Source organism: Callospermophilus lateralis, chromosome 10 (assembly GCF_048772815.1).
Source record: "Callospermophilus lateralis isolate mCalLat2 chromosome 10, mCalLat2.hap1, whole genome shotgun sequence".
NCBI lineage: Eukaryota > Metazoa > Chordata > Mammalia > Rodentia > Sciuridae > Callospermophilus > Callospermophilus lateralis.
In genome coordinates, this window is record NC_135314.1 from 14703217 (window position 1) to 14767426 (window position 64210).

At 36.5% G+C, this 64210-nt stretch overlaps 3 protein-coding genes across 9 annotated transcripts; 2 read left to right on the plus strand and 1 right to left on the minus strand.

The window, feature by feature from the left end:
* Positions 1-10932: 10932 nt before the first annotated feature.
* On the plus strand, positions 10933-23702 carry Cct8 (chaperonin containing TCP1 subunit 8). Of its 2 annotated transcripts, XM_076868107.2 has the most exons (16): positions 10933-11081; positions 12614-12704; positions 13822-13901; positions 15205-15354; positions 15819-15999; positions 16110-16171; positions 17258-17395; positions 18234-18412; positions 19278-19344; positions 19418-19505; positions 19588-19703; positions 20260-20331; positions 20404-20568; positions 21071-21190; positions 23035-23139; positions 23477-23560. In XM_076868107.2, the coding sequence occupies exons 1-15, from the start codon at positions 11022-11024 to the stop codon at positions 23125-23127; spliced, it is 1662 nt and encodes a 553-aa protein (XP_076724222.1). In that variant the 5' UTR covers positions 10933-11021; the 3' UTR covers positions 23128-23139; positions 23477-23560. The 2 variants fall into 2 exon arrangements, with proteins under 2 accessions (XP_076724222.1, XP_076724223.1); XM_076868108.2 differs by lacking the exon at positions 23035-23139 and having other exon boundaries at positions 10934-11081; positions 23477-23702.
* Positions 23703-23948: 246 nt separating this feature from the next.
* On the minus strand, positions 23949-49184 carry Usp16 (ubiquitin specific peptidase 16). Of its 3 annotated transcripts, none has more exons than XM_076868106.2 (19): positions 49041-49184; positions 47185-47432; positions 45738-45839; positions 43611-43789; positions 42203-42306; positions 40603-40706; positions 39517-39698; positions 38923-39018; positions 37796-37926; positions 37384-37471; positions 36278-36356; positions 34889-34980; positions 34476-34532; positions 33386-33562; positions 30833-31496; positions 29425-29519; positions 28573-28659; positions 25404-25560; positions 23949-25295 (listed from the first exon to the last, which is right to left on the minus strand). In XM_076868106.2, exons 3-19 carry the CDS (start codon positions 45796-45798, stop codon positions 25171-25173), a joined length of 2478 nt encoding a protein of 825 aa, XP_076724221.2. In that variant the 5' UTR covers positions 45799-45839; positions 47185-47432; positions 49041-49184; the 3' UTR covers positions 23949-25170. The 3 variants fall into 3 exon arrangements, with proteins under 3 accessions (XP_076724221.2, XP_076724220.2, XP_076724219.2); XM_076868105.2 differs by lacking the exon at positions 47185-47432 and adding an exon at positions 48073-48261; XM_076868104.2 differs by lacking the exon at positions 47185-47432.
* A 14-nt stretch (positions 49185-49198) lies between these two features.
* Positions 49199-58984, plus strand: Rwdd2b (RWD domain containing 2B). Of its 4 annotated transcripts, XM_076868112.2 has the most exons (7): positions 49199-49309; positions 50223-50340; positions 54937-55107; positions 56629-56855; positions 56964-57031; positions 57139-57501; positions 57750-58984. In XM_076868112.2, exons 4-7 carry the CDS (start codon positions 56649-56651, stop codon positions 57982-57984), a joined length of 873 nt encoding a protein of 290 aa, XP_076724227.1. In that variant the 5' UTR covers positions 49199-49309; positions 50223-50340; positions 54937-55107; positions 56629-56648; the 3' UTR covers positions 57985-58984. The 4 variants fall into 4 exon arrangements, with proteins under 4 accessions (XP_076724227.1, XP_076724228.1, XP_076724225.1 ...); XM_076868113.2 differs by lacking the exon at positions 50223-50340; XM_076868110.2 differs by lacking the exons at positions 49199-49309; positions 50223-50340 and adding an exon at positions 52039-52224.
* Positions 58985-64210: the final 5226 nt, after the last annotated feature.

A 64210-nucleotide genomic window follows, 5' to 3' on the forward strand; every position in this document is an offset into this window, starting at 1 on the left:
GGCTTTGGACTAAGCAAACCAGATACCAACGCCCACAATGCCAATGTGCCAGCTGGCAGAGTTCCTGGGCTGTTCTTTTCTATTCTTTTTAAATCTTCACCATGATGGTTCCATTGTGATATATTTAACAACTCCTCCTTAAAAAGCCATGGGCTACATTTTTGCATTGTATCAACGTATGCCCTGACTGTTCTTAATTTTACTGAGATGCCTCCTTCCTCTAACAATTTACTTAACACTCTTTCAGTTTGTTTTTTACTAATTTCTGATCCCGTATTTCTAACCCAACAAGATGACGCCAAACAAAACCGAGACAGAATGAAATAAAAAGGGAACAACAAAAATTCATTATAGCCTTTCTATCCTCCTGACACGTGCATCCGTCCTTTCTCCCTATCTGTTCCTCAGACGTAAATAGTTTTTCCTCAGATGTGAGCGGTTTTTCTTCCGTCTCACTCATCTCCAGGGACAGGCAACTTAAAACAAAAGTGAAGCAAAAAAAAAGAGGAATCTTAAAATCACTACCCATCCTCTCGCCCTGCCCTCAGGGGCGAGCAGTTTACTTACCCTCAGTCGCTCCCCGTGCGAGTCACCAAATGCTGCAGTCTGGCTGGGCACAATTCAGGAGCCACTTGTCAAAAGAAATGAACTTTATTTTTAGAACCACACATGCCAAACAAAAAAGCTCCTCAGGAAAAAACCTCAGAGCCCAACTGCCACCACCAGCTTCCCACAAGCCTCTCTCACAACCACCAGCCTCCCCACCTCCCACAGTCCTCCTGCTCTTGAGGCCGATTGGCTGGGTCACGTGGGCGGAGCCAAATAAGTCCCCCAATGAGCAGTTCCGTGGCCTAAAAGGGCAGGGAAACAGCCCAATGTGCATCACCGCAGAGGAGCCAATCAGCTAGATGTTGCTGGGGCCGCTGTGAGCCAATCATCAGCTGGCAGTCTGAAAGTTTGCTGGGGCCCCTTCGGCTGTGGCTCTCAACATCACTGTAGTAGAAGCCATTGAGGTAGCGACAAGCTAGGTATAAGAATGATAAGTCAGGGCTGGGGATGTGGCTCAAGCGGTAGCGCGCTCACCTGGCATGTGTGCGGCCCGGGTTCGATCCTCAGCACCACATACAAACAAAGATGTTGTGTCCGCCGAAAACTAAAAAATAAATAATAATTAAAAAAAAAACTCTCTATCTCTCTCTCTCTCTCTCTCTCTCTCTCTCTTAAAAAAAAAAAGAATGGTAAGTCAAAGACACTTCACCAATGGTAGCATATTTGAAAGTTACCTGACTTCTAGGACAGTTTTTTCTTAATGTTTTTGTAATTCTTCATAAACTCCACCCACAGTCATGATCTCGGCATATAGTTTACCTGTCCTCGCAACCTTGAAGAGCCTAACTCATATACCACTGCCCCCAGGATGGAGGGGAAATTGCTTCTCCAGGTTTATCCCATTTGGTATCCATCAGCATGAACAAACTATATGCAAATGAAATAGGTGAGGAATTTACCATTCAACTTTTCCCTATGGTCCCCATAGAAGTAACTAATGGCAAAAATCTCTCTCTCTCTCTCTCTCTCTCTCTCTCTCTCAGTGGGTTCAGAAAGGTCTTCACCAGTTTTTGATAAACTGAGTATTTAAATGGCCCCTTTTTATGGAGTTCATAGAATAAAGGAAAGTCCTAAGATTCCAGAAACATGGCCCAACATCCAAGCAGTTTGTGGGTAGTCTGATACCAGCAATATATGCATCAGGGCAAATCTCATCAGATATATCAGAGAAATTAATCAGGACCAAAAACAACAATTCCTATGAGCTTTGAGCATAATACTCTACATTAGAGCTTGAATTGTGTTTCTGCATATATATACACACAAAATATATATACACACACACACACACATATATGTGTATATATATCCTAATCTCCAATGTTATTATACATGGAGGTAGGGCTACAAATGGGCAATTAAGGTTAAATGAACCTTATCTTAGGGTCCTGGTACCATGGGATCAGTGTCTTTGTAAGAACCAACACCAGAGAGATTGCTCTATTTCTATTCTCACACACACAGAGAGAGGAGGTCATGTGAGCACACAGAAAGGTGGTAGTCACCTATAAGCCAAAAGAAAACTCAGGCAGACACCTTGACATCCATAGCCATAAGGGAGGTGATAGTTGGGTAGGACCTGTAACAATTCCCCCTCCTACCCCAATAAAACTGAACTCACAAAGAAGTGGGTTGTGCTCTCCTCTTTGCGTCGACCTGTCTTCTCCTTTGGGGGTGACTTTTTCCTAATAGACTTTGTTATAGTTTGTGTCTTGCTCAAAATCTTCTCCTGCAAGAACACAAGAACTGTGAACTTAACACAAATCTCCATGAATACGATCATCTTGTGTTCCAGGAAACAAACCATTCTGCTAAGACTAAGATTAGTTGGGTACAAGGCATGGACTTCCCAGCCTCCAGAACTATAAGAAAATAGGCTCTTGTTTAAGCCACTCAGCCTATGGTCTTGTGTTTTGGCACCCCGAGTTGATGAAGACAGAGTCGAGTTGGCATCACCTCCCTGCTCCCTACAAATTTTGGGGAAAAATTGAGCATAACTAGCTCATCCTTATCCCTGTGAAAGATTCATCTCCCGTGCCCCCACCAAACTAGGAAAGTAATCTAAAGCCTTGGATTTAAGGGTTCCTGCAGCCAAAGGATTAATATAGCCAGAACAGACTTAGTAACTTTGTTTCTTAAATAAGATAGTGTGTGAACCTTATCTTAGGGTCCCAAATATGCTGTATTTCAATAGAGGAATCTTATTTGTTGGAAGAGAAACAACCCTCAGCTAAATAACAAGAAATAAGAGAGAATAAACATTGGTCACAGCATAGGGATCGATATCAGCAAATGGTGAATCTGTCTTTATGTACCAACCAGCTCTCTCTTATGAACCCAAACATGCCCTCTACCACCAGCATTTGAAGCAAAGGTGCTAGAGTCTATAAACAAGTCAGGATGGCGCCTGGCATTTTGCCAGGGGAATGTTGGAGTCTGTAAACAAGTCAGGATGGCGCCTGGCATTTTGCCAGGGGAATGTTGGAGTCTGTAAACAAGTCAGGATGGCGCCTGGCATTTTGCCAGAGGGAGTGGTTTGTGAAGTAACGCCAGCGAGCCATTAAGTGTGGAGATTCCTTATTGGTTGACTGCTGTATCGAGTTTATGTTAATTAGATAAGTTGTGTGGAATGTATAATACTCCTCCTGTCCTACAATAAACGGCTCCCACTCCTGCTGTATCCAGGTACACAAGTTGCTCATCACCCCCTGGTTAGTTTGCTGCAGCCGGACTGCGGCACAAAGGAAATGTACAAGCTATCTAAACCAAGATGCCAGCCCTGATGCTGAGCTCACAGGAGATTCAATCACCTGGAAAAGATCCTCTTTCATTGTCACCACAGAAAGTATCTGGTGTGGCAACTGAAACCATCTACACCCACACAGCTTGTCATCCTCATTAGCATGATTTTGCTCTTCCAATGCCTTTATCAACATGAAGACTGAAATTTCTTTATTTCCAGAAACATTGGCCCAGGAAGATTAAAGCTGAAAATAATTTTATTATTAATTCTAGAAACTTCCTGAAAGATCTACATCTCTTCAGTAGAAAGCATCAAATGATAGTTTACACACCAAAACTCTATCCTCAAAATCCTTACCTCACAGTACCCATCATTCTTGTATCATGTTCCATATTCAAACCTACCCAAGCCCCTTTATTAAAAGATCTGTATTAACTAGAGTTTAAAAATTCATAAATGTCCCAACTTTGCTGCCTGCCACCATTGTGATGCTCCTAAGATTCTGTCAAGGTGCTAATCCTGACTGCAGTAAGAATAAACTTAGGAGCTGGAGTTGTAGCTCAGGGATAGAGCACTTGCCTAGCACATGTGAGGTACTGGGTTTGATCCTCAGAGCTTTGTAATGTTTGAACAACCAATAAAAAAATAAATAAACTGGGCTGGGGTTATGGCTCAGCAGTAGAGCACTTGCCTAGCATGTGAGAGGCACTGGGTTCGATCCTCAGCACCACATAAAAATAAATAAATAAAATAAGTTAAAAGAATAAACTTAGTTTTGTATCCTCAATATATTGACTCCATGATGTTTTAGGGAGTCAGCATTTTAGAGATGTCAGGAAATAACTGAGAGTGCTGAAAGTGTTTAAGATGTTTGCAGGATGAAGCAAGAGAAGTGTTACTTCAGAGGAACGGACAGGAAGTATAAGCATCCAAACAGTGAAATGGCAAGATGGGCCTCACTGAGGCCAAAAGGCATCACTATGCCTGGAGGGAATGTCTCTGCTATGGAGCCAGAATGTCTTTGTGTGAATGTAAAGGTCATGCAAACAAAGCCTTGTGCCAAACTAATCTTAGTCTTAGCAGAATGCTTTGTTTCCTGGAACACAAGATGATTCATGTATTTACAGAGATTTGTGTTGTGTTCACAGTTCTTGTGTTCTTGCAAGAGAAGATTTTGAGCAAGACACAAACTATAGTAAAGTCTGTTAGGAAAAAGTCACCCCCAAAGGAGAAGACAGGTCAACTCAAAAAGGAGAGCACAACTCACTTCTTTGTGAGTTCAGTTTTATTGGTGTAGGAGGGGGAGTTGTTACAGGTCGCACCCAACTATCACCTCCCTCATGGCTATGGATTGACAGAATACATTAACTAACAGCATAAGGGCAACTCTCAGTCATCTTGGCCCAGATCACAGGTTCTTTTTTAATTATTTTTTATTCATTTTAATTAATTACACATGACAATACAATGACCTTGACATATCATACATTTGAATCCGATGGGATATAATTTCTCATTTTTCTGAGTGTACCCAGGTTGCAGAATCACATTGGTCATGCAGTCACGTATATACACAGAGCAATAATAATGTCTATTTCATTCTACTATCCTTCCTTTCCCCCCATCCCCTCCTCTCCCCTCCCATCACTTCTCTCTACCCAATCTAAGGTAACACTATTCTCTCTCTTTATTTTTTTTGTTTCTCACATCTTCATACATGTATTTTGTATAACGATGAGGGCCTCTTTCCATCTTCCATGCGATTCCCCTTCTCCCTCCCTTTCCCTCCCACCTTGGAAAGCTGGGAATGGAACCACCATTTGACCCAGCTATCCCTCTTCTCGGTCTATACCCAAAGGACCTTATACCTAAAGGACCTAAAAACAGCATACTACAGGGACACAGCCACATTACAGCAGCACAATTCACAATAGCTAGACTGTGGAGCCAACCTAGATGCCCTTCAATGGATTAATGGATAAAAAAAAAAGTGGAATTTATACCCAATGGAATATTACTCAGCACTAAAAAAAAAAGATCACAGGTTCTAATTGGAACTTGTCTTACAGGATTTATTATTAGTGGGCTCTGGTCTTAATCCTCCTGCTTTGATGGTCTGGGAATCTCTGGTCTGTGTTGTTTGTTCAGGGTCTTGCTTAGGATGTTTTAGTAACAGAGCCCTTGTGAGTAACCACACCTTAATCTTTTGTTTTATACCTCCTGAGTTTATCTCCCTTCTATTGTAAAAGGAATAAATTATAGAGCTCAGACAAAACCTAGGTCCTGAACTAGTTGTCTTGTCAGATCTTGTGACACCATTGAGGCAAGGCTGTTGATTAATTGATTTATTCTACCCTAAATATTTTCTGAAACCTCTGATCCACTGCTCAGAGTAACCACTACCTAACAATGGGATGTCTGCAAAGAACTTTTCTGAGGCCATCTCCCTCTCACCTCCCTATCTCCCCTGGGACTCTGTCAAGAGGCAATTGCTCATCACCTTCAACCTTACTGATGCAGTATGGGTCTTCTTACACAACCCCTTCACACCATAATAGCAGAACACAAAACTCCTTAGCTGCAATCTCGAGTTAGATCCTCAGCAACCCTGTAACATGCATTACAACTTCCTGATCCCTTTGGTTACAGAATCATTCTTTATGATGGGTTAGACCTTGACCTCAACAAGCTGCCATCTTTGGTTAATCTTCACTATCTATCTTATTATATCTTTCTTATTATATCTATATTATTATATCTTTAACCAACAATCAGGACTTGACCTTGGCCTTGCCTTGTCTCATGTGGTGCTGGACAGAAACTGTAAGATGGACATGCTTGTCTGAAGTCCAGCGTCCTCTGAACTTCAGCCCATCCCATAGAGATAAGGTAAGGAGGGAGAGATTTACAGGCAGATTAAGATGTAAAAATAACAATTATATTGGGAGCAGATCACTTAGTATTGTTCTTCCCAACTGCCTTAGCCTCGTTTTTCCCCATATTTTTTATTGGCGTATTATGGTTGTATGTAATGGTGGGATCTGCTGTTACATATTCACACATGCACACAACATAGGGATAGAACTTGGTCAATATCATTCCCCAATGTTTCCCCTTTCTCTCCCTTACTCCCTCCTCCACCTGGTCCCTTTCCTCTACTCTACTAATCTCCCTTTGATTTTCATGAGATTCCACCCACTTTTCTTTTCCTATTTTTCTCTCTGGTTTTCATATATAAGAGAAAATGTACAACTCTTGACCTCCTGAATTTGGCTTATTTCGCTTCACATAATGTTTTCAAGTTCTATGCATGTTCCTGAAAATGACATAATTTCATTTTTCTTCATGGTTGCATAAAACTCCATTGTGTATGTGTACCATATTTATCTATTCATCCATGGATGAACACACCTAGGCTGATTCCATAGTTTGGCTACTGTGAACAGTGCTACTATAAACATAGGTAAGCATGTGATGCAGCAGTATGATAACTTTAATTCTTTAGGATTAATACTTCAGAATGGCATAACTGGGTCACATGGGGTTCCATTCTTAGTCTTTTCAGGAATCTCCATACTGATTTCCATAATGGTTGTACTAATATGCAATTACATCAACCGTGTAAAGGTGTTCCCTTTTCTTCACATCCTCTCCAATATTTATTCTTGTTTGTACTCGTGAAGGCTGCCATTCTGACTGGTGTGAAATGATCTCTCAGTGTAGTTTTTATGTGTAGGTTCCTAACTGCTAACCAAATTGAACATTTTTTTCATGTGTTTGTTGGTGGCTTCCTTATTTATTCCTTTTCCTCATCATTGGAAATAGTTGGTACATTTCTGAAATGGAGCCAAAGATAATCCATCTAAAGAATATCATTCTTTTTTCTGCTTCTCCACTCCAATTCAGTGCCAGCAGTGACATAAATAAGTCTGTGTTTTCACATTAAGCCATATTCTCCATAGTACTAGGATACTCTGAGTTCTAGATACCTGACTCCTACCTCTATTTTCTTGATTGTTTCCAAACCGGGAAAAGGAACATGGATATAAATTATTGGGCCCCCATTAAACTCAGAGAAATGTGATTAAAACAGAAAAAAATGTAAGTTTATAAAGGAACATTAAGAGCATTTTTTAAAAAGAAACTGAAGTAAAATAACAAGTCAACATAAAACAAGTCATAAAATCAAAAGCCAAAGAGAATGAATTAAAGTTTAATGGAAAACAAGATAATCTAGTAAAGTGAAATAAATAATACAAAAGGAAAACAAGAAAAGCCAAACAGCTGAAGATTTTTTGGATTTGATAAAAATAAATCTGAAAACCAAAAAAAATTAAACCATGTAGATAATGCAAAAACATTACAATACTAGAGATTAAAATTTTAAGGCAAATAGTCAGGTACAGTAGCAGACACCTGTAGTCTCGTTACTTGGGAGATTGAGACAGGAGAATTACTTGAGCTCAGGGGTTCAAGTCAGCCTGAGAAACATAAAGAAAGAAAGAAACTTTAAGGCAAACAAAAGAAAGATGAAAACAAATGATGAACTCAGTCCTTATTAGAGCTGAGTCGGATTAGACATCACGGAGCCCCAGGTGGAGCTGCTCCTAAATGGGGAGTTAAGAGGAGTCAGCTCTCTCTCAGGGGCTGAAAGCCATATTTTCAATTGGCACCTAACGTGATGGTTCCAGGCTCTTAGATCAAAATAGCAGAAACCTAGAATTTCTTTGACCTTTTTACAAACTCCCAGACAAATCTTGATTGTCTTGTTTGTTCTTGGGTTTATCTGCACACATGCCTACATGGGAAGAATAGAGACCACCCCTATTGTGTCTTAGTCTGTTTGGGATGCTATATCAAAACAACACAGACTGGGTAGCTTATAAACAACAGAAATTAATTTCTAACAGTTCTGAAGGCTGGAAAGTCCAAGTTTAAGGTGTGAACTCACAGATGATGCTTTCTAGCTGTGTCTTCATATGATGGGAGGGCAAACACTCCGTGGTTCTCTCTCATAAAGGCACTAATCCCAGTAATCACCTTCTAAAAGACCATAGAGGGGATTAATATTCTAACATTTGGAATTTGGGGGTGGGGACACAAACATTAACCTTCTAATTCTTTGGTCTTCTCCTCTGGACACCCATTTGTTTGTCCATTAGCTCATTTGACAACCGTTTATTGAGACCATATTCCATACAATATCCAGTTGTTAGTACTGGTGATACAATCTACCTATGGTTGAGAAACATTATAAATAATGTTTGTCATTACAAGTGAGATAAATGCTCGAAGGAGAAGCACAGAAGCCATCACAATGACAAGCAGGGAATGTCTGGGAGTCATCAAAGGTTTTCTAAGGAAAGTGTTTGCTTAGAACAAACTAAGCCAAAGGGAGAGGAAGAACATTGTAGCTAAAGAGAACAGCAGGAGTAAAAACTCCAGGGCAGGAGGGACAAGCTGAACAATTGTGACCAGAAGACCTGCAGAAAGGCCAAGAAGAAGAAGATGCAGATGAAATAAGCAGAGGCCAGAAGCTAGATCCTAAAACCACAATAAAGATTTGCATTTTCTTTTTTCCACTTCCTTTTCAAGTGAGGAATATTTGACCCACTATTTGAATCTAGTGGAAATGTTGCCCTTGATGTTTTGATTCTGTAGTTATTAATATAGTTCAACCCAAAATTAACAAGTGTTTTAATATAGTTAATATAGTTCAACACAAAATTAACAAGTTTTCATTCAAAAAACATGCTTCTTGAAATTAAATAATTTTAATTCCTTGATAAATTACCGTACATATTTACCTTGATTTCAATTTTCCCCATTTCCTGTTTATAAAGTTAATGTAAGATCAATTTTTATTGTAAACTTTCAAAGAAAATGTGTTTCATCAATTGTTTTGCCCTCAAGTTTAATTTTCAAGGATCTCGTTATAAATTTTCTAAAGGTTTGATTTCTCATAGTGATTTTTTTAATTAATCAGATTTTATTAGATATCATTTAGCCCCTTTCAGTATTATTTGTGTCAATTATGTTTGTAAGTAATATTTTGAGTTAGAGAAATGTGTTTTTATTTATTTTTTAGCTAATCCATGATATAATCTTCAATTATTCTATTGTTCAGGGCTGTTCTATTTAAAGTAGTTCTCACACTTGGCAGTCTCAGAATTCCTCTAGATGTTTAAAAATGTTGAGATTCTCAAAAACCTTTTGTTTTTGTGGGTTATAGCTATCAATAGTTGCTGAATTACGAATTAATCTGGTGCCTTTAAGCATTCGTTTTTAAAATTGCAATAAAATCACATATTCACAGATGTATTTATTAAACATCACTATTTTCCAAAACAAAAGAAAATGAGAAGAATGGCATTGTTTTACATTTCTGCAAATCTTTTATATGTGGCTTAATATAGGAAAACTGGTTTCTCTTTCAAATTGTTGTAGTATCACACATCATGTGGGACTCTAGAAAATTCCGTACCAGAAGAATAAAAGAGAAAGTACCTCACTGTTAGGATGAAAATATTTTTGTACTATTGGATCCTGAAAAGGTCTTGAAGAACCTCGAAGTCTTTAGACCACACTTCTGAGATCTGCTGATCTCTGGCAACGTTTCCCAATGTATTTGACGGACAAGGAAACATTCTTTTCATAATTATATATTTTAAATACTTATTAGAAAAAAATGTGACTCATGATACACTTGACACATGCGATTATTTTTTAAGGCGCACTAAGTCTGTTCCAGTTTAATTTATACGCATCCAAGTCAAGAAACCCACCGAAAACGTTTTTGTTTTCTACAGGAAGAATGGACTGCTTCCACTGGGAAACTATTTTCTTTGAAATCAGCTGTGTGTTGATGTAGAAAGACACAGCAGTCAGCTTTGGAAAAGGTTTGGGGACAGTAAAAGGGTTTATATTTCCAGGAAGTAAAAAAGAGGAGCATAGATAATGGTTACGAATGTGCACATTGCAATCCGGGTGACCTAGGTAGAAATCATCTGCTCTGTGGTCTTCAGTATGATATTTACTATTTGTGAGTTTCCGTTTCTCTTCTATAAAATGGAGATGATAATATTTTTAATTTGTAAGCTGGATCATTAACAAAGATACTGCAGGTAAAGCAAAGCACACGGAACCTGGCACCTGTGAGCACTCGAAAGGCAGCACACCTTATTAGTGATTTTGATTGGCACCTTCATGTTCCCAGTGCCTCCTTCAGTTCCCAGCACAGAACTGACACCCATCGATAGTTTTGGGAGGGATGAAGACAGGGGCACCATTTCAGGACTAAGGGCACACCTGTCCTGACACGCTGATGTCTGGGTCTGGAAAATTATAAGTTTGGGAAGCGTGGTTTACTGGTCAGAAACCGCAAACACGCTGCGAATCTGCCCTGGATCTTCCTGCGCATGCGTCATCCAAAAAGCCCGACCGCGCTCGCGGCGCTCGGCAGGATCGTTCGATCTAATCAAGGATCGTCAGGTCGGCTCTGGCTGCTGGAGCTACTCTAGTTCTCGCGAGGCTTCAAGGCAGGCGGTCAGCTGGGGAGAAAGGAGGGACGGGAGGCGGTAGCACGCAGCGTCCCCAGAAGGCTGTGCGTGCCTCCCGCTTCCTCCCCTTCTTCCGATTGAGCGCGTGAACGGCTCTGTGCAGGCTGGCCATGGCGCTCCACGTCCCCAAGGCCCCGGGCTTTGCCCAGATGCTCAAGGAGGGAGCGAAAGTAAGTGGTGGAACGAGAGGGTGAGGTGGGAGAGCCGGCATGGGGTTGCGGTGGCTGTAGAGAAGGAGAAAGGCCTACTAACGGGCCGGGCATGCTACCTCTGGCACAGCGACCGGGGGAGAAGATTCCAGAAAGGGAGGAGTACTCGAGAGACTCGGCCGCCAAACCCCGAGTCTTTTTTATTCTCTCTCTGCTGTCGAGATCCGAGGCAGCAGTATTGACGACCCACACTGTCTAGCTGGGCGAGCGTCATGCTGCTCCTGCGTTTTCCCCTCCAGTACAGCGGGACTCATTAGACTCTCCTCCTCAAAGGGATTTGTAAGAGTGAAGTTGAGGAGATGAAATTGCTTTGGGAACTGTGAGGCCGATAAGCACACAATTCATGGATTACAGGCTGGGGAGGGAGAAGGAGCAGGCGATCCAGACCGGAGGCCATAGGAACAAGAGCCAGCCAGTTCTTGGTTGCCTCTTTCCAAGTGAGAAATTGTGTGGTTAGTAGGACAGTCAAAATGGATTCAGGTCCCAGCTCATTGTAGCCAAGTTGACGCCTCTCAGCGTCCTGTTTTCCTCATCTCTTTTTTAAATTGAGGAAATTGGAGCAAAATGTGGTATCTCTGAGTTCCGAGTGCCTTATTTACCTGTGTAGCCCACAGGATAAATGACACTTTGGTCCAAATACTACTTAGTTTTATGATCTTGAATGTGATTTCAGGAACATAGTTTTTAAAAAATGTATCTTAACTGCACACTGAAAATATTGTCTTTTGGATTGTCCAAGTTGTCAAATAGTGTTTTTTGTTTTTTTTTTATCTCCCACGTTTATGTGCTTCATTGAAGAAATAGATTAGTGTGGTTGAATATAAGGTTTTATGGGAGGTGGAGGGAGCTAGGTTCCTGGTTATAGGATGCACTTTGGAGGTAATTTGTATACCAAATAAATGTCAGGGTATGATGTATGTGTTGGGGTTTCTTTTTGAAAATAGTTTTGATTGCTCTAAAAATGTCAGGCTGAAATCTTAGCTTTGAATTTGGTATTGATAACTCTGAAAAAATAATTTACTTGAAATAGTTTATCTCCTTTCTCTAATTGGACTTAGTTTTCCTCCTATCCTCTTCACTACACAAAAAAAAAAAAAAATTAAAAGCCTATGTTTTAATGTGTAAGTAGATCTCTGAAGTCCCTAAAAAGCATACTGCTTTATTCATTTCAACTAATGAGGAAATTGTGTGGAGAATTTTATAAATATCAGGCAACACCTTTTACATGTGTAAATCTTGAATGATTAACTCAACAATCCTGTGAGGTGAATACTATTATTATTGCCCAGATTTGCAAGTGAAAAAATTGCCCGAGGTCTTGTAAATTAGCCAGAAAGCTGAGATTGGTGACCATGGTTGGTTTTACGGGAGGTGGTGTTCAGACTCTGAACACCAAGTATGGAATACTTACCAATACTTGATTTTTATTAAAAGAAAAGCAAAGATATCTTGTGCTGGGAAATTCTTGTTTATTGTTTTATTTTATTTTACAGCATTTTTCAGGATTAGAAGAGGCTGTGTTTAGAAACATACAAGCTTGCAAGGAACTTGCGCAAACTACACGTACAGCATATGGACCAAATGGTAATTTCCAAATTCATGTTTTAAAAATAGAGTAATGGAATCCTTTTTATTTTTCTTTCAAACTTAGAACGAGGATTGTATTTACAGTATTGCTTTGAAAGTTTATTTCATTATTCAGTAATACCAGTACATTCTTATTTGTTTATATATTCATTTATTTATTGGTACCAGGAATTGAACTCAGGGGCACTCCACCGCTGAGCCACATCCCCAGTCCTATTTTTTATTTTATTTAGAGACAGGGTCTCACTGAGTTGCTTAGCTCCTCACCTCTCCATTGCTGAGCCTGGCTTTGAACTCGAGATTCTCCTGTCTCAGCCTCCCAAGGCACTAGGGTTACAGGCATAAGCCACTGCACCTGGCATATTTCTGATTTTTAATCAGCAACTTAGAGCTCCAGAAAAATAGCGATCAAAATGTTACTTTTAACATATTGAAAGGATGTAAAAATTACAGCACTTCCACTTCCCACCCCTCCCTCCCTTTTTTGAGACCGTATCTCCCTTAGTTGCCCAGGCTGCCCTTGAACTTGTGATCTTGCCTCAACCTCCTGAGTTACAGGCCTGTGCCCCTGTGCCTGGCTCTTGAACCAATACTTTATAAAAAAGTGACATTATGAGGAGACTCTGTCTCAAAATTTTAAAAAGGGCTAGGAAGGTGGCTCAGTGGTTAAGCACCCCTGGGTTCAGTTCCCAGTACCAAAATTAAAATTAAAAAATGGAAAGGGGACATAAGATTTTTCTACTCTTGCCTTCACCAGTTGAAATAAAGATGCAGATCTGTGAAATAAGAATTAAAATAAATATAAGTAGATTATTTTGGTTTTTATACATATTAACATAATTTACATTTATGGAACACTTTTTGCATGCCAAACATGTTGTAAACAACATGGAAGTCCCCTGTAAGATTTGGCATACTTGGTAAATATTATAGGAAATTAGGGGGGAAAATATGGGCCCATGGGCTCTGAGATGGAATGGAATATAGATTTTTTTTATAACATTGTTTTAAGAAGTAAATACAAATTTTGTTTCTTGACTATGTTTTTCTGGGTATTTGGGAAAATATTTGAGTAATAATGGATTTCTTTCTTTTTTTAACTATTATTTTTGAGGAATGAACAAAATGGTCATCAACCACATGGAGAAGTTGTTTGTGACAAATGATGCAGCCACTATTTTAAGAGAGTTAGAAGTAAGTTTTTTTTTTTTTTTTTTTTGAAACAACCAAGAAATGTTTTGATGAAATCAAAAATTAAATATATTTTATCATAGAAGGAAATTTCTTACTTCAGATTGAATAATAAAGGGCTACTTTTTTCCAACTTGAAATTTTATTATGCAGGTGTATAAACAGCTCTAGGTTTAATGTTTTAAAGTCATATTTTAAAAATCTATTACATTATTAATGTTTGGAGGAATTAATTATAAGGTACATTTGCTAATAATGTCAAATTGATTTTAGAGTGACAATGAAATGAATTATTCTATAATATAGAAACAGCTAATGAGCAAAACATTTTTAGTCAAACAATTTGGCTTTATGAAAATAAAAAAAAAAGTAATCCAGACACTAAACACAAATTGGAATTTTGCTTTATTCAGCAGCAGTTTTGATGTTATAGCCTATAGAACAAATACTTCTTGCAGGGTTATAAGAAAAGTCTGGCACCTAAATGCATATAGCCATTTCTCTGTAGCTGCCTTGTAATTGAAGGATACTTTCAACTTCAGGAAATTTTCCTGATGGTTAGCCTGTAAAGAATTTAATCTTGTGTTTTAAATGAAACTGCAGATAATTCAACATCTTAACAGTATTTTCAAGGACATATTTAACTCCACAGATTATTTGTGGAAGAACCCATTGTAAGTGTTGATTTTTATACACTGTGATGTTCTCAGAAGTTATTAAAGTATAATAAGGATATTATTAGGGTAATACCACAATATTTTTTTATGGTTGTCAATAGTTATTACTTGTTTTTATACAAATATCTAAAATTGACTCCTTAGAACAAAATTATGTAAATTTTTTGTAGCCTTTTAAGAAAATTTTTACATTTCTTTTTATAAACCAGAAGTGATAGCCCTTATGGCGGGAACATACAATGAAATTAATATTGAGGTTCTTAACCAAGTCAAGTGATGTCTGGTTTTGTTCCTCTGAAGATATTTTAATGTCTAGATCTAGTGGTTGGAGTTGCTTTATTTTTTAATTTAGCACATAATAATGTGCTGAACCTTATGAGTTGTATGTAATGGATGATGCCTATCAAAAGAAGATGTATTGTGAAATTGTTTTCATTTATAGTTACATATTTGTGTTGATAGACCTAGAGGGACTTGGATTTTCTTGTGACCACACTTTTTATAGCATTTAATGATCAAATGGAATTACCTGGCATATAGGGAAATTAAAGTCTATTTAAGAAATGGAAATTGATGATTTTATGTTACTCTAAGTATCAAAAATTTTCGCTTGATATTTCTTATACCAGGTACAGCATCCTGCTGCAAAAATGATTGTAATGGCTTCCCATATGCAAGAGCAAGAGGTTGGAGATGGCACAAACTTTGTTCTGGTATTTGCTGGAGCTCTTCTGGAATTAGCTGAAGAACTTCTGAGGATTGGCCTGTCAGTTTCAGAGGCAAGTGCTCATTTTATAACTTATTCCTATTTAATTTTTGTCTGGATATACACTACTGTTTAAAATTTAAGATCGTTATTAAAGGAATAGCTAACATTATTGAGCTCTTTACTCTGTGCCAGGAAATACAGTACATGTGCTTCACATGCAGTGCCATTTTATCATCAGAAGAATCCTGTTAGTCCAATTAAACCCATTTTATTTTAAATGAGGACAGTGAGACTTAGTTAGAAAAATATTGCACAAGATTCTATACCTCGTAAGTGGAGGAGTTGAAATTCAAATCTGGGTTGTCTCCAAAACCTATTCTCTCTCATAACTAGTAGGTTCTGCCATATATTAGTCTGTAAGTATAATCATTTTATATCAAAAATACCATATTCTTGGGGTTACAAAAAAGAATTACTTTAAGTCATGTGAAAATTATGTGTTTGAAAGAAGTACTTTTGTTCTTTACTTTTTAGGTCATAGAAGGTTATGAAATAGCCTGCAGAAAAGCCCATGAAATTCTTCCTGAATTGGTATGTTGTTCTGCAAAAAACCTTAGAGATGTTGATGAAGTGTCATCTCTACTTCGTACCTCCATAATGAGTAAACAGTATGGAAATGAAGCATTTCTAGCCAAGCTTATTGCTCAGGCATGTGGTAAGTACTAGTAAATGAAAGGATTCAAAATTAAAATATCTAATATGACTATAATGTTTTCTGTTCTCTCAAAAAAAATTTTTTTTCTTTTTGTCTTATTTTTCTAACAGTGTCCATTTTTCCTGATTCTGGCCATTTCAATGTTGATAACATCAGGGTTTGTAAAATTCTGGTAAGTTTAGAAAATTTATCGACATTCTCTAAAAATTTTTTTTTTTTTACAAAAAAAAATTGATCCAGACTTATATTTAATCTCATGTTTTAGACAATTAGTGCTTAATTATCTTTTGGAGCATTATTTAGTATTAATAGGTTGTAATGTTATCACCGATTAAGTTTAAGTGTATTGACACGTTGTTTCCTGTTGTCAATCTTCCTTGCCATTCTTTTGGATTAAGAATATTGTACAAAACAAAATACTAATTTCTTTGCCTTCTTTGTATATGCTGAATTATAACAGTAAACTTGGACAATTTTGAATGGGGTGAAATCTGATTTTTGCTGTACATTAATAAAATTCACAATGTAAAGATAACATCAAAACATTGAAATATGTTTTTGATAAAATTTTTTTATGTACTTTATAGTAGAAATGGTTTAGCACATTGGCATACTGATTATGTGGTTGAATTTAGCTTATGTGGTATGTATGTTCTCTGTGTATTTGTACATGTGCTATGTATTTTCTGTCTGGGATGTACCTTGCTCATTAAATTGCAAGATTATTAGAGCATAATCTTTAGCCTCGCACATTCCTGTAATATCAGCTACTCAGGAATCTGAGGTAGGAGGATCACAAGTTCAACACAAACCTGGATAACTTAGTGAAAATATCTCAACACTCTCAAAATAAAAAAGGCTGAGGATATAACTCAGTGCTGGAGCACTTAGCAAAAGTTCCTGGCTTCAGTTCCCAATACCACCACTAAGAAGAAGAGCAGATTTTTATTCTCTATTCAATCTATAGTACTAATAGCTGTTCCTGGTTTATTGGCAACAAATACTTTGGTGAATGGATGAATAAATGGTTAGAGCAGTTTTCTACCTTTGGTTCTTCTTAGTATACTGAAGGACAACCTCCCCTTCATAAGTGGCTCATTCCTGTGGTGATTCCCACCTTGAGCAGAATGGTCCATCCCCTTTTATAGCCTTGGGTCTCTGTCTTGGTGTATTGCTTCATTTTAGAAAAGGCTGTATTTGATAACATACAGAATCAACAATTTGGCATTAATGATGATCTTGGTATTCAATTTCTTAGGGCTCTGGTATCTATTCTTCTTCAGTATTGCATGGTATGGTTTTTAAGAAGGAAACTGAAGGTGACGTAACATCTGTAAAAGATGCAAAAATAGCAGTATACTCTTGCCCTTTTGATGGCATGATAACAGAAACTAAGGTATGTAAACTTCAAACCTTCTTGAAATTAAAGTGAAAACTTGGGTTACCTTTTCATATTACCATTTTAAGTTTTGATGTAGAATTTGCTTTTAAACTAATAAATACCTCATAATTACTGAAAATTGCAGGATCACATTTATTTTTTAAGCCAGATTTTATATTCTTTGATATAAAATTCAGTTACTAAAAATTCTAAATTTGAAATATTAGATGGCACCAGGTTGGTTCATAGTCTATCATACAGCTGTTGGCATTTCAGCAAGTAAAATAAGGTGTGCTCTTTGAAAATAGTTTAAATGTCAATATTTGGTAAAATCTGGGAAAAAATGCTAATATAATTTGAAATTTTTAATTGTTTTTAAAAATACATGTAAAGTTTTAAGTTTGTATTTAGCTGGACTCATCCCTGCTATTCTTGAAATTTAAAGTATTGCTTTTGAAGGGTTTAGCTGTATTAGGGGAGAGGAGTGTCCATTTAGGAATGATCACAAAATTTAGGAAGAGTTTGAGAATCATATCCTTTCTAGTTTTTGTTAAACTGTTTGATTTTCATAAAAGACAAAAAAGGACACCTGCCCAGCATAGCTAAAATTAAAGTATTTCTCCAATTTTTCCACTGAAGTACCTGTTGAGGAACATACACATCTGTTTTGGGAGTGAAGAGGAACAAGCTGAGTGTTTATTAATATCATGTATTCTGCTTCATAGTACATGCATATTTATTTTTATGTTTTCTCCCAAATTCTTAGGTTATTTCTTAAGTTAAATCTCATCCTATGCATTTGAACACCTGTAGTGAAGTGGTTTTAAAGAGAATACTTAACTTGTTTTGCCAGGGAACAGTATTGATAAAGACTGCTGAAGAATTGATGAATTTTAGTAAGGGAGAAGAAAATCTCATGGATGCACAAGTCAAGGCTATTGCTGATACTGGTGCCAATGTCATAGTAACAGGTGGCAAAGTGGCAGACATGGCTCTTCATTATGCAAACAAATACAATATCATGTTGGTGAGGTAAGAGCTGGATTCTGTTAACCAAATTATAAATGATTTTTAGGTGTTGAAACACTGAATAAATTCAGCAATTCTAGGAAGGTAGTTAATAAAGGGAAATAACTTACAAGATCAGATAAATTATTAGATCAAATAGCAAAATAATTTAGAGGGATATCAATAAGTAGAAGAGGAAACGGAAAAGGCATACTGGGTAAAAGGAATAGCTTGAGACAATTCACAAGCCTAGAACTTTGTCAGCCAGAGTGTGGAATAAGGAGTGTGCCTTGTAGTCCATGAACACATCTATAGAGAACACTAGAAGACTTTTCCATTCCCATCTACTACCATTCTTAACACCTAATCAAACGTGCAGAGTGAATCACTGTACTCTTCCTTATATGTGCGGTCAAACACAGCAAAGCAAGTTTTATGTGTACATACATACCAGGTCCCTGGTGTTTTAGAACTATAAACCTCTGATTTCCTAAAGTGCTGATGGGAATAGGAAAGGTTGTAGAATGAATTGGACATAATTTTCCCTTGTTCATATATAAATAGACAATCAGTGAAACTCCACATAATGTACAATCACAAGAATGGGATCCTAATTAGAATTAAGTTATACTCCATTTATATATGTCAAAATACACTACTGTCATATATATCTAATAAATAAATAAAAATATCAGCAGAACTGGGTAAGCCAAATATGCAGGAGAGTAGGATTTAATTGTGCTCAAAACACTCAGAGGTAAATAATAGTTTCATGCTAGTTTATACATGACAACTCACATATCCAAGACTTGGTGTCTCATTATATATTTAAGTACTATATAGTTGGAATTAAATGTTGTATTAAGGTCTTTTTTTTTTTTTTTTTAAGGCTGAACTCAAAATGGGATCTCAGAAGACTGTGTAAAACAGTTGGTGCTACAGCTCTTCCTAGATTGGTACGTATTTTGAGAAACAATCAAAGATAGTTGTATCTATTTGAATTTTATTATAACAATCTCTTTTTTACAGACTCCACCTGTCCTTGAAGAAATGGGACATTGTGACAATGTTTACCTCTCAGAAGTTGGAGACACACAGGTGGTTGTTTTTAAGCATGGTATGTAGTAATGGCAAACTATGTTTGTGCATATGTAAGTTGTTTGTTTTCTTTCACTTAATCCCTGAATGTTTATTGACAGAAAAAGAAGATGGTGCCATTTCTACCATAGTGCTTCGAGGTTCTACAGACAATCTGATGGATGATGTAGAAAGGGCAGTAGATGATGGTGTCAATACTTTCAAAGTTCTCACAAGGGTCAGTATTAACAAGAAGCTTCTTTAGTAATCTCTGATGTCTTAAAAACGTAGTTGGTGCTTCTTCAAAATGAGTGGTTTAGCCAGGCATGGTGGTACTTGCCTATAGTCTCAGCTACTGTGGAGGCTGAGACAGGTGGATTTTTACCAACCATTTACCTTTCAATTGCTGAAGAATACGATAGTTTCTCAAAATGATCATATGAAGGACTTAATAGCAAAGCAAGGCTATTTCTTCACCATTAAATAGTTTGTGATTTTTTGTTTTACTGTACTAACTTCAGTTGCTAAAGCATTGTTGTCAGTGCCTAGAATGCAGATAAAAAAGGGCTGTCCCCTTTCTTCACTTTGGTCTTCCTTTTTCATGTACTAGATACTGCAGAAAGAAAATTTGTCTGATCGTTCATTTTTACCAAGTTTATAATTAGATTTTGAATAACAATGACTGGTTGAAAACTAGTCTGATGGAGTATTGGAATCTGAAAAGACTAGTGAAACTACCTTTTTAATGTTTGTTTTTGTTTTTGTTTTTGTTTGGCTTTTTGGATAACTTACAGGATAAACGTCTTGTACCTGGAGGTGGAGCAACAGAAATTGAATTAGCCAAACAAATCACATCATATGGAGAGGTATGGCTTTTACTGTATAACTTTCTTCCCATTGCTTGAATAAAAAGCAATAATAAACACATTTTGTTTTAGACATGTCCTGGACTTGAGCAGTATGCTATTAAGAAGTTTGCCGAGGCATTTGAAGCTATTCCCCGGGCACTGGCAGAGAACTCTGGAGTTAAGGCCAATGAAGTTATCTCTAAACTTTATGCAGTTCACCAAGAAGGAAATAAAAATGTTGGACTAGACATTGAGGTATTTGATTAAAAAACATGAACTTAAATTGCTTTGTGAATGCACAACCTAAAAATAGAAGCAGTACATATAAGGGGAAAATCAGAAATAGTGAACTGATTTATGAACAATTTGTTTTCTTAAAAATTAGTTTTCAGGGGAAGGAAAATAGCATGGATGGTGAAAGGAGACCCTCATCATTATACAAAATACATGTATAAAGATGTGAATTTGGTGTCAATATACCTTATATATAATCAGAAATATGATAAATTATTGTATAATGGTATATTAAGAATTGTAATTAAAAATTTTAAAAAATTAGTTTTCATTTTATCTGATAGAAGAAATTTTTAATTTTCCTTTTGTTGATACTCTTATAGTGTGTATGGAATAGTATTTACACATGGTTACTTGTCTGGTACTTAGGAGTCACACATGCAGGTTTTTGGTTTTGAATATAAGCACTTTCACTGAAAAGAATTTAAAATGAAAGGATGGAAACTGTTTTTTGTGTTGACAGGCTGAAGTTCCTGCTGTAAAGGACATGTTGGAAGCTGGTATTCTAGATACATATCTGGGAAAATATTGGGCTATAAAATTGGCTACTAATGCTGCGGTTACTGTACTTAGAGTGGATCAGGTAAGCAAAAATGAAACTTTGGTATCTAAAAATGGTAGTTTCAATATGGTTCAAGAGTATGTTTTCACAGAACTAGAATATAGCATAGTTCTTTGTTTTCAAAGGAGTGTTTCCTTCCCCTCACACCTTAGATGTTCGAATCCCATCCCCCATTTTAAAAATTTTTTCTTCTCCTATAGTTTTAAATTATACTGAAAAATAGAGTAATCTTAAATCCATTTGCCACAAAATTCTCAAAGTAATTATTAACCAATGAACTATTTATAAATACTTTATAGAATAAAGTTGTATTTGTTAGGGACACAGAATATATACAGTAAGTAAAAAATCATGTGAAATTAAACTTAGAAGAAATCCTAGGTGAATATTAATAGACAACTAGACTTATTTCTAAGCACAGTATGGACCAGTTAATAATTATTATATAACAAAATTTAAAATATATATATATATATTTAAATAAGGACTCTTTCATAACTGGAGGATGAGCAAAAATGGAACTGGGTATCCACTTTCACCTTATTAGAAATAAGTAGAAGGGCTAGGAATGTAGCCCAGCAGTAAAACACTTGTCTAACAGTCCCCAGTACCAAGCAAAAACTGTTTTGTTGTGCCAGATTTGTTAATAAGAGGATTCTGAATCTGCTTATCAGGTAGTTTTCAGTAAAGAATATGATTGTTTTTTCAGTCAAGTTGAGAGAAGCCTAAGGAATTGTTTATTCTAGAAATGATGTGTTAAAAGGAGAACCCAAAGTAGAAGGGGACAGGAACAGCTTAAGTAGACTAAGATATGTGGTGAAAAGAAATCCTGATAGTGGAAGTTCCTTAGCTGAGGAACTTTTCTGAATGCCAGGTAAGACTATAAACTTTATCACAAAGAAATTTCCTAAATTTTGATAGTAGGGATGTTATTGGTATGTGCCCTTGGTTTTGGCACTCTGCACATAAAGATATATGAAAAACCCATCCAACTGTGTTAGCCAAGCTGGGATTAGAATAATTACCATCTTTAAAAGTCAGTTGTGCTTGATTTTATGCAGTATATATTCTCGAAAGAGACTTTATTATGAGCAGTAGTTGATGTAATAGGAGCTGGATTGATCTTTTTTCAATTATCTCTTTCAACTTATGTTCAAAGGAAGGATAGTACCCAAATAGATAACGTCAACATCACCTAAGGTCTTGCTAATAATTCTCAGACCTTACTCCAAACCCATTGAATCAGAAACTCTGAAGGAGGTCTAACATGCAGCTTTAATAAGTTCTTCATGTAATGGTGATGCCTAATAAAATTTTGGGAACTACTGTTATTTTTATGTTGTTGGGGTTCAAACCAAGAGCCACTTGGTAGGCAAGCACCCTCCACACTTAGCCACATCCCCAGCTCCCTTAGGTTTAGACTTCTCATAGAGGCTTCTGAAAACAGGTGTGAAATCTACTGGAGTTGTGGTAAAGATGTTCATCCATGTTGCTTAAAATAGAAGTCAAACCCCTTGATGTTGTACAGGATGATTTCTTCATATAAATTGGGAAAGCAATGAATATTAGTTCAGCTTAATAGTTTATTTTAGCTTCCCCCAAACTTATTTGAGCCCACAGCCACTGCCACCATTTTTGTTTTTAAATAAAATCTTTAGATATGAAATCGTTATACTGTACTTGGGTAAAATGTTGGTTTAGCACATTTTTTTTTAGATAAGCTGAAGAAAGACTTGTGGCTTATTTTTTTTAGTTACCAGCGAACTGGTGCTTAGATTTGTTTATGAACAAACACTTGATACTATTTGGTTCTCATTGGTAGGAGAAAGTTTCATTGTTATACTTTTATCTATCAACTACTTCAGATTATAATGGCAAAAATGGCAGGTGGACCTAAAGCTCCTAAACCACAAGGAAATTGGGATAAAGATGGTTGGCAAGACGAACCTCATATATAAATAACAAATCAGGTGCCACACTTACTGGTTTATTCCAGGGATGCATGCAAAAACTTTCATGTTTGCTTAAGTTATCGAAGTGCTTGTTTTGGAATGTCCTTTACTAATCTGTGTGGGCTTTTTTTTTGTTTGTTTTTACCCACAAAAGCAGGAAGCTTTCTCACTGCCAAAAGTTCACTATAATTTTTAACAAGGAAGCTAGAAAACTAGCTTGTGCTGTGGTGTTTCATATGCAATATAGATAATTGATTGCTTATATTAAGAGGATTGCTCCATCTTACAAATGGCCAATAGAAAAATATTCTTAATTTGTGAAGTTTGAGTTTATAAGCACTTTTGTGTTTTACAGATCATTATGGCAAAACCAGCTGGTGGGCCCAAGCCTCCAAGTGGAAAGAAAGACTGGGATGATGACCAAAATGACTGAATAGCCTAAATTTTACTATAGGTGAAGGTTGTATTTGAAGTAGTTCACTAGGAATTGCCTAATGGTTTTCTTATTCTCCTTAAATTAAGAAGTGTTTTGTGTTTGTATCCTTGGCTGAATGATAAAATAAATGTGTTTTACTGTAAAAGCCTGTCTGGTGACCAGCTACTGAATTTTTTTCAATCTTGTAAACGCCAGCAATTCTACAATGAAATTGATTGACACAGGTGCATTAAAATAGATTGGAGATCATAATCTAGAACTTATGTGTTTCTTATATTTTTATAAACTAAGAAGTACATATTTTCAAACCCTTTTATCATTTGCCTATTTTCTCAAAAGAAATATAAAACAGTATTTTCTTTTTTTTTTTTTTTTTTTTTAAAGAGAGAGTGAGAGAGGAGAGAGAGAGAGAGAATTTTAAAATTTATTTTTTAGTTATCGGCGGACACAACATCTTTGTCTGTACGTGGTGCTGAGAATCAAACCCGGGCCGCACGCATGCCAGGCGAGCGCGCTACCACTTGAGCCACATCCCCAGCCCAGTATTTTCAAACATTACCATTATATTTGTTACTCAACTTGATGGAGTTATCACATTAGCTGTGGGACTTAAGTCACCTAATGTGTGTAGTGACCAACTGCCCTTGCATGGCCTACTGCCTGGTTTTTTAAATTTCAGTACAGCCACGCCTATGCAGTCACATGTTGTCAGATGCCACTTTCCACAAAGGAATGGCAGAGTTGAGTACTTGTGACAGACCAAATGAGCCCCAAAATCATAGAGTCTAACTATCAGGCCCTTGATGGGAAGTCTGCCAATTCCATAGTAAGCAAGTGGATTTTCTTATATTTTGAGACAGGGTCTCCCTAAGTTGCTGAGGCTAGCCTTGAATTTGTGGTCCTCCTGCCTCAGCTTCGAGTTACTGGAATTAAAAGCCTAAGCCACTGCACCCAGCTCAAAGGTATTTATTTAGAAAACAGTTTAGTTGACTGGTTTTTACATAAACTCATCAGAGTTAGGAATGATGAAAAGTTTTCTTATTCATAAAATTCTAAAATGTTGAACTATACAAGAAGTTCTGACAGGCTTGATGTTCTAAACCTGGTTGTAACTAACCTGGTATTGGCTAACTTGGGTAAAAAAGGAATTTTTTAGAAGGACAATTTGTAGACTTTCTCTGACATGCTGGCATAAAAGAGGATTTGGTACCAAAAGTTTGTCCTATGTTATACTTTGATAACAGCAAATATTTAATGTTATCTAGTGCAGTCAATGTAACTTAAAAATCTAAGTAATAAAACAAGTTTTGGGGGAAGTCAGTTTATTGATGGGTCATGATCCACCACCCAAACATTAAAGCACAAAGGAATTAAATAATTCAAATTTACTTTTCAGAAATGAAGCAAAAAAAACCCACTATGACAATACAAAAAAAAAAATTAACTGAATTTTTAAGTGCTTTCCCTTTGATACTTAAATAAACATGATTTCTTCTGTCAGGTATTTAGTATTAAGTGAACATGATTTGTAGTCTTTAATTTTTTATTGTTACTAATAACAGCCATTTTAAAAAAAGCCACAAATGCATTTCCAAAGAAAGCATTTTTTGTTGTTACAGTATTCTTTCATAGAATAAGAGGTATGCTTGTGAGTTTAGAACTTTAGCTGTAGGCACAGCTTGCACATGTGTGTCGCTGATGTGAAACCACTGCCCTTTGGTTGTTTCCATTTCAAAATCTGTCAAGAAAAAAATATAAAATTAAATATAAATGGGAAAATTCAAATTGATTATTTTCTGGTTTTGCCATAATCTGCTTAATACCTACATTTTCCAGGACAACTTACCTTGTGGAATATCTCCATGAAGAATGAGATTAGAGAGATGACTATTTGCAGTTCTTGCCTTGGCATAGGCAGTGTAATGCCCCGACCTCATGGTACCACTGTGTTCAACAACTCCATATAATGAATATAGTACTCTTGTGTTTTCTTCTGCAACATTCTTTAAAAATGAACAGAATCCAAAAGTTAGTTCTAGTTCCATTTGTACAGGTGTCATTGGCAAGGTAAGTTTACACTAGTCATCCTTTCAGAGTGTAGAAATTATTTCATGAGTCTGAACTTAATTATTTTCTCCCTTACTTCTTCTTAGCCTACAGATACTTCTGGGATTTTTTTGTTTGCTTTGTTGTTGTGCGTTCCCACCCACACCCCAGAAAGTTGGCATTGCTGTTTCCCTCCTGTAGAAACCATAATCCATGAGCTGCAAGTCCTTAACAAAACAGCAATGTCATTTGTGTACCAAAAACCAACTCACATTTTTAGATGCCCTCTAGGGACAGAAGCACAAACTTTCCTTTTTCTTTAAACACATACGCTATAGGGCTAACAATAAGGACAAGCATTCTTCAAGACAAGGGCCAATTACAGGTTACTCTCAAAAATCCTTAGAGTATCACAATCACTACATTCATCTTTATGCCTCCATATTCACCAAAGAACTTTTTACTTCATTCTAAATCCTGTCAGCTTTCCAGATATTTCTGTGTTCATTGGAACCCTCACAGAATTTTCACTACCATTCCATTTTAGCTACTCATCATTGTCAGAACTAGATTCTGGGCTTTGGTCATCACTCAAAACTGTTCAACTTCAGAATCTTACTAATCTAGTCTCAGCCCATAATTCTATTCAACTCTCACCTCAGGTATTCTGTACTATTTAATCTAACAAGATCATCTAGTCCTCCTCTTATTCTGGCCTGTGAGACTTCTTTTGTCATCATTGTCATCATCACCATTTGCAGTATACACTTTGCTATTCAAGATGTGGTGAAACAGCAAAAGCGGGCACCACCTGAGAATTTATTAGAAATACCATCTGGAGATGGTATTTCTCCACTCCAGCCGTACAAAATCACTTTGTAGGTCGGATTCCCAGGTGATTTCCTATGCACATTTAAAGTGTGAGAACTCTGACCATATGTGAGCTACCTGATTCTTCCATGGATGCCCTCTACAGCTATGGTCCCAACTATTCACTTCCTTATTTCTGATTTTTATTCTCTTACTATCCTCACCTCCCACTTCAGAAAAACTGAGACACAGCATACCCAACTCCAAGTTGTCCATTCTCAGGAAACAATCCTCTCCCTTACGTTCAAAGACCAAACTCCAACCCTCAGCCCTCCTAGCTTCCTCTGATATCTTCAACTTCTAGATTTTCCTCTAGGCTTACAAACCTACTTAAGTCTTAAGAGATTTTTAGAAATAATCTTCAATGGTCCACCACTTTTCCTTTTCAATAAAGCTTCTAATAATATATACATACTTGATCTCCATAACCCACTGAAGTTCCAATGGTGTTCTTAAAAATTCATAGCATGACCTCTATGCTGTCTAGTTGTTAGTTTTTAGTCCCTTTCTCTGATATTCTTGACACTGAGTTCATACTTAGTCTTTCCTTGAAACTTGAGCACATGGCAATGGTATTTTCGGCAAAAGATGGATTCCTGGTGACCTTGTATTCAAAAGTAATGAGAGGTATTTCCACTTACCAGCTAAAGTAACCTAGCCTTGTGGTGACAACAATAATAATTACAATTTACTCACCCACTCTGAAATCACACCTTAAAGAATTTTAATTGGGAGGGAGGAAAGTAAATTCTCATCATTTTAAAATTCACACAGAAAGTATCCTCTCCTACCTTTGTCCTGTTCACTCAGATGTTCAGAAGCTCTGCCCTTGGCTACCTGATCTTTTTTTTCAGGCTCTATATAGTACACAAGTGATCCCATCTTACTACTATTTTTTTTTTAATGTTTTAAATTTGTTCTAATTAGTTACACATGACAATAGAATGCATTTTGGCACATCAAACATAAATGGAGTATATAACTTCTCATTCTTCTGGTTGTCCATGATGTAGAGTTACACAGGTTGTGTAATCATACACACACATAGGGTAATAGTGTCCATTTCATTCTACTATCATTCCTAACCCCATACTCTCTTCCCTTTCCTTCAGTCCCACTGTCTAATCCAAAGTATCTCTATTCCCCCTTTCCTTACTGTGAATTAGCATCCACATATCAGAGAATCCATCTCACTTCTAATCACTGCCTACAATTTCCAAACCTGTATCTCCAGCCCTAAACTCTCTGCCCTTGGGCTTCAGATATGTTTCCTAGACATTAACCTCATGAATATTTCAAAGATATCTGATACTCACTGTATCCAAAACTGAACTCATTGTCCTTTCTCCACTTTCTAACCTGTTCTTCTTGTATTTCCTAACTCAATTTATAGCATTCTGTCTGCCTGTTCATACAGGCTACAGTAGTCACCGTCAACTGCTTCTGTGCCACACCAGCATCCAGGTAAAGGCCTCTGTCTCACCTTGCAGCACCAAGCAATTCTCAGTGGTTAATGTTGCTGTATCCTGAAATATTCACCTTCCCCTTCCCCTGCCCTACTTTATAAGCCTCATTACTTAATAACTGAATAATCCAACTTACTACTTCTAGAATTTCTCTCCTAAAACCCAGTCTTCATATGTCAGCACATAACCTATGTTTTATGTATATATATAAAACCTCGTCACCCCATTGCTTTAAACTCCTCAGGGTCTCCTTGCATTACTAAGAAGTTACTCATCATGAAACTCTTCATTACTGTCTCACCTCTCAGGCTTCATTTCCCTACTTCCCTATAACTTCTATAAGCTAGTCTAGAACTGCTAACATTGCCAGTCCTTGCACACTATTCTACACTGTTATGCATTTGTTCCTGTTGTTCTTTGTGCCTGAAGTACTCATGTCATTTTGACTCATCTTACTAACTTTTACTTTAAATATTAGTTGATGCATGGTCTACTTTGCAGGGCTTTCTGAGAATCACTAACATGTTGGATTAAGTTCACATCTATTCTATGTATAATAATCTGAACACTCAACCATATTTATCTGATTTCTCTTTAAAGAATTTGCTTTAAAATAAGACCACTCTCACCTACCTTACATTTAAGGGTACAAAAAGGAGCCAAATCTAAGATTTCCGGAAACTTTATGTGTTTGTTAACTTTGCGTAGGTTAAAACCAGCCTGAAAGAGAAGGACAAACAAATTCAATTCTTACCCTAGAGAGGTGTACATGTTAAGTAGCACCTGCCTCCAATATCCAAACATGAGCATCTAGTCCTGGTTCAGTCTTGGAGATTTGTTTTTGATCCACTTTGCTAAGTGCATGTATCTCTCTCTTTCATTCTCACACACACACCCCAGAACATTAAGAAAGCTGGGCCAGGCATAATGGCTGCAAGCCTGAAATCTTAGCAACCAGGGAAGCTGTGGCAGGATCATCACAACTTCCAGGTTGAATGTTCCTACCTCAGTCACCCAGAAAAATCAGATTAGAAGTTTAGAACAGAATTTGAAAGTCACACTGCTATTGCAAGAAAACACTGGGTCACCAAAATGATGCAAGTCCAAAGTATCAATATCTTTTTATCAAGGGTCAGTAAAAATAAAATGTCATACACAAAACAGAAAAATAACTATAATATTCCTGAGTGTGAGATTTAAGTATTACATTGACTTTTTTAAGTCTGGAATTAAGGTTAAAATAAGGTACTATAAAAAGAGCAGCATGAGTTCTAAGAAAAGTGAGGAAGAACTATACCTAAATGCCGCCTCTTCCTCTGACAAGCACTTGCTCATATGTGTGTGTGTGTGTGTGTGTGTGTGTGTGTGTACACACTTATTTCTTTGAAGACAGAATTAAAGAAAACCAAAGAAACATATTAATATATTAAAACAATAACAGTAAATATTACATACTTAAAACAAATCTGGGATAACAAATGGTACCTGCTGAAATCTCTTTAAATGAAGAGTGAGAACAGGAGGAGCAAGAGAAATTAGCATCTGCTTTTTGGCATTGGTATAAACATGTTTTCTTTCACCTAGAGAAAAGGAGAAATTTTAGCAAATGAAAGATTATTTTTGACTTCTGAAGTATTCAGTTTGCTATAAAATCAGATATCTAAAGCAAGGATCAGCAAATTGTAAAGGAAAAGATATTAAATATTTTATGCTTTTGGATCAAGGGGCAAATATCCAAGGATGTTTTCTAGATATTTTATATAGAAAACAAATTTCCCATAAATTTTTATGGATGAAATGAAAATTTAATAAATTAAGTCTTGAGTGCACTCTACTAAAGAGAAGAACAAAATTACTTTAGATGATATATAACATTTTGGTTTGTTAGGGTTTGAAATGGCTGTTCCCTTTCATCAAAAAATTTACAAATATTTGCTTATAAAAAACATTTTTGAGGGCTACAGGTATAGCTTAATGGTGGGGGGCCTGCACAGCATACATGAGACCCTGGGTTCAATCCCAGCAAATGCTTGTTCTCACAAATTTTTGACTAGAAGTTCATACAAATTGGTTGACTAGAAGTGCCTCATGCATTTCCCTCCACAAAAAAAAAAAAGCCAAATTAAAAAAAAAAACTATGTTTTAGCTCAGATACCACAAAAACACAGGTAGATGCTCTAATTTGGCCTATGGACCTTAGTTTGCCACTGCCTTCTCCAAATCAAATAATTCTATATGGAAAAAAAAAATTTCCCACAAAAGCAATATGTTTCCTTTTTATATCTACATGTCAATAAATTAAAAACTAGGATTTTAAAACACTTCAACCACTTTTAGTAAAAGTCCTCAGGAATTTGTAGCCCTTTCCTATCTCACTTACCCAACTTAAAAAAATAAAAAAGGGAAAGGGAGGAAAAGAAGAGGAACTGTCCATGTCTGTTTCTTATTTGATGGAAACTGTACAAAAGGATGGTCATTCTAGTCCTTTGCAATAGACACATCCCATAAGTACGCTAAAAAGTTCAAGCATGACTTCCTGGATGCAAGGGAAACAAAAGATGATCACAAATGCCGACAGGGAGCTATGGATGCAAGGAAACACTGTCTGTCAGGAAGCTGTGGTGACTGCATTCCAGTGAGATAATCTACCTTTGAGAAAGGTGATGGACAGTACACTGTCCCACTTAACCTACTGCTGCTGTGATGTCACAGAATATTAGTCACCTCAATAAAATTCTTCTTTCATTCTTCCATTGAAACATTTACCTACAAGAAGGCACTTATTCATGCTATCCAAATCCTGATAAGATCACAACAGAAGACTACTCCATCTCTTCAGTGCAAAATGTACCCCTTCATATTAATTTTATTTACAGTAAGAAAATCTAAATACCTTTTGTATTTGCCTTTGGTCCATTATATTGCCTCCGTGTGCATACTTCACAAAGCAGTTTATTTGCATCTCGAAGTTTCTCATTACGGGTGAACTGATATAAACAATGTTGAACTGAACACTCATCAGTGTTCAAGGTGTCTCTATTTGCAAGAGTACAGAAAGCAGTTTCTGGATCTTCATTTACAACTTCATATACTTTTGTCCCAGAAGTATGACTGTCATTCAGAATCTCTATATCTATTTCATCAGGTTGAAGAACAGCATTTAAGTTAAGGTTTTTGAAACCACTGGAAATGTCCACCTCTCCATTACTCCCTTCTTTTAGAAAGGTACCATTTAAATTCCTAGTACATTCAGAGGGAGATGATGCCAATTCCTCCAGATCATTATCCATATCGATACTTTTAATATCTACTTCCTCTATGGACTTTTGATTGTCAGTTATATTTTCTATCATTTTTTCTTGTCCATTCAAATCTTTCTGATTAACACAAAATTCTTTATGTGTAACTTCCTCTTGTGAAATATGGTTGGATTTAATTACTACTTCTTCCTGAAGTGACATTTCAGCCTCACATTCATTGTCTTCAGGATGGTCAATGGTACAGATATCATTCAAATGAAGAACTTTTCCTTGAATTTTTTGTTGCCTTCGTTGGTTCTGTGTAAAAGGAATATAAAACATTACAAAGGCGGGGGTGGGGTGGAAGGGGACAAAGAAATGGAGACACAGGAATAGAGCACATGTACCACATCAAATTTTGCTATTTACTGAACAAAAATAATTTTATAAGGAGGAGTTCACTATCAGAATCTCATTATAAAAGTTCCTTGGCTATCAGGGTTCAAATAAATTATGAAGAAAAAGTCTTAATATGAAATCAGAAACAATCAAAAAACTGTTGCACTGGGGAAATAGAAATATGCAAGGCAGGTATAAACCCTTTTTTTAAGAAGTGATCTAGACAGAGTACTTCAACTATTAAACCCAAGCAGCCAAGAATTACACAATGTGGTAGATTTTATTGTATTCTCAACAAAAGATATATCCATATAACTTATGATTATGATTACTTGGTCAAAGTTTCACTAAGATAAAGAATAAACTGGGCTGGGGATGTGGCTCAAGCGGTAGTGCGTTCACCTGGCATGTGCGGGGCGCTGGATTCGCTCCTCAGCACCACATAAAAATAAAGATGTTGTGTCCACCGAAAACTAAAAAATAAATATTAAAAAATTCTCTCTGTCTCTCTCTTTAAAAAAAAAAAAAAAAAGAATAAACTGAAAAGATGCGTAAGTACAGGACTGCTCTGGACAGAAGGATGGATGACAAAGTTAATGAAAAAGCACAGAGGTCACCTGGACACATGTACAGAGGACAATCAAGGATTTTCCCCCTAAAAATCATCCTTTTCTCTCTTTTTTTTGCCTCTGTAGCCTATTTCCTCTTGAGAAAAACAAAGCTATTTTATCAAAATTCCTGTTTTCTGAGTACCTAAAGACCCAAAGGTGTTGGCATTTTTGGCTGTAATTCAAAGGATAGTCTCTGTGAGGCTAATCTATAATACAAAAAAAAAATGAAGAACAACACAAGATGACCCAAACACTCTAACATGTGTCAGTAAAAATAGAGGAACAAACAAATAAAAAATGGAAGAATAATTCAAAAAAAGGAAAGATAAATAAAATGGCTCTGAAACATGAAAATATGCTTAACCTCATTTATACTAAAACAAATGCAAAATAAAATTGCATTGAGATAGTATTTTCCACCTACTAGACTAGAAGATTGATATCACCCTGCTATCAAGATCAGAAGAAACAAGTGGTGGTATGAATATAAATTGGTACCTTTGTGAAGACAACTAGAAAATATCTATTGAAACTACGAATGTAATCCTTCTTCTCAAAATTTACCCTACAGGTGATGTAAGTACAGGGTTATTCACTACAGCAATGACCAAAATAGCAAATACTAAAAACAACCAAAATCAACAGAGAAACAGCTAAATGAATTATAGTACATCCATGAAACAACTATAATGCAGCAGGGAAAAAAAATGAAGACACTTTCTATCCTGAAATGAAATGGCATCCAAAAATCTAAGTAGGTATATAAGCAAACAAAAAACAGGACCAGAACAGTGTTTTTAGTAAAAAAAAAAAAAAATTAAGTTTCTAAAATATTTGTATTTCCTTATATTTTCCAAAACAAATTCCAGAAGAGTACATGGAAAACTAAATACAATAGTTATCTATGTCATAAAATGATAGTAGGTGACTTAAGTTACTGTATATCTATATATTTTTAAATTTGTAAATGTCAAGTGTTAACAACTCAAAAAACAGTTGAAAATGAACTAAGTTTATTAAAAACAGTTATCACACATGATGCCAGGTTAAAAAAAGAAACGCAACTTTTCTTCACATACACTCAAAGCAATTTCCCTGCAGATAATACTAAATGAGCTAATTCTATAATTGTCAAATTCAGACAACTCAATAGTTCAGAATGTAAAATAAGAAAAGCATGCTTTTTCAGTTACACACCTTGGCTTGCTTTTTGGCTTGCTTCTTTGCTTTTTTCTGTAAGTGCTTACTTGTTCCTGAAGGAATATCATGCCTCTCTTTTATGTAACTGTCATTATCTTTTTCTTCCTCGCTGTCTTTATCTTCATCCTCCATTGTCTTTTTCAGATTTTTATCATTTATACTTTTCTTACCACTCTTAAAATACAGAGAAAATATTGGTTAATACCAAAACTTTATATCCACCTGGCAGTTGAAAGAAAATTCATATTACCAAAATTTTTTTACTTCTATTTTATACTAATTTTACTTCCACAATATTTGAAAACATGTCTAGGACAAAATGCATTCATCTCACTTACTAGAAAGCAATCTTCACATACTGAGAAAGAAAGCAAATAAAACAGCAAAAAAGGAACTTCACATCTAAGTGTAATAGAAAGGAATACAATGGATGTTACTAACTACAGGCTGTATCACATTGTAAATGAGTCCATTTCTAAATGTCTTTTCTATTCATAAATGATTTATGTATCAAACTGCAGGTACTTCTTTTAATTCTTTTCTTTCCTTGTATGTAAATGATAGTTTACAGAAAAAGAGAATAAAGTAAGTGTGGTGTGACTTTAACCACTAAGTAATGAGGCAAGGGATCCCTACTTCACAGGAAGTTGAACGATTTATCCCACATTCATGAAATGTGTCCTTTTCCCTACAACCACTTAAAGGAAGCCAAACTAATAAGGCTTAAAACTGAGATAATAATATCTATTTAATATTTATGTACATAAGACTGCAATGGATCTGTGGTTAGCCTTAAATAATAAATAATAATTTTAATGGGAGGAAAATACTTCCCTATGGGTAAAGCAATCAAGTTAATTACCTATGAAGAATTATATACATATCACCCTTTCTTTCTTAAAAGAAAAATATATCCCATTCTTGATTCAAATCTGAAAATTTATTCTATCGCAAGTAAATTTAAGAAAAACTTCTTCATGGACTAGTAATAATAAATTTGAAAAAGGTGACAAGGTTTTTTTCCCCATAAAAAATCTAACAGAAACAAAAAAAATCTACTTCAACAAAATAAATTTCATGGTCTTACCTGATCATCTAAAACTGGGAGAGACAAATCAAGGAAAGATTCATGAACCAAAGAAACCTTAACCAAACAAAAAAGAAAATGTAAAAGGAAGGAAGAAATTCACATTAAACATTACATATTAAGATCCTCCCCATTTGGGTGAAGAGGAAGTAGGTTTTAATAAAGGGTTATGAAAATTTAAAATGAAAAAAATACACAATTTTGAGGACTTCAGATTAGGGGAAATAAATTGAAAGATTAAAGCAACATCAAATTTTAGAAGTGCTAAAATTTTCCAGCAAAAAACCATACACATTTGGATAGTTCAACAAAGAATATTCTATGAAGTTAGATATTTCCTTTTTTGAAGGGAACAATAAATTGTTACCAGGAAACATTAATGAATACATGCAGCCCACACTATATCCACTTACAGTGCTGCACTCATCACACATGATTGTACTAGTCAGTTCACCACCAAAGATACGGTCCACAAAACTTGGTATTGATTTTTTCTTTTCATAATCTGTAGGAAAAAAGTTTATAATTACTTTATGTAATTACTTGAATAAGAAAAGGTAAAGCTATTTACTTACCTAACTCTAAAATTTTTCATTTCTTATCCAATAATTTTTCTCCATTCATAATTATCATTATTTATCTTTATACTATAGAAGTCAGCAGCTACATATACTCTGCCTCTAGACATAACACAACTGAACACAATCACCTTTTATGAATTAAGAAATGTTCTTATCGATGATCTCTTAGTCAGTGTGAACCAAATAGTGCAAGTCGTGAGAATTTCTATATACTAATACCTCCTCCAATAGTAAAATGAGCAGATCAGAGGAGGATGAATGTCTAGCTCTAACATTCACTGATTTTCTAATAAAGACACTGGTACCAAACTTGGAGACAAAATGCATGTAACTTACTTTATAAACTCTAAAACTACTTTTATAATTAAAAATAAAAAACTCAGGAAAATATTTCAGATGAAATCTTCCTTTTGATTTTTCTAAGTTCCCAGAAAGAATCTTGACACGCTTAATGTAAGGTGACATAATTTTATTACCTAATCACTCAATTTTCCAAATATATAAAATTTATATGTATTATTCAAATGATAAGTTTCCACTGATATAAAAACATCCTTTTATAATAAATGGACACAGGAGCCACAATTCTCTACTACTGGCCAGGCTCTCTAGGGTACCAAAAAGGTAGAATTATCAACAGTTGATTGGAACCACAACTTTATAATACAGTACCCCGTAGTCACTTATGGCCATTTAAATTTAATTAAAACTAAATATCAATTCAGTTCTTCAGTTTCACCATTCAGATTTCAAGAGCTCCAGAGCCACACGTGGCTAGCAGCATCTACACAGGACAGCATGTGGAAGAGTTCCATCACCACAGTAAGATCTACTGGACATATCTGTCCTAAATCTTTATATGTCACCCAACAATAAAATCTAAGTTGGCTCTATGATTAATAATCAGCTACTGACAACTCATATTAGTGTGATTCATTATTTACTGTCAATTATATTTCTAAGTTTTTTAAAATCAAGACTGTGATATCATCTTAGTTCAATCTTTATAAATTTCACTATAATAATCCATAAAGAATAAACCAGAAGTTAATTTTTTTAAATATTCACCTATGGAGTACTAAATAATTTTTAAAAATCAACAGTGATGTAGAGAAATTATACGTTAATAATTGAGGATTTGAAATACAAGTGCTGGCAATCTTGTCCTAAGGTACAGAGGAATTCAACTATAGTGTTTTAGTTCAAAAAATTAGACATTACCTTTAACTTTATTTTTTAGTTCTTCATCCAATTTTTCAGTAGAATTACCAAATGCTTTAAGAATTCCTTTACTCACTCTCTAAAAGTAATAAAATGGATATATATATACTATTAAATTTTAAAGTTAATTTCCTTAGAAAATATGTAATCAAGAAAGGATCAAGACGTAGCTCCCAAGATTTACTGAAATTAAAATTAATACTTCCAAAATCACATTTTCAAAATTAATTCACGGAGCTTTCACGGAGCTAAAAAGAATTATGACTCTAACACAATCAATAACCTGAAAAAGGGTACTATCTTATCATTTCAAGATCTTAAATCTATATAAACCAAAGCTTTTCAAAGTATGCCCACTTCCTTAGGAAACACATTGAAATGTCTTATCCTCGAAAAAGAGTGTTTGCATGAGAGCTATAGGAACTGACTCCAGAACTAGATGTTCAGCTCTGCCATTACAGGCTGAGACCTTGAACTAAGTACCAAACTTCTCTACACACTAGATTCAGTATTATGGAATGAGAAAATAGTAAGAGGACCTACTCAACTGATGGGTTGTGAGAACTACAGACAACAGTGCTCCACTAAGTGTAGCTCTAGTATTAGTTGCTATTATGGTTACTATCACCATTGTGATATTTTATTAATTATATTCACATCACCAAATACATTATTTTACATCCTGGCAACAGACAAAATTTTCTAAATGCAACAAATGTTCCTTAAGCTTTATAAAATGAAAATGCTTCTTACATTCAAAAAACTGCTCTAAATCACACTCAGAAAAAGAAGAAAGGTATGCTGCAACTGGGAACTGGTTGGGAAAAATATCAGTTGGTAGAGGCTAGTAAAATAGGACCCTTAAACAATGTTGCTGTAAACCAAATCAGGTAAACTAAAGCATTATGAAAAGGAGAATCATTTCTAATTCTCTTGATCTATTCTAATGAAGAAAACATTAGTTGAAAAAGGCCAGTACAGAAAAAAAATTTAAAAGTACAATAGCTTCAATGACTAGCTTCCACTGCTTAATAACATTTAAATAGCAAATAGCAGACAAGCTCATGAGATGGGATTATAAAATATGGTGGTAATAATATGCTAACTTGGTGTTCTTCTGCTCGCATCCCATCCAGTAAATAGCGAAGTAGCTCCTGGCTGTCTTGCTGCTGGTAGCCCTTAAACCGCACTGCTCTACAGAAAAAGAAAAAAGAAAAAGAAAAGCAACAATGAGTCAATTAAAACATATTTTGATTTATAAAATTAAGATAGGATCCTAAGAGACCTTAGGATCCTATCTTAATATTAGGGTGTCCCAGTTTTCTCAAAATCCCTGTTTAGTCTAATAATGCCCTTGGCAGATGTAATTATCACATTAAGTACAATTCTTTAAATACAAATGAAATAAATTACAATTAGTATATATATTCACTGGGTTGACTCTAACACCATTAACTTTTTAAATTATTTCTCAGCATTTTACTGATGCATTAAAGGCACAATCAAGTGGATACTCACTTTTTACAGACCTGAGCAAAGAGTTCTTTAGGTGTCACAATTCCCTTTTTGGTCTCTTGCATCTCATTAAGAAACTGGCTCATGGCTAAAGTTAGAGGACCTGGAGGCTCAAGGTTTACTTCTAAGGGTTCCTAAATATGGAAATAAAAATTACATTTTTCAGTCAAATTTTGGAATCACTTACTTTACCCAAATGTAACTAGTTACCAATGTGCCTGATAGAGCTGCCCTATTTAAGTTTGAAAATTATATAAAAAGATACAGAAACATGCCAGGTACAGTGGTGCATGCCTGTATTTCGAGAGACTCAGAAAACTAAGGCAGAAAGACTGCAAGCTTGAGGCCAACCTAGGCGACTTAAGGAGACCCTGACTCAAAATGAAAAATAAAAGGGATGGGGATTTCACTCAATGATAGAGTACTCCAAGGTTCAATCCCCACTAACTAACACACATACACACACACATACACACACACATACACACACCCCACACACACAAAGAGAAAATAAACTCTATGGTAAAAGACTATCTTATGAAGAATTCAGCTCTATTTTAGTTTTAGACTATCAGGAAGTTACTACCAAGGAACTGAAAAAGTTAAAGCAAAATGTAAATAATAAAAATGAATTCATTTGGCTACAAGTCACTTTAAAAGATGTTAAAAACAAGGGATGGAGGTATAGTTCAGTGGAAAAAAATCTGTCTAGCATGTGTGAGGCTCTGGGTTTGAGTCCTAGTACCAAGAGGGGGTAGGGATAAAAAAAGACATTGAGAACAAAAATGCAGGCCTAGAGTTTCACAAATATCAACATTGCCAAAAGTGAAGCAGAGCACTAGCTCACAAAGCAAACAAATGTAAAGGCTCCTCATAAATTCCATTAGCCTGTTCATGTTTAATTTAGTAGTATAAAATAAAAACAAAAGGGCTGGGGATGTTGCTCAGTGGCAGCATGTGCAAGGCCCTAGGTTCAATTCCCAGTACCATGGAAAAAAAAACAAAAAGTACAAAATTTTTAAAAAGCAAAAACAAAGAAGTAATGTAGAAAACTGTTTTCAAAAGAAAATAGTTCAGAATATAGATATTCACAGAGGAAATTTATATAAAAGTTTTTTTTAAGTACATACTGTTAGTGCCAAATCAGGTGGTTCAATTTTTACAATTGTTCCAGACATTTTCACTTCTTTCAGTAACTCTCTAAGCACTGGTGTTTGTGACAAATTCTAGAATGAAGGATGGAAAAGGGAAATTACATAAAGGCAAATTAATTCATTCAAAATTTCTTAAGTGTGCATTCTACCAAAACTTGAAATCAAAACGAATACTGAAATAAAAAGTCATGACCTGTTCTTTCCCCGACTCTGGCTAAAACCCAATTCTGAGCTTCTTCATCACTTCAGAGGGACATTCTCCTTCATCACCTGGTTAGAAGTACCTATCCTACACTACCATCACAATTTTCTCACCACCACTTTTAATTACATTTTTGTTTTTGTAGAAATTATCCTGGGTTTCCCTGACCAAATGCAAGCTCCAATAGGCAGAAGCCATGATTGCCCATCACTCCCAGTGCTCACTACTATGGTTTACTCACAAGCAATAAACAATTACTTGAGTTATGTTGAATGCATAGAAATAAATTTCATGGGGAAAAAGTTGATACTATAAGTAACAGACCCTATATTTAAAAAGGGCAGGGTGGGGGGGTATGACACTGTCACCTGCATAACTGCATTGAAGAAACATGTATTTCCCAAATTACTGAGTCCTTTCACGGTTATTTGGGAAGAATTCATGGGTGGATTTTCTTTAGTCATGTTTTCCTTCTTTTCTCTTTCTTGCTCATTTTTACTCTCTTTTTCTAATTTTTTGTTTTCAAGTTCAATGTTTCCATTATCCCTGTCTGCTTAAAAAAAAAAAAAAAAAAGAAGCAAGAAAATAAGGCAAAATATGTAATATCCATATCACATTCAAAGTTATACTTGAAACAGAGCATTAGAATTGGTGACTTTTACCTAATGCCATTGTCACCAATTTTAAAATTTTATTTTATGTCCACATTCTTTGTTTGTTTTTTATTGTAATTTCACAGGTAAGAAATGTTCATTTGTAGAGAATTCTTATGTAATAAAAAGGGGAAAGTTTATATAAAAACGTATATTGTTTGGTTTCATTTATCAAACAAATGCTTATATCTCTTCTGAAATTTGTTTACTCATTCTTCTTTTTAGGGTAATTTACCTAGATTTATTAGTTAATGCTTAAAATCAAACAATTCCAGGGGCCAAAAATCAATTTTCAAAAACAATTCTCTATCCTTGTCTAGATCTGACAAAAAAATTTGTGACCACAACTATCAAAAACATAAGCCTAAAGTAAATGCTGTATATCAAATCAATTAATTTAATTATCATGAAGAAACTGAGAAGTATATGACCATTAGAAGGAGTTACAAGTCTTTATTTTATTTCACGACACACTATAACTTTGTTAAAAGTATACCACCTAAATACTGTATAAAACAGATCAATAGTAACCCTACAGTCAAAGTCTCCATCCAGACTGTCGTCACATATAACTACTCATTTCTCACAACACTATAATGCTTCTCATTCTAATACCTCATAATGGCATAATTTTTCAACATTTTACATTCTCTATCAAAAATAGTTTCAGAGTTTTAAAGTCAATCACAACTAACCATTATTCAGCTGCATGTAATACCAGGTAGCATAATAAATAAGTCTGAATATCAGCAGATATATCAATCAACATTATAGTATCTATTAAGAAACAAATTATTTTACCTGGCTTGGGAGTTAGAGTACCAGCTTGTTTTCTAACATAATCAACCACTTGGCCCAATCGGTTTGAACTACTATACTGGACTTCATTATCACAGAGGTAACACCTGTGTCCAAAAAGATCACAGAAGAAAAATGATAAATTGACAAGCAAAAAAAGGAGAGCCAGATGACAATTCCTGAAACTCAAAATATGTAATGTCAAATTATTCTATTAAAACAACTGAAAACAAAAATTCTGTTTTCTAAGCTGGGTTTGGTGGCACAAGGGACTTGGGAGGCAGACGCAAGAGGATCCCCAAGTTCAAGGGCATCTAGTGAGACCCTATTTCAAAATTTAAGAAAAAGTGGCTGAGAATGGAGGTCAGTGATAGAGTACCCATGGTTTGCTCTCTAGTACTACATACACATAAATGCACAAAATCTTTTCCTGAAGACTTTAGACCATGCATGTGTCTGTGTGGCGCTGAGAATTGAACTTAGGGTGCTCTACCACTATGCCACACCTCCAGCCCTATTTTGAGACAGGGTTTCACTAAATTCTGAGGCTGGCCTTGAGTTCGTAATCCTCTTGCCTCGGTCTCCCAAACTGTTGGGATTACAGACCTGTGCCATTGTGCCCAATGAAAACTATGCATATTATATATGTAGCATAGTTCTAGCTAACTATTAAAAGAAATCACCAGATTTCTTATTAATAGTTAGCTAGAACTATGCTACATATACATACTGTTAAAAACTCCAGACATTTTACTGGACTGGTTATCATATTAAAGTCAAGTCATTTCTACACATAATGTAAATACACATTATTTATTTAATATCGTTTAGTTGTAGTTGGACACAATGCCTTTGTTTTATTTATGTATTTATGTGTTTATTTATAGTTTTGATTGTAGATTGACAAGATATTTATCTATTTATTTATTTAATTTGGTGCTGGAATCAAACCCAGTGCCTCACATTTGCGAGGCAAGTTGATCTATCACTGAGCCACAATCCCAGCCCTATTTTATTTATTTTTATATGGTGCGGAAGATAGAATCCAGTGCCTTACATGTGTTAGGTAAGCACTCTACAACTGAGCCACAACCCTAGCCCCACATAATTTAATTTATACACATAATTTAAACTACAGACTTACACCAACAAAATAAATTTTACAACTGACAAATGATGCTCACTGAACACTGTTGTGAAAATAGTTTTAAGTAAAAATCTGTTTTAATGATGTAAAAACACAGAAAAATACATGCCAGTCTGACATTTATTTTCATACAACTCATGGTCAAACTTTTACTTTATTCTCATTTATCTGAAATTTGTTCTTAGCATTGTAACCTTTAAACTAAAGACAACCCACCGTATATTTTATAATCTCATGAGCAAGAAATCAAAAGAACAAAGATCTCTATATTTTCTATATGCTGCAATTTTATGTGTATACAAAAGTAGCAAAAGTGTCTCATAACATCACATCACCTTCTCTAGCCTTCTGTGATGGTAAACACTGCAAGAAGTTTACCTTTCATGCTCCTTAAACATCTTCAAACAATTTCATTTTCCAGTATTTCACATACTAGGCATAGGAACTAACACTCACCACACACTCCAGTTGTCCAAACTGAGAACCAGACAGTGTGGCTCTGATCTTGGTATCATATAGTGCTTCAAAGCATGCTGCTCCTGAGAATTTCTGCCACAGCCCTAGAGAAACAAAATCATAAACCTCAAAGTTCAAAAATTCATGAAAAGAGAAGAATTCATAATTGATCACGAATACAGAAGTGTCTCAAGAACTTATATCATTTTTACAATTTTGAAAATAAAATGTTACGCTCTAGAAAATCTGGATTTTGTTAAAAATTAAATATCCATAAGCAACTTAGGACATTTACGGAAAATGGTATCTAGAAAACCATTCATTAAAAGTACTCTTCCTCTCTAATTTGTCTTTCCTGTTGCAAATAAACCACACTAACACAAATCGTCATATCTGGTTTAGACCCTTAAGAGTCTCCCAAATATTCTCTTCACTTTAGTATCCCTCATAACATACTTAATTTTTTTCAGTTCAATGTTCCTAAAACAAAACTCCGTTCATAAACAATTCAATGATTACAAATTGCTCTCTTAAACTCCTAAGGAACTGATAACCCTCTGACCCCAACCTATTTTTCCAATGTTAATTCCCACAATCTCCTGTTTACATATCAGCTATCAGCTAAAAACACAGTAGATTTATAAAATTTATCTGTGGGAGAAATTGGCAAAATGCTTAACAATATCTATTATTTCTTAGGATTATATGTGAATCAGTAAATATTTCAATGAAATTTTCAACTTATAAAATATGGAAAAGCAAACTGGCTCTCTGCCCCATCTTTACCTTCCTGACAAGTCTGCCTAGTAGTCCAAATTCCTATACACATAACCTGCCATCACTAAGGACTGTCTGGTACCCAGATGTTTAGTACGACAACAGATGTGAGCAGGTATAACAGACAGTCATGCACCAGGCAGTCACATACACACCTTCAAGACCAAAGTATTCATTCCCCAAGCTGCCTGGAATGTGGCCTGATGAGAACTCACAGCAAAGTCCATCTAACCCCAGGATTATCCTCAACAAAAGGGAGTGAACCTGCCCATGATACTCTCTAGGGACAAGCCACCAGTAATGAAAGTCTCTGTATGGGTATAAAGGCTCCTTGCCTTAATTTAGGATATTGCTCAAAGGCCAGAGTTCACTATATAATCAGCTGAGGACCTGTTGCAACAGCTTAATTTAACTTTTCCCTCTGCTTATTCCTGCTTCCTAACTCTTTTAATAATGTCATACTTGAGAATACTCACCAGTAAATGCCAACATACAAATCTTACTCTCAAAATCATTTCCCTGAGAGTATGCATCTATCCTAGTTAGCCATAACAGTACTTTTAGATGATACCTTCTAAAACAAGTTTGAAGAGTTTTCTAAAATCCCAAATTGATAAAATCTAAGCATTACCTGATGGCCACATTTAAGACATAGCCAAACTGAAGGATTTTCTTCTGTTTCTTCCTCAGATTTATCTTTTACTTTGTTGTCCGTCTTACAGTCTTGACAAATATTCCATTCCACATTGACTAAAGCCTTTTTCAAATTACCTTGTTCCAATCCTTTTCTAATGTGTCTACATATAGGTTCTATTAAAACAAATAATTAAAAAATGAGGCCAAAAATAGATTTTTATTAATGTCAAAACTTAATTTTTCATTCAAACTTCAAAACTGAATTAACCCTATAAACAATCAAATACCCTAAAATCTTGCTTGATATTTGGCTATTATAATAATTATGTGACTTCTTTTTTTTCCTTTTTTCTTTTTGGTGGTCATGCTGGGAAGCGAACTTAGAGTCTCGTGCCTAGACAAGTGTTCTACCCCCAAGCATCCAAGAAAGAGATCTTATTCAAATTTGAAATTTTCATTTTTAAAGTTCTAAATATAATCACTACCATCCCTAAAAATTCACTTCAATTTTTCTATTTTCTTTAAAGGAAGGTCCTTTATATATTTGTTTTCTTTATGTTAAAGAAGTTGGAGAGAAAGTCCCTCATTCAGTCAACACTACACCTACTTCAGGCCAGGCACTACACTAGATACTAGGCAACCTAAAAGCAAGCAAGCCACACCTCTTCTCTTTTGAATAGCTCACACTCTGGTAGGAGCAGAAGCTAAATAAATTAATCTGTAAGAATTTCTAAAACATCCTATAGCATCACAAGAGCAGGCAGCTAAAGACTCCAAATTTTTCACAAGGGAGATAACATATACATTCCTGGACTATATTAATAGTAATAAAAAAAATCTCCAATATTGATTAACACATCCTATAAGCTGTGTTAATAATATATGCTAAGTGTTTTACATATAATAACTTCCTTAATCCTTGCAAACACCCAGAAAGAGCACATTTGTATTTCCAATGACAAATGAAAAACTAATATTTAGAATCCAAGGTCATATAACTACTGACAGGCTGTGCCAGAACTTGGAAGAAAGTTTCTGACTTCACAGTTCACACTTCAAACTATGACCTCAGGGAGTAAAGGGAAATCTGAGAACAATCCTATGAATAAGAACCTGCAAATGTTCATGCTGTCTCCCTGAATGGCAGGGTCTCAGAAGGTACAAAAATAAGCAACTGGACCCTGAAACTAAAAACTATATTGGAGTCAAGTGAATAAAGGGCTTTACAAGCCATTCTAAAGGGTTTTCATTGTTTCAGGAACACTGAAGTTTTAGAAATTACTTAAGTAGCACAACTGGCTTTATGCTCAATGAATGTGCACCAAGAGAAAAGTAAAAACAAATGAGATCATGCAAGACAACTGCTGAATCCCAATAGTCAAATTAAAAAAAAGCTACCCTTCTGAACTATCAAATCAGCAAAGATTTTTACAAATAATCATAACCAACACTGGTGAAGGTTCAAGTAAATGGGCACTTGATTATGCTGCTAGGGGGCCTATAAATTAGTAAAACATTTCTGAATAGCAATTTAGCAACCCAATCAAAAGAGCCTTGAAAATCATTATACCCTTTGATTCAAAACAGTTCTACTTAAGAAAATAATTGGATGTGCACAGATATTTAACAACAAAGATGTTCATTATTATTCCATTCTTAACACTAAAAAGTGAAAATTTACCTAAGTCTGTAACAGTAGAGAATTAGCTAAGTTAATGAAATACACACTTGTGACCCTTTACACCAATGGAATTATACACTACTAAAAGGCCATAGAAGACTAGTAAATTACATACAAATGTAAACATTAAAATGCAGATTACAGGGCTGGGGATGTGGCTCAAGCGGTAGCATGCTCGCCTGGCATGCGTGCGGCCCCGGTTAGATCCTCAGCACCACATGCAAACAAAGATGTTGTGTCTGCCGAAAACTAAAAAATAAATATTAGAAATTCTCTCTCTCTCTCTCTCTCTCTCTTAAAAAAAAATTAAAAATACAATAAAATGCAGATTACATAACAATAATATACATTTGATCCTATTTTTATATGTTAAAATCCTTTTAGGAAAACAAACATCCTTTTAGGAATATAAATGTTAAAGATTCAATTAGTGCAATATACCTGAAGATTCAGAGGAATCATCAGTTGGAACAGTTTTTCCCTTTGTCCGTTTCTTTCCCATGCTGGCACTTTATGGATTATTTACTGACACAAAATAACAATCTAGAAAACAAGATAAAGTTAGATTGACCAAGAAAAAAAAAATGTTTTATATTGCTCTAGGAAAAAGAAATACAGCTAAGCCATATATAATTTCTTGCATGTCTATCACCTTTTATAATTTACAAAGACTATTGACATATATCATCTAATTTTTTTAATTGCTTTTTTTAATCATCTAATTTTTAATAAGAACTTGAGGTAGATGGGATAGTACTTCCCTGTCTTCATACCTTGGGAAAATGATTCTTAGCAAAGAAAGGTAAGAGGCTTTCAATAAATCTAAATATCAGGGGAGAGCCTCAGTCTTCATACACAGATCTTGAAAAGTCTCAACACTTGACACTAAGAGAAATCAAACTCCTTACCACATCAATTAAAAACTCTGAGCTGGGCATGATAGTGCACACCTGTAATCCCAACCACTCAGGAGGCTTAGACAAGAGGATCACAAGTTCAAGGGCAGCCTGCTAAGTGAGACCATATCTCAGAAATAAAAAGGGTTTGGGATGGAGCCCAGTGGTAGAACACTTGCCTAGCATGCAGGAGGTCCTCGGTTCAATCCTTGCTACAGCAAAATATAAAAATTTCCTTAAAAAATAATTCTGAAAGCAACTTTCTAAATAGTTAGAAATTTTACAAAATAATTTCAAACCTGCATATAAAAAGTGATGCATTTTTCTTCACCAGAATTTCCAATAGTATCAGCTAACAAAAAATTGATTACAACTTCATTACCAACTATTTACATTACTATAGTATTGCCAAAATCACTTTGGAATACAAATATGACTGTACATCAAATCTTCACTATTTTAATCAACAATTCAAAATTAGAAAACAGGAAAAATGCTGAAAAAATACATATCTAACTTTAAAACTATTAATAATTTTAAAAAGCCATTTTTTGTGCATTAGAATAATTTGTTAGTGACAAATCCTTAAATGATTATAAGTTATTGTACCTGAAATGTTCATTAAAATTCTGATTGTGTAAGTGGAGATTAGGGAAAATTAGGGCCTGGAGAAAACACTGTTACTGTGTGTGTGTGTGTGTGTGTGTGTGCGCGCGTGCGCGCACGCCTGTGCGAAAACCCAGAGTCTAATACATGCAAAGCAGGTGCTCTAACCGTCTTAGTGTCTTAGAAATATTCCCCTTTTTGGCTTTTGGTGCCTTAGTGTAACTGGAGGTAATTCAAAGAGATTTGTATAAAAACTGAAAGTACAATTGATAATTATCTTTTCCAAGTACAACTTAACATGCTTAGAAAATAAATAAATGAACAAAGGAACACAAAAGTATACGAGGATCATACAAAGGAAGAATATTTTATGTACTTTTCCTTACCTTAAAGATAAACATTTAATTGTAGATCTTAGAAAAAAATAGTACCCAAGTTCTGGCCTCCAATCCAACTCCCTCTAATCTGTGCTGCATTCCAGTACCAGATTTGTTTTCCAATAATGCCATTTTTAATCACATCACTCTCTTAACTGAAAGCCTTTAATAATTTCCAAGTCCATATTCCTCAACTTTACCATCACAGTCCTTCATAGTTTGGTCCAAATGCTTTGGCAATACTGACTCTCATTACTCTTTCACCAAAAAAAAAAAAAAAAAAACACAACTACTTGAAGTAATAATTACATGGTGCCTTTGATCTTCCAAGTCTCAAAGTACTTCATAAATATTTTTACATATGATTTCACAACCCTTTAAATGGGGACATTTCACTAAAGGAAGAAACTCATAAACAAAATAGTGAAAGAACACAGGGTTACAGAAATGTAACTAAAACACAGATATTTGGGTTCTAAGATCACCATTCTTTCTCTTCCAATCAAATCCAACTCTTCAGTAGCCTCTACTCCAAATACCTTGTCCCGACCTCTGTGCCTTTGATTTCTGAGTTTTCTCCATCCATCCAAAATCTCCAAGCTTTCCATTTCAATAAAGTCTTAGTCAACACTTCCACTTTAAATACACCTCTCCACTAAACTTCCCCACTATTTTAGTGTGCACTTTTCATCTTGTCCCTTTATCAGATACTTATCGTGGGCTGTTTCTTAAATCTTTAACCTGAACATGTCATTTTTCTCTCAGCAATAAGAAACTGTAGGAAAAAACGGTTCTAGGCATTATTTCTGAGTTGCCTGTAGCATCTACCACCAGTGCTAGTATACAGCAGTTCCTCGTAAAATACTTCTTTTTGTTAAAATGGAAAAATAAGAGTACCTGAGGCATAAAGGATGGTTACAATGTGCAAAAGGTAGGTACAAAAGAATGGAGCGAACAAGTTCTGGTGAAAAAGAAAAGGAAGAAGAACGAAGAAGTCAGAAGTCTGTAGTAGTGAAGACAGCACTAGTAAATCTGGTTGCAGTAGCTCACACTCCAAAGGAACACTTGAAAGGCGAATCCTAATTGCTGCAGGTAAAGAACATAGGAGGTCACTAAAGAGGTAAGTAAAGTTTTGACAACTACAAAGGCAACTAAAGAGACATGAAAAGTAAGTACTGTATCATCAGCTATAAAACAATAAAGCTACTAGATGTTTTCAGTTGAGTCTCAGGATAAGAATTAGCATCTTAGTCAACTTACTCTTTACAGAACCGCATGAAAATTTTAAATCAGCACTAGCTCTACCACATCTCATATTGATCCAATTCCCTTCTTTTGCCCTCCCAGTCTTCCCCTGCCTACTCGCTTCCATTACAAATGTGTGTGGAAACCCCTGTCAGCAGATCTTTCTTAAACGTGGCTATCAAATTTTGCCTAAACTAGTCCTGCCCTGGGAGTACGCATCTGGTTTGGAGACAGATCCTATTCTTACTAAGCACAAGGACGCAGCTACAAACCCAACCCCACTCATCGGGCGCTCCCGGTAGCTAGCCAGCCGCCCACCTACATTCCCAGAGGCCGCCACGCCTCCTTCCCTTCTCATCCCACCCTTTCCAACTGTTCCGCACCCACCGGGAATCTTGGGGTCTGGGGTCGAGAAGGACGCCAACACCGAGAATTCATTGGCCAGCTCCTGGGACTGACAGGACATCAAGCCAATGAGAACGTGGCACCGGAAAGGTTAGAGTAACACGCTTAGAAGGGGCCCTTCCAGGGAGAACACGGTTGGGGCGGAAAAATTCGTGCTCTACGAGCGCAGGAGCTCAGAAGAGTGGTGATCGCAAGTCGGTGAAAGCAGAACGTACCCACGGTGACAGCGCCCATAACTGCATCCCCTAATGGGCCTTTGGGCTAGGAGGCCGGCTCCGTCTTCCTCCCGGTGACGAATAGAGAGCAACAGAGCCGAATCCACCGTGCCCTTTAGAAAGCCGGAACTTCCGGGACGCGGCATTATGGGAAGCCACTCGGCCCGGGGTTGGCCTCGCAGACGCTGATTGACGCGCGCCTCTGTGTAATCCTCGCCGGAAGCTGGCGCGCAGTAGTGCGGAGATGTCGCGAATGAAGTTTTTCCTGGGTGGGTTATCTATGAAGTAAATTAAGTCTTTCTGAAAGCGTGGGTAACTGGTGGTGGTCTGTGATTCGGAGCCTTCTGAACGGTAAAAACGAAATTTATGCCGTTGGATCAACGTGTTGCACAGCCCAGGTTGTGGGTTTCTGGGCCGAGTCACAGGTCTGGGCATGAAGGTAGTTGTTTAGTTTCCATTCTCCAGCCTGAAGAAAGTCAGAAGCTCTGTTTCAACTGGACCACTTGCATCTCGGAGGTTTCTGGAAAACCCATGTGTTTGTACCTGGAAAACTAAACAACCACAACCAAAAGAAACTACCTATACACACAAGAACATGGATGTATCTTTATGATACTTAAAGTATACACAGAATTACCTACTGTATGATTGAACTAGCTTAAGTTCTAGACCAGACAAAACTAATTATGGTAGGGGAATATGAGCGTGGCCTTGGGCTTGAACCTAAGCCACTCCATTTTAAGAACTCCTGTTTGAAACCTGCAGTCTCACCAGGCATTCCTACTGGAGCGGCCCTGTGTAGCCCTCAGGCACAAACAAGTCATTTCTCACCACCCTGATTAGCTCAGAGTGAAGCCTCAGGCCGGCTGTCCTCCACCTTTTAGAGGAAAAAGTGCACGATAAGAGGGAAAGGCGAAAAGATTAGGGTGGGGACCACCAGACCAGCTGTTTCAACCCCACATAAATGTCATTGAGAAATCCAGTGGCAGCTGTTAAGGACTGAAAGGGGGCGGGGGTCAAAAGCCTCAAAATTTAGTATAAAAGAGCAAATGAATAGACATTCAGCCAGCCAAAACTGATGCCATTACGCTGAGAGTCTGATGAGGACTTGCACTGACATCCCAACACTTCTCATCGTTTGCTGATCCTCTGCATCTTCCTCACTGCTCTAAAACTCTACAGCCACATCTTGACCCTGGTGAGAGCCTCAACTTCTCCTTAGGGCCATCTCCTCGACTGGCGGTCAGCTTCACCTAAGGAGAAGCCTGTCTTGGTTCCTGACCTGATCAACATTGTCTGAGTGAGTGTGCATCTGCTGGACTTAAAACCTAAGGCTTGAGACTTTTGATCTAACACTTGAACTTAGCACGCAGAGGGAATGTCTGTCATAAGCCTGTCATGATTAAGTGTATTTTCAGTGCTTAGAATTAATTAATCTAGAATTGTTCACTGTGAATTTATCTAGAATTGTTTGCTATGAATTGATTTTGTCTATTGCAGTGCCTAGCATTAAGGATTGTCATTTTTCTTGACTAAGAATCTATAGAGGGGCTGGGGATGTGGCTCAAGCAGTAGCACGCTCGCCTGGCATGCATGCGGCCCGGGTTCGATCCTCAGCACCACATACAAACAAAGATGTTGTATCCACCGATAACTAAAAAATAAATATTAAAAATTCTCTCTCTCTCTCCTCTCTCATTCTCTCTTTAAAAAAAAAAAAAGAATCTATAGAGTGAAATTGTATTGAATGATTTGAGTAAAAAAAGCATTGAAAATGGCAGAACCATGTCGACATTCTTTATTTCTCCTTGACTTAGCACCTTTTGCCCATCGAGACTGGGACAAAACATCACAACAGTGGTTGCCTTTGCGGGAAGTTGAGCATGAACTGACTAGGAAAAAGCTTGAAAGAACTTTTCTGAAGTGGTAGTAATGTGCTATATCTTAGTAGGAGTTAGGTTACATAAGTATGCTGAGGCTGGCTTTGAACTCAGGATCCTCCTATCTCAGCCTCCCCAGCATCTGGGATTACAGGTGTGTGCCACTGCGCCTGGCAACCTTATCAACCTTATCTTTGCTTTAAAAGAATATCATCTGAATGGCAAGAAGTTGATGAACTTTCATTGTCTTTACATAGGAGATTCCAGTAGCATCTTTCCAGCTGTGATAACCCAAAATGTCTTCAGAATTGCTAAGTGAACAAGGGGAATCCTTTCTTGAGAATTGCACTGCAAAATTTTCACTATAAAATTCTCTTTGTTTATGCTTAAAATTTTTCATAATAAAAGTTAGAAGTAGATTATATAATGGCATGAAAAATGCCCAATCAAAACACCAAGTAAAAAAAAAAAGGATATAATTATGAATACCTGTGTATTATCATTTTTATTTTTTAAAAAAGTTGTTAAAGTTAGCAGTTATATCTAAATTGAATGTTTTCAAATCTTGACATTCATAAAATTATAATACATCATAAAAGTGTAGTGCACGTAGTTGGGCAGGGAAGACAAAAACGTTTCTAACTATTCTCGTGTTGGGAGTCTCCTTCAAACGGTCCTTCCATTAACAGGGACAAATCTGTGGATGGATATGGTTCCTCCTACCTTGATTACTGGACAAGAACACTTAAGGTTGCCACGCCGACATCTATCCCCTCTCCAGTCTCCCTATTGTCTTGCTACTCTGGTTCAGGGTCAAGGGAATAGATTAGAAACGCACAATCTGGGATTTCTCCCCCAATATCACCTACCTAATCCCGACCTGACGTTGTTCGCGTTTGAGGAGCTTTACTTTAAAGGACCAATCCTGGCCCTACTAACTGCTGCCCGGGTCACTCCGACAGTGACAGCAACTGGGAAATGACAATGAGGTTGGGGTGGAGAAATACAAGACTGAAAACTGCGACACAGAAGCACCTGCGGGGTCAAAGAACTATGCAGTTCCAAGTGCAGAGGAGAAAACACGCGGCCGCATTCCGGACCAAAAGGTCAGGACAGTTATGACTTCCGGAACTCGAAGCCTCGCGCGCGTTGGCGTTAGTACGGAGAGCGCTGTCCCATTTTTCCCAGGCCGCCCCGCAGGACCGGCTGAAGCTTCAGTCGCCCAGCCCTGGAACTTTGTCTCCCGAGGGGATAAGTAAGCCAGGAAATCCGGGCTTACAGCAGCGATGGAGCCACGGTTCTAGGTGAGTCTCTCGGCGGGGGCACTGGTAAAGGGGACTGAGAGTCTTCCCAGCGGAGAGGTCACACCAACTTCCTGGAACTTAGTACGTGATAAGACCGCCTTCCCTCGCTCTGCGAGTCCACTCATTGGTCCAAACCCACCTCGCCGTTTCCTAGTCCCGCCTATAGCCTCTCAGAAGACCCAATCAGGAGCGACGGCGTCTTCCCGCAGCGCAATTACTGGGAAACGTCGCGACTTGATCAATCAGAACCCTGTGTTTTGAAAAGCTAAGGTGCTAGGAGAGCTGGTTCCACTCCGGAGACTCGTGTTTCGTTATACATTTTAACAGCAATTACTGAAATCTTGGGTAAGAGAGTTCTTTGGGGGGTTTTCTCGTCAAAGAAAATAAGTTGTCAAATAAGTGCCTTAACCTGTGACCTCACTCCCCTGTTTGACCCAATCACGGGTGGTTGCGTGCTTCTTTGCTAATTTCAGTTTGTCTTCCCCAAACTCATGAGATCCTCTCCAAACTTCACTCCCTCCTGGCTGACTTTAAACAAATACATAGCTTGAAATAAGTGTAGGTAGCTGGATGTGGTTGGTGCACTCCTGTAATTCCAGCGACTCAGGAGGCTGAGGCAGGAGGGTTGCAAGTTCGAAGCCAGTCTCCGCAATTTAGCGAGCCCCTGTCTTTAAAAATTAAAAAGGGCTGAGGATTTAGCTCACCAGAGGATTGAGCACCCCAGAGTTAAATCCTCAGTACCAAAAAAAAAAAAAAAAAAAAAAAAAAGATTTTTTAAAAAATTAGCCTTGACTTTCAAAATTACACCTCAGCTAAATCTCTAATAAACTCCAAAATCATATATCTACCTGCCTGTTGGACATCTCTATTTAAAGGTATCTTAATAGACTTATTACTTGATTTGTTGAAAACCAAATTTCAATTTCCATAATCTTCCCCATCCAAGTAAATAGAAAATCTTACCATCCATTAGCTTAAATCACAGAGTCGTTCTTATGCAGCTCATGTAATTCATCAGTAAATCCTGTGGCCAAGTTCAAAGGAACAATTACAGTCCCCAAGTGCAAAAGCCTGCTGGACCAGGGACAAAAGGAATGCCTGAAGAAACTGTGGTCTTCAAGAGCTTCAACCATGGTCAGAATCCTACCAAAGCAAAGAAGGAAGAATGAAAAAATACCCTGGCCTCTTTCTCTTCCCATTCTCCCATGTCCTGTGAGCACATAGACTGAACCCAACCACAAAAGGCAGAGGGATAAGATGCTTTCAGGCTATAGAGGTCAGCTGCCTAGAGTTCAGGGCAGAGATAAGGACTAAGAATGGATTTAGAGGACAAGCAAAAAGAAAATAATCATAACAATGAGCCCCTGAATTAGATCTTGGTAGTTGGGATTGTGAGGAAGGCATAAATTCAGGTGTGTACAGTCGTCCCTCCATATCTGTGGGTTCCATGTCCATGGAACCAGTTACAGATTGAAACCAATTATAGATTAAAAATATCCAGGAAAAAAAGTTATGCCTCTATGAACAGATTCTTTTAGACTTTTTTGTCATTATTCCCTAAACAACAGCTATTCACACGGCCTTTACATTGTATGGAGTGTTAAAAATGATCTAGAGATGATTTAGAGCATATAGGAGGATTGTGTAGGTTATATGAAAGTGCCATATCATTTTATACTTTGCTGAGAGTCACAGCCGAGTCGGAATTGTCCCTGGCATTTTACCAGAAGTATGGTTGAGAGGTGAGCCATTAAGATGGTGTTGGATGGAAACAGGTTGTGTATTCAATTGTATATTAGACGTGTACTGTCCGGTAATAGGATGGCTCTTGCTGCCTCGGGCGCCCGCTACTTTGGAGTTCCCTTTGAGTTCTTGCAGGGTTCCGAGAGTGGGTCCGCTTGGTGTGTGGTGTGTTCCTGGAGGAGCCCTGTGGGTGGCATTCGGGAGAGTTCCCGGGGAGTGTGCGGGGGAATGCTGTGGGAGTTCGGAAATAAAGTTTGTTCCTGCTTGAGTGGCTCATGATTTGTGCCCAGCCAGACTGCGGCAATACTTGAGAATCCCTGGAATGTAATATTTAAACATCAATGCCTACATTATAATTAGTGGCTTTTAAATATATTTTGAATATATCTGAGTGAAGCTATTAGACAAAGGAATTATTGATAAACAGGAATAAATGAAAAGTAAATAGATATTTAAAAGGAAAACAAAAATAGTTATATAAAATATCAAAAGCTTAGTGAATAAAATTGGGAATTTTTAGGTAATTTTTTGTTAAATAAATAAATATAAATTTAAAAAAAAAAGAATCCCTGGAGTATAGAGTATAGTATCTGCAGGGCATCCTGGAACCAACCCCCCTTGAGTACCAAGATAACTGTACTGTTTTACTTGTGCTTGGGGAGGCTACAACCTTCATCACTTAGCTGTGCTGCTTTCCCACCTCAAAGACTAGCCTCGAACCTGTGATCCTAACTTTAAAAATGTTAACAGGCATTACTTGATTACTTACTTCCAGAAGCTCTCCTCCATATGCTTCTTCACCTATCTGTGTCTTACACTTTCATGAAGGTTCAGCTCAGATCCTGCCTTCTTCCTCAAATCTTACCCTTTTTTGGGCCCATTTCATTGATTATGTGCTCATGTTATTCCTATGATAATACCTATGTCATTTAATACAACCTTTTTGTTGTTACTTTTGTATCCTATTAGATGTGTATCCTGATCTTCAAACTAAGTAATGCCAGGAAGACATGAAGGTCAAAGCTTTACATATAATAGCTGCTTGATAAACTTTTACCAAAGATGAACAAGAATGATATGAAGACACCACTGATTTAAATAATGATGTTTGATTTCACAAAATAAAATCTTTTAAAGAAGGTAAGCTAAGTTTTCCTGTGTAGCAATGAGGTGTTTTTTTCAAAAGAGTAATCATTCTTTTTCTCTGCTCAATTTAGAGGTAGTACATGCTAATGACAAAATTTCCTTCTTCCTTCAACCCCTTTCAACCAACATTAATTGGTGAATTCATTTCTAACTCTTTTCCATGCATATACAAGTATAAAATAATAATATAGCATGAGGCCCTGGGTTAGATCCCTAGCAATGAAAGGAAAAAAATATATATATGAGTGTGTGTGTGTGTGTGTGTGTATACACACACACACACATAATATGTGACTATAATAATATATATAAAATATATATGTGAATACTGTGGGATATATATAGATATAGATATATATACACACATTGTTCTAGCTACTTTTTTTCAGGTAACTGTATGTCATGAACATCAATGACAATAGACATTTTTAATGACCTCATAATATTTTCTTGTTTGCATGTATATTTATTAAACTAGTGTCCTATTGTTGAACATTTGAGTCATTTCTGATTATTTTTCTTATTCTATGCAATGATTTAATTAACATCTTTAGTTTTCTGATATGAAACATCAAAACTCTGCTTTGGTGTAGACTTAGGGAAAGAAAGAGGCCACCTGCAGAAGGCTTTATCTTCGTGTTTTAATTTTCTTCTGTCATTTGAATTTGTACTTTGTACTTTGTGTTGGTGGAGATACTGGGGATTTAACCCAGGAGCACTTTACCACTGAGCTACATCCCAACCCTGGTTTTTTGTTGTGTTTTTGTTTTTTTGGTTGGGGCGAGATACCTGGGATTGAACTCAGGGGCACTTACCCACTGAGCCACATCTCCAACCCTATTTTATATTTTATTTAGAGACAAGGTCTTACTGAGTTGGTTAGCGCCTCACCATTGCTGAGGCTGGCTTTGAACTCATGATCCTCCTGCCTCAGCCTCTCAAGCCACTAAGATTACAGGCATGTACCACTGTGCCAGGCATGCTTTTGATTTTTTTACTCTGAGACAGGGTCTCACTGCTAAGTTCCTAACCTTCGATCCTAACTTTAAAAATGTTAACAGGGATTACTTGAGCTGTGGAATGATTAGCCATTACTTGCTCTTCTTTATTTTCTAAAAAGAAGTTAACCATACACATAACTAAATTCTCTTTCTCATTTATTCATCCTAGGTTTCCTGTCTTCTGGATATATAATTGGTATAGCTTTTGGACTGTAATTTGTTTACTTCAATGAAGTTGGTCATTGTGGTAGCTGAAAATACCAGATGTACTATATAGATAATAGGAAGAACAAAGGAATTTAGTTATTATTAGAATAGTATGTCTCTCACTGGATTGCCCCCACATTTTTGGTCTTAAGCATAGTACATCTGAAAGTAGAATAAGGAGGGGAAAGATTGATTAAATTTCTTATTTTATGAAAAATCAAGTACCTTTTGGAAGTACCCATGTTAATCTATTGAGTTCTCTCAAGATTGTTTATGTAAATTATCTCTCTTATTCTTACCTCCTTAGAAACTTACAGATGTCCAAAAATGATTGAGATAGAGCAAGCAGAGGCCCAGCTCTCTGAGTTAGACCTGCTGGCCAGTATGTTTCCTGGGGAGAATGAGCTCATAGTGAATGACCAACTGGCTTTAGCGGAACTGAAAGATTGTATTGAAAAGAAGACTATGGAGGAGCGATCTTCAAAAGTTTACTATACCATCAATATGAACCTAGACATATCTGAGAAATCAATGGTAATTCAACTTTGTTTTGGTAAGAATTAGAACATGCCAAGACTTAACAGTAACACTTACGGCATTCTTTTCCCTCTTTTCCTTTGTCTTTCTTCTTGCTCTTCTCAGGAGATATTTTCTCTGGCCTGCATTCTTCCCTTTAAGTACCCTGAAGTTCTGCCTGAAATTACTGTCAGGTATGTTATACTAATTTTAGAAGTCAAAAGTCATCAGAATAAAAGCAGTTCTTGAGTTTTCTTTTCCAAGAAAATTGATTTAATTTTTCCCCCTTCTTTTCCATCAGATCAGTATTATTAAGTAGATCCCAGCAGACCCAGCTGAACACAGATCTGACTGCATACCTACAGGAGAATTGTCAAGGAGATGTCTGTATATTGAATGCCACTGAATGGGTTAGAGAACACGCCTCAGGCTATGTCAGCAAAGATGTCCCATCTTCCCCCACCACAGAAAGTGCAGTCCAGCCAGTTGATCCCATTCTTACAAGACTTTGGATCTACAGCCATCACATCTACAACAAATGCAAAAGAAAGAATATTCTAGAGTGGGCCAAGGAGCTTTCCCTGTCTGGATTTAGTATGCCTGGAAAACCTGGTGTTGTTTGTGTGGAAGGTCCACAAAGTGCCTGTGAAGAATTCTGGTCAAGGTTTGCTTTCACATAGTTTATATATCATGTCAATAACAGCAGTAAATGAGGTTTTGGTTAGGATCACAACCAGAATCATAGCTGATTAAAATAAACACCAATGAGATAAAAGTAAACTTAAGGAAAAAAAAAGATATCTTTGCTTATAAGATAGGACATTTGCTAAACTGTTTTATAACTTCTGTTTTTAATGCTATAGAATATTCAACACAATTTTGAAAATTTCCACTTTGAAAATTTCTTTTCAGACTCAGAAAATTAAACTGGAAGAGAATCTTAATTCGCCATAGAGAAGACATTCCTTTTGATGGTACAAATGATGAAATGGAAAGACAAAGGAGATTTTCCATTTTTGAAGAAAAAGTATTCAGTGTTAATGGAGCCAGAGGAAACCACATGGATTTTGGTCAGCTGTATCAGTTCTTAAATGCCAAAGGATGTGGGGATGTTTTCCAGATGTTTTTTGGTGTAGAAGGACAGTAACTAAGGAGAAGAGTTTTTTGTATTTTGTCACTGTTGACTTTGTTTTTTCCCACTCTTTCTTGAGAGATGAAGTAGTTATAAGTTGAGTGCAGTGGCACACACCTATATTCCCAGTGACTAAGGAAACTGAGGCAGGAGGATCACAAGTTCCAAGCTAAAAACTAAAAAAGGGCTGGGGGTGTAGCTTTCTGTTGGAGCACTTGCATGTAAGGGTAAAAATAAAGCAAGAAAAGGAAGTGTAGTTGATGAAAATGTCATGATTTAAAGAATTTTTAACCTTTAAATTATCAACAGAAATTTCTTGACATAAAAACTACCGATTTTGAAAAAGAAATTACTTATATAATGACAAGTTATTACAAGTTGGTAGCCCAACTTCTCAGCCATTCCCAACATCCCCTTTTCCTTTACCTGCTATCAATAAAGAAGTTGGGAAAGCTTAACTGCTCACCTTCGCAGCCTCTGTTGCAGCTACAGGTAGCCTTGGGACACATTTGCAGGATTTCTGGGAAAGATTTGCTTCTCAAATAGAAGTGATAAAAGTGGCTAAGCCATCTTTTTCCCTATTTTTGAAACAAATACTGAAGTTATGGAAGAAGCTGGAATGGTCCTTTCAAATGAGAAAGGAAAGATCATGGGAACCAAAGAGATACCAGTGCTCATCATGTTGGTCTGCTGATCCAGTACCATCCTCTGACTATTTGTAGATACCTTATTATGAAATAAAACCAGTTTTATTTAAATTTCTATTAATTTTATTTCTTGTTACTAGCAGCTGAAAGCTAGTTTGCGAATAGATTTTGATTTCTTCAAAGATTTAGATCAGTGTCTACCCCCACCACTTGAAATACTGATAGTGAAGTTTTTCTTAGTTGTTTTGTAGTTCGTCTTCAGTTTAGTATACTTATGGTTTGCCCCTGCTCCTGGGCTTGCCTCACAGAAGGCTGAGGTATAAATAGAGCTTGTACTTTTCAACTGATCGTATCAAATTGGTAATTTAGAGAATTTTGGCAATTTGAATTTTGACAAATATTTTTATTCTAGAAGTGACTTTCTGGAAATTAATTTTTGGCAAATTGACCTAGAGTCAAATAAACACACTGCCTGATGTTTGAGTCCTCTGTAAATCAGTTCCAGAAGTATTTATTAAATACTTGTTAATTGCTAATTGGTAACCATATGTTGAATATTCCTTGAAGAGTCAGACTTGATTAGGGTTGGAGTGAGATATAAAGCATTGTTTACCTTTGTTGGGGGCAGTACATGTGCCCATCACTGAGTGAATCAGTAGATAAAATATATATAATATGTTAATATGTAAAAGTTAGAAGGAATAAGAGATCAAGGCAATGTGGACAGATCTTAAATATAAAGATGGCTAAACACAGATGGAAATCAGAATGGCATTTGCACGGTAGTGCAACCCTGTAATCCCGGTTGCTTGGGAGGCTGAGACAGGAGGATTGTGAGTTCAAAGCCAGCTTCAGCAAAATTGAGGCGCTGAGCAACTCAGTAAGACCCTGTCTCTAAATAAAATACAAAATAGGGCTAGGGATATGGTTCAGTGGGTAAGTGCCCCTGAGTTCAATACCTAGTACCCCCCCCACCAAAAAAAAAAATAATGCCCATTTTCATGTCTTCGGTACTCTTCTATACCTCCTTATTGTATCCTAGCTGCACACCTCCTGATAACCCTGTCATTCACCCTAGAAATACCATTTCTTACAGCCATACCAACCATCTGTGTGTCTAGCCACTACCAAATTTGGATAAAATTTGATATCCCTAGAGACCACCAAAGGGACCAAATTATGTATGTATTACTTTTAACAGAATTAGTCATTGCATATTATCTTTAAAAATACAATGTTATGTACAAATAAACATCAAAAGTAATAAAAACAGGCTGGGATTGTGGCTCAGTGGCAGAGCACTTACCTAGCATGGTGAGGCAAGGAGTTCAATCCTCAGCACCACATAAAAAATAAAGATATTATGTTCATCTATAACTAAAAATATTTTTAAAGAAAGTAACAAAAACATAGACTACAAAAAAAAGATTTGTAAATTCTCTTCCCCAATACAGACCGCCTGTCAAATTTAGATATTATGATATAAACAACAAGAGAAGTACAGATTTTCCAATCTCATGAATAACAAATTCCTTTGAAAATAGAAAAAAAGTATTGCAATCATCAAAAGAAAAAAAGCAAATTAGGTGATCCTGCCTATCTTATACATTGTAAGAGACACAATAAAAGCTATAAGAGGGCTGGGGATGTGGCTCAAGCGGTAGCACGCTCGCCTGGCACGTGTGCGGCCCGGGTTCGATCTTAAGCACCACATACAAACAGAGATGTTGTGTCCGCCGAAAGCTAAAAAATAAATATTAAAAAATCTCTCTCTCTCTCTCTCTCTCTCTCTCTCTCTCAAAAAAAATAAATAAATAAATAAATAAATAAAAGCTATAAGAATCTGAAATTAAATGTTAAAGGCAATAGCTCTTATGTCCTCTGAAACAAAAAAAGAAATCTAAGATTAGTTCCACAAATCTAAATTGAGAAACAAAGCCACACTGATCTTTTTTTAAAAATAAAGATGTTTATCAGGGAAACCTAACAAAAATCATTGGGGAAATTCCATAAAAACTGCAAGGCAGCTGACAAGTCCACAGCCCACTTGTGCCAGGGCAGTGGGGGTAGATTGCAGGAAAAGCCACAGCAAATGCCTGGAGATAGCATGGAAGACATGATTTACTGGAGAAAACTACCCTGTGTATATGTGATTGCTCCAAGAAAAGTATAGTGGCGATGTGCTGAACCAGTAGCACCTCTAGCCCTCAAGGTGCATAGCCAAACAGCACCCTCCTCCCCCTCATGGTGTTTGTCGGTCCATTGGCCAAGGGCTGGAACCCTGACAGGCATCCTTTCCACAGTGCTTTCAGCTCCGAGCCAGTCTCCTTTCAGATAGCGGTTTTCTATCTTATGCTGCAGAAGCAGTGACATCAACAGCATTCTCTTGTTTATACGCGGAGCACTGGACAGAGCAACTGTCCTGACGTACCTGCAAGAGAGTAGCTTTCTACTAATAACACTAACCTTTACTAGTTCCCAATGTGCACAAGGGTCCTTAAAGATAATATCTAGCTGGACTTCCCAGTTCGAGGTGCTCCCATTTCCCTTAGCTGGGCTAGGTTTGGGGAAACAGAAAGGAAGCGTTCAGGGACATGATACTCTGTCCCCCTTTGCTTTAGGGATGATACGCCAATCTGATGTCACTAAATTCGGGGAAGGGTTGTAGGCTTTAATGTCCTTCATTATCTCTAAAACGTGAGCGGCGGGGCCTGGCGAGCGAAGAGCCAGGTCCATCCGGCTCCTTGTATTCTGGGGCGGTAGCTCACAGCCGCTGTCTCTGAGCCCCTACCCGCCACCACCGCGCGCCCAGGCGCAGCTTCAGCGCTCTGGGAGGATGCGCTAGACCCTTCAAGCGTGGGGCCATCCTGTGAGGCGTGTCCCTGAAGCACTCGCTGGTGGGCTGCCAGTCCCCTGAGCGCGGGGACTTCTGGAGAGGTTGCGTCACCTGCCGCAGGTGCTGCGGCTTGTGACCTAAGCTGAGTCCTAAGGGGCGGACTTATCCTTTGGCCCTGGGTACTGGCATCGCGCAGCCACCCAGGTGCTGCTCTGGTACTGAGATGGCTGGATGTTTGCTTGTTGGTGCTTACTATCTTTTGGAAAAAGAAGCCTCGATCCGGGTTCCACGTTCTTGTGAAATTTCCTAGACGTCACTGCAACAGAGAGAATTTGAGGAATGATGTGTCTTGGGACCCGGGTGACACCTTCAAGGTCTACGAAATCCCCGATTTTACTCATAGCATTTCTGAAATAGAGGTTCAATTTTTCCCCGGTGGGACTTTTCGGATTTTGTAAACCTACTCCTACCACTTGCAAAACTATCTTTCTCTATTTATACATCTATAAATCTATCATCTATCTATATATAGGTGTGTGTGTGTGTGTGTGTGTGTGTGTATAACACTTTTGCATACACGTATGTTTTCTTTTTCAAATACTGTACATGCTGCCTTGTTTTGCCTTGTATGATTAAACAAATTATAACAACATGTTAAAAGACTTGTCTGAGTATTTTGTAGTTGGTTTCAGCAGTTCACTGTTTTGATTATGAAGTCATAACATTTTCCAGGGTTTTGGTTTTTTTTTTTCTCCCATCAGCAAAGTAACTGTGAGCATTCATTATTGTCTCTCCAGATTGCGTTTGTAGAAGTGGAAATTCACAGTGAAGTCTGTATTTTAATCTCCAAGTTCCCCTTGTGAAAGTTTGAAAAATGAAAATTAAAATGCTTCTGAAATTTTCTTTGTCCCAGATTATTACCAAATTGGATTGTTATTTTGCTAATATAACAGATGAAAAAGTACATATTGTCCCTATGTTGTCTTCATTTAACTTTTAATGTGGTTTTAATTTTTTCATATGTATAATGGTCAATTACATTTCTTTTTGCCATGAATTGTCTGTTTATGCCTTATTTTTATTGTAGAAGTATCCTTAAAATATTAGTAGTTTAATACTAATATTAAAATAGTAAGCACACCTGTAATCGGAGTGGCTCGGGAGTCTGAGACAGGAGGATCACGAGTTAAAATATACATATTTATGGTTTTCTGCCTTTGAAGCGTTGGCTGGGAAAAAATTCCCTGCCCCAGAACAATTTGAATAAGTACCTATACAATCTTATAATACTTTAATTTTTGTTTTAAAATAACTTATTGTGGGGCTGGGGATGTGGCTCAAGAGGTAGCATGCTTGCCTGGCATGCACGGGGCACTGGGTTCGATCCTCAACACCACATAAAAATAAAAAATAAAGATATTGTGTCCATCTAAAAAAAAAAAAAAACTAAAAAATAAATATTTAAAAAATATTTTAAATATCTTATTGTAAAATAGATATGTAACATTCATCCTATTTACTTTACTATGATATATTCACCTTGCAAAAAAGGTAAAAAAAAAAATTAAAAAGCAAAACAATGAGTAACAACATTCTTACCATCCATTTACAAAATGAAACTTTACATTGTAGTTGAAGTCCCTTTGTGTACTTTTGTTGTTTGCAATCCTGTTTCTTGGTGGTCCTAACCCCTACCATAAATGTGTAACATTCCCATAAATATCTGTGTATACTTTTATGACATGTATCTCTGCACAGCATTTGTGGCTTTTAATAGTCATTTTAGAGTGTGACATGAAATAGGTATTTAAATTATTTTCTCAAAAGGAAACCGTTGTTTCAGGGAAGTTTACTGGATAATCCTAGTTCTTCAGAGATTTAAGATACCACTTTTTTTCAGAACCTGGTTATGGATTTATTTCTGGATTTGTCACATGATTTCATTCCTTATTCCTTGACAAACTTTTAGGACAGTTATGGCATTGTTTCACATTTTAAATCTTGGTGGGATGAATCATTGTTATGCTTGCTATTCAAAGTATTTTACTTATTCTTTCATGCATATTTATTTAGATTACTTTTCAGAATAGTTTTGTGGTATCTAAAAACCAAAATTTACTGAGAATTCAGTTGGAAGTACATACCTTTTATCTCTATTGTGACCTTTATTTTTTTTTTCTTTTCTTTTATTTTTTTTAAAGAGAGAGTGTGAGGAGGGAGAGAGACAGAGAGAGAGAGAGAGAATTTTTTAATATTTATTTTTTAGTTTTTGGCGGACACAACACCTTTGTTTGTATGTGGTGCTGAGGATCGAACCCAGGCCACATGTATGCCAGGCGAGCGCGCTACCGCTTGAGCCACAATTCCAGCACGTTCTTTTATTTTTTGGGGGGGACCTTTAACCACAAGTCTTGCCACTTTAGTCAAAGTTAGAATAAATGTTTGTAGGCTTCTTCTTGTAGGTACCTTCTATGTTGTTATAATTTTTAGGTTCTTTGTATCTAATAATTATATTTAGATCTTTTATTTTAGACCTGTTTTATTAACCTCAAATACAGATAGAGTTTTCCAATTGGACAAATTTAGTGTCTTTTACAAAAATATTCATTTGATCCTCCCTTTTTTTAGTCATTTATTTTTTATGTGGAGCCAGGGATTGAACCCAATGCCTCACATGTGCTAGGCAAATGCTTTACCAGTAAACCACAACCACAGCCCCCTCCCTTAGTTTTATTCTTGCAGATAAACTTTTAAAACA

Coding starts and splice junctions, on each gene's coding strand:
- Cct8 (XM_076868107.2), top strand. CDS start 11,022: ATGGCGCTCCACGTCCCCAAGGCCCCGGGCTTTGCCCAGATGCTCAAG. Junction 12,705..13,821: donor TACAGCATATGGACCAAATG/GTAATTTCCAAA, acceptor ATTATTTTTGAG/GAATGAACAAAATGGTCATC. Junction 19,704..20,259: donor CTTTCAAAGTTCTCACAAGG/GTCAGTATTAAC, acceptor GATAACTTACAG/GATAAACGTCTTGTACCTGG.
- Usp16 (XM_076868104.2), bottom strand. CDS start 45,798: ATGGGAAAGAAACGGACAAAGGGAAAAACTGTTCCAACTGATGATTCC. Junction 37,927..38,922: donor CACCTGATTTGGCACTAACA/GTATGTACTTAA, acceptor TTCCATATTTAG/GAACCCTTAGAAGTAAACCT. Junction 31,497..33,385: donor AAGCCAAAAAGCAAGCCAAG/GTGTGTAACTGA, acceptor CCTTTTACACAG/AACCAACGAAGGCAACAAAA.
- Rwdd2b (XM_076868112.2), top strand. CDS start 56,649: ATGATTGAGATAGAGCAAGCAGAGGCCCAGCTCTCTGAGTTAGACCTG. Junction 57,032..57,138: donor CTGCCTGAAATTACTGTCAG/GTATGTTATACT, acceptor CTTTTCCATCAG/ATCAGTATTATTAAGTAGAT. Junction 57,502..57,749: donor TGTGAAGAATTCTGGTCAAG/GTTTGCTTTCAC, acceptor ATTTCTTTTCAG/ACTCAGAAAATTAAACTGGA.